Here is a 72,089-nt window from a genome sequence, read left to right as displayed (position 1 = left end):
CTTCACTGTGTGAGAGCTGTATTGATTTAGTTTTTATTTGCGAGGTGAGTCTTCTCACTGAATTACCTATGTAGAAGTGTATACGTGCTGACCAGCTGGGTCTTACTTGCTGATGTGTTTTGTGTAACTGTGATGCTAATATCTCTTGGACAACTATGAGTCCACTAGGACTTCTTAATCCACAAGGTTGCTGATACCCATAGTTGTTTGCTTTGCTAAGATGTATGTAATATTTTGGGAACTCACTAAGCTTCTTTCTTATAGTTGTGGATTAAATGTGTTTCAGGTACTTCAGATAGTCGCACGAAGGTAAAGGCATGACTGTACAATCTGGCTTGCAGATTTTATGATCTTTCCGCATTTCAAAACTCTGATTTGGGATGACTATATTTGATGCACCTGGGATTTTTATGACTTGGGTTTTATAATTTTGGATGTTTTCTTTGTTTAAAAATAAAAATTTATGTGGTAAAAATTAGTGTGTTACAACTTGGTATCAGAGCACTGGTCTGAGGGATTTGTATGAACATTCTTGGGATTCTAGACTCAAACTAGGGATCTGAGAGTTTTATAAAAATCTTTTACTAAGTAATGGAGATTTAGAAAAGAATAGAGGAAGCAAAGTGTACATGCAGCAGAAGCCCGAAGAAGTGATCTCCCAAAATATTCATATTTGTATTGTATGTTGTATTGGAATTCTTACTAGTGCTGATAGAAATACATGCTAGTTGATAGGCTAAGGATCTTGCAGGACTTGCAGGATAGGGTTTCTTGATTATGTGATGCGTTATAGCATAGGAGATTCTTATGAATGTTTTTCTACGGTTGAAACTAAGATTTCTGATTGCTTCGTGTGTACTGCATGATTATACATAATTAGGGTTTTATGGCCTTAGAATGTCTGGTTTAGCCTTACTTCCTGTTCCTTGTTTGGATGTGGATTTGAGGTGGAATCTATTATTCGAATGTCTATGGATTTTGAGTCATGTACAATTGGTTTGCGCGGAGCCATTGGCGAGGTTAGCAGAGACTTCTAGCAGGACGGAGATGTAGCTGAGCAGGGAGCTAGGGCGAGTATCTAGAGGATTAGATGCGGCTCTTCGAGCACCTACGTGTATGTGTTCTTCTTCTGTGAGGGCAGAGTGTTTTTTGGTTCGGGACCTTGAGAGGAGATCAAAATCAACTACGGATAGGTGTGGAGGGTAATATGGGCCCGTACTACCAAAAGCACAAGATCCGTATAATTGACTGAGTAGTTGATCAAGTTATGTGTTCATATGTACTTATAGTCTATTTTTGACCCTTTTTCCTTTGTGTATTTCAGTATGGTGCTCACCCGAAGTTTAGGCTCTTGCGGCCCGGAGAGCAGGGTATCAGTGATGGTGAGATCTGTAGAATCATTGTGGCGGAGGTGGTCGCAGCGGTTAGGGAGGATATCCCAGAGGTATTTGGGTCTATCAAGACTAGCGCTACGCTGATGTCATCGAGGTTGTTGATGTTGTAGCCACTGCATATGTCGCCGCTGCGAGGTCCCTCGGGGGTGATTCAATGCAGTATCAGGAGTTCAACAACACGAACCCCCAGAGTTTGATGGAGTTCAGGATCTGATTGCTACAATGGGGTGGATCACTGATGTTGAGGGATGTTTCTATACCTGTTCCTATTCGGATTATTTGAGGGTTCGCTTTGCACTAAACCTATATCGCTTAGGAGCGAAGGAATGATGGAAGTTCGTGACTGCTGATTTATCACCTATGGAAACGGACGCAGTTGTAACGACCTGAATTTCTATCCATCATCAGTGTTAGTGTATCATTAAGTTTTATTCTTAAACTAACATTTTTATTTGTTTAAATTTATCTTTGGACAAATTGTAATAAAATGAACCTTGATCATGTGTATGGGTCTAGGAGTCATTTTGTGATACTTTGAGGGCCCATGATGAAAGTTATGATGTATTTAAGTAACCCGTAACCCTAAATCCGAGATGAAAGTCTAATTGGAAGACTCCACACTACTTTTAAGTGAGTTCTTGAGTACATTCCTTTCTTGAAGTGGTGGTGGAAAACTAAGAAGTTGTGGTGGTTTTGGTGCTTTCAATTGAAGATACTTCTTTGTTGGGTTCAAGACTTCTTCCTTGCTTCTTCTCCTAGAAATTCATCACATTTCCATAGGTATAAATGAATTTTTTACCATATGTCTCTATTTTTCGAGTCCTTGTCTTAATCGTTGAAGAACTTGTTGATGTTTACTTAGAAATCTGGACAGAATTGTTGATCTGTTTTGCGAGGGTTGTAGGACTCGATATGGCCTACATAAGACAATTCCACAGAGAGATGAAATTCAAGTAAATTGAGTATAGTTTCCAGAAAGTCTGATAAAATCCTTTTTGGAGTTGTAGATTTTATTTTAATATCAAAACACTGAATAGGGGTCGGGTTGTGAAACATCAAAATAAAAAAGTTAGACTTTGTTTTCTATTTTTATTGCTCATTTCTAATCGGGATTTTGTGCAACCTTTTATGGTGTTTAGTGACCTCTTGGAGAGTGTCTTCCTCCATTCATTGTTTCCTATAACTTGGATTTGAGATGAGTCATTCTTGTGGTGGTTTAAGCACTTGTTTGGAAAGATAACATGCACCTATACATGTGTTCTTGTCTAATTGATGTTATGTGATGTTATAAACTGAATGTCAAGAGTTATTTATAACCTATAGATTCATGTTATTGCTGATTCAAATGAATTTAGGAATCCTTTGCATGCTAGAGTTCTTAAATTAATCATATGTTGTGAATTGAGAGAGTTATGATCATGCTAGAAGTGAGGATTATTTGTGTGGTTATATTATGATGATATGCATATTATATTCTTTTTTTGTATAACTTGAATGAAACTCGGATACGCATGCTAGAGGTTGTTTTGATGAAAGGTGTATATGTTTACACGCCACTAACTGATGATATGTGTACTTATATGGATATACCTTGATGTGTGATTGGATGTTGTAGTATGCCATGGATGAACTATTATAATAATTCACCAGCATGATTAGATAATGGTATTCGTGAGGTGTTTGTTTTGCCTATGTGAGAGGATCAATCAATTATTTAATTAATTAATTAAAATAAAAGGGGAACACACATACTGATGGAAATGGTTTCTTAGTGAACTTTGATTTCACACATGTTTCACATTTTTCAAAATCTTTTGAGTCATATTTTAACATTCCTTTAGTTTGCATTTTTTTCAATATTTTTAACATTAGTGTTAGCTAAACATTTATGCAATAAAGAAATTGAACAAACAAAATAACCAGAAAAGTTCACTTCATTCACATTAGTAACCAATCCACTAATTAAATCATTACTAGAAATACTAGACACACTTGCAACACTAGCACCACTACTCTCAACACTAGGACCACTCACACTACCCTCATCACTAAGTCATAAACGATACATCCCCGAACAATTGTTCACCCTCCCAACATATCTTCTGCCTTTAATGATCGCAATCTTACCTTTCTCAAGCACCAACATATCTTCTGCCTTTAGTGATCGCAATCTTACCTTTCTCAAACACCATAGGATAGGGTTTCTTGATTATGTGATGCGTTATAGCATAGGAGATTCTTATGAATGTTTTTCTACGGTTGAAACTAAGATTTCTGATTGCTTCGTGTGTACTGCATGATTATACATAATTAGGGTTTTATGGCCTTAGAATGTCTGGTTTAGCCTTACTTCCGGTTCCTTGTTTGGATGTGGATTTGAGGTGGAATCTATTATTCGAATGTCTATGGATTTTGAGTCATGTACAATTGGTTTGCGCGGAGCCATTGGCGAGGTTAGCAGAGACTTCTAGCAGGACGGAGATGTAGCTGAGCAGGGAGCTAGGGCGAGTATCTAGAGGATTAGATGCGGCTCTTCGAGCACCTACGTGTATGTGTTCTTCTTCTATGAGGGCAGAGTGTTTTTTGGTTCGGGACCTTGAGAGGAGATCAAAATCAACTACGGATAGGTGTGGAGGGTAATATGGGCCCGTACTACCAAAAGCACAAGATCCGTATGCGATTTAGAATGAATCCCAATTGACTGAGTAGTTGATCAAGTTATGTGTTCATATGTACTTATAGTCTATTTTTGACCCTTTTTCCTTTGTGTATTTCAGTATGGTGCTCACCCGAAGTTTAGGCTCTTGCGGCCCGGAGAGCAGGGTATCAGTGATGGTGAGATATGTAGAATCATTGTGGCGGAGGTGGTCGCAGCGGTTAGGGAGGATATCCCAGAGGTATTTGGGTCTATCAAGACTAGCGCTACGCTGATGTCATCGAGGTTGTTGATGTTGTAGCCACTGCATATGTCGCCGCTGCGAGGTCCCTCGGGGGTGATTCAATGCAGTATCAGGAGTTCAACAACACGAACCCCCAGAGTTTGATGGAGTTCAGGATCTGATTGCTACAATGGGGTGGATCACTGATGTTGAGGGATGTTTCTATACCTGTTCCTATTCGGATTATTTGAGGGTTCGCTTTGCACTAAACCTATATCGCTTAGGAGCGAAGGAATGATGGAAGTTCGTGACTGCTGATTTATCACCTATGGAAACGGACGCAGTTGTAACGACCTGAATTTCTATCCATCATCAGTGTTAGTGTATCATTAAGTTTTATTCTTAAACTAACATTTTTATTTGTTTAAATTTATCTTTGGACAAATTGTAATAAAATGAACCTTGATCATGTATATGGGTCTAGGAGTCATTTTGTGATACTTTGAGGGCCCATGATGAAAGTTATGATGTATTTAAGTAACCCATAACCCTAAATCCGAGATGAAAGTCTAATTGGAAGACTCCACACTACTTTTAAGTGAGTTCTTGAGTACATTCCTTTCTTGAAGTGGTGGTGGAAAACTAAGAAGTTGTGGTGGTTTTGGTGCTTTCAATTGAAGATACTTCTTTGTTGGGTTCAAGACTTCTTCCTTGCTTCTTCTCCTAGAAATTCATCACATTTCCATAGGTATAAATGAATTTTTTACCATATGTCTCTATTTTTCGAGTCCTTGTCTTAATCGTTGAAGTACTTGTTGATGTTTACTTAGAAATCTGGACATAATTGTTGATCTGTTTTGCGAGGGTTGTAGGACTCGATATGGCCTACATAAGACAATTCCACAGAGAGATGAAATTCAAGTAAATTTAGTATAGTTTCCAGAAAGTCTGATAAAATCCTTTTTGGAGTTGTAGATTTTATTTTAATATCAAAACACTGAATAGGGGTCGGGTTGTGAAACATCAAAATAAAAAAGTTAGACTTTGTTTTCTATTTTTATTGCTCATTTCTAATCGGGATTTTGTGCAACCTTTTATGGTGTTTAGTGACCTCTTGGAGAGTGTCTTCCTCCATTCATTGTTTCCTATAACTTGGATTTGAGATGAGTCATTCTTGTGGTGGTTTAAGCACTTGTTTGGAAAGATAACATGCACCTATACATGTGTTCTTGTCTAATTGATGTTATGTGATGTTATAAACTGAATGTCAAGAGTTATTTATAACCTATAGATTCATGTTATTGCTGATTCAAATGAATTTAGGAATCCTTTGCATGCTAGAGTTCTTAAATTAATCATATGTTGTGAATTGAGAGAGTTATGATCATGCTAGAAGTGAGGATTATTTGTGTGGTTATATTATGATGATATGCATATTATATTCTTTTTTTGTATAACTTGAATGAAACTCGGATACGCATGCTAGAGGTTGTTTTGATGAAAGGTGTATATGTTTACATGCCACTAACTGATGATATGTGTACTTATATGGATATACATTGATGTGTGATTGGATGTTGTAGTATGCCATGGATGAACTATTATAATAATTCACCAGCATGATTAGATAATGGTATTCGTGAGGTGTTTGTTTTGCCTATGTGAGAGGATCAATCAATTATTTAATTAATTAATTAAAATAAAAGGGGAACACACATACTGATGGAAATGGTTTCTTAGTGAACTTTGATTTCACACATGTTTCACATTTTTCAAAATCTTTTGAGTCATATTTTAACATTCCTTTAGTTTGCATTTTTTTCAATATTTTTAACATTAGTGTTAGCTAAACATTTATGCAATAAAGAAATTGAACAAACAAAATAACCAGAAAAGTTCACTTCATTCACATTAGTAACCAATCCACCAATTAAATCATTACTAGAAATACTAGACACACTTGCAACACTAGCACCACTACTCTCAACACTAGGACCACTCACACTACCCTCATCACTAAGTCATAAACGATACATCCCCGAACAATTGTTTGCCCTCCCAACATATCTTCTGCCTTTAGTGATCGCAATCTTACCTTTCTCAAGCACCAACATATCTTCTGCCTTTAGTGATCGCAATCTTACCTTTCTCAAGCACCATAGGATAGGGTTTCTTGATTATGTGATGCGTTATAGCATAGGAGATTCTTATGAATGTTTTTCTACGGTTGAAACTAAGATTTCTGATTGCTTCGTGTGTACTGCATGATTATACATAATTAGGGTTTTATGGCCTTAGAATGTCTGGTTTAGCCTTACTTCCTGTTCCTTGTTTGGATGTGGATTTGAGGTGGAATCTATTATTCGAATGTCTATGGATTTTGAGTCATGTACAATTGGTTTGCGCGGAGCCACTGGCGAGGTTAGCAGAGACTTCTAGCAGGACAGAGATGTAGCTGAGCAGGGAGCTAGGGCGAGTATCTAGAGGATTAGATGCGGCTCTTCGAGCACCTACGTGTATGTGTTCTTCTTCTGTGAGGGCAAAGTGTTTTTTGGTTCGGGACCTTGAGAGGAGATCAAAATCAACTACGGATAGGTGTGGAGGGTAATATGGGCCCGTACTACCAAAAGCACAAGATCCGTATGCGATTTAGAATGAATCCCAATTGACTGAGTAGTTGATCAAGTTATGTGTTCATATGTACTTATAGTCTATTTTTGACCCTTTTTCCTTTGTGTATTTCAGTATGGTGCTCACCCGAAGTTTAGGCTCTTGCGGCCCGGAGAGCAGGGTATCAGTGATGGTGAGATATGTAGAATCATTGTGGCGGAGGTGGTCGCAGCGGTTAGGGAGGATATCCCAGAGGTATTTGGGTCTATCAAGACTAGCGCTACGCTGATGTCATCGAGGTTGTTGATGTTGTAGCCACTGCATATGTCGCCGCTGCGAGGTCCCTCGGGGGTGATTCAATGCAGTATCAGGAGTTCAACAACACGAACCCCCAGAGTTTGATGGAGTTCAGGATCTGATTGCTACAATGGGGTGGATCACTGATGTTGAGGGATGTTTCTATACCTGTTCCTATTCGGATTATTTGAGGGTTCGCTTTGCACTAAACCTATATCGCTTAGGAGCGAAGGAATGATGGAAGTTCGTGACTGCTGATTTATCACCTATGGAAACGGACGCAGTTGTAACGACCTGAATTTCTATCCATCATCAGTGTTAGTGTATCATTAAGTTTTATTCTTAAACTAACATTTTTATTTGTTTAAATTTATCTTTGGACAAATTGTAATAAAATGAACCTTGATCATGTATATGGGTCTAGGAGTCATTTTGTGATACTTTGAGGGCCCATGATGAAAGTTATGATGTATTTAAGTAACCCATAACCCTAAATCCGAGATGAAAGTCTAATTGGAAGACTCCACACTACTTTTAAGTGAGTTCTTGAGTACATTCCTTTCTTGAAGTGGTGGTGGAAAACTAAGAAGTTGTGGTGGTTTTGGTGCTTTCAATTGAAGATACTTCTTTGTTGGGTTCAAGACTTCTTCCTTGCTTCTTCTCCTAGAAATTCATCACATTTCCATAGGTATAAATGAATTTTTTACCATATGTCTCTATTTTTCGAGTCCTTGTCTTAATCGTTGAAGTACTTGTTGATGTTTACTTAGAAATCTGGACATAATTGTTGATCTGTTTTGCGAGGGTTGTAGGACTCGATATGGCCTACATAAGACAATTCCACAGAGAGATGAAATTCAAGTAAATTTAGTATAGTTTCCAGAAAGTCTGATAAAATCCTTTTTGGAGTTGTAGATTTTATTTTAATATCAAAACACTGAATAGGGGTCGGGTTGTGAAACATCAAAATAAAAAAGTTAGACTTTGTTTTCTATTTTTATTGCTCATTTCTAATCGGGATTTTGTGCAACCTTTTATGGTGTTTAGTGACCTCTTGGAGAGTGTCTTCCTCCATTCATTGTTTCCTATAACTTGGATTTGAGATGAGTCATTCTTGTGGTGGTTTAAGCACTTGTTTGGAAAGATAACATGCACCTATACATGTGTTCTTGTCTAATTGATGTTATGTGATGTTATAAACTGAATGTCAAGAGTTATTTATAACCTATAGATTCATGTTATTGCTGATTCAAATGAATTTAGGAATCCTTTGCATGCTAGAGTTCTTAAATTAATCATATGTTGTGAATTGAGAGAGTTATGATCATGCTAGAAGTGAGGATTATTTGTGTGGTTATATTATGATGATATGCATATTATATTCTTTTTTTGTATAACTTGAATGAAACTCGGATACGCATGCTAGAGGTTGTTTTGATGAAAGGTGTATATGTTTACATGCCACTAACTGATGATATGTGTACTTATATGGATATACATTGATGTGTGATTGGATGTTGTAGTATGCCATGGATGAACTATTATAATAATTCACCAGCATGATTAGATAATGGTATTCGTGAGGTGTTTGTTTTGCCTATGTGAGAGGATCAATCAATTATTTAATTAATTAATTAAAATAAAAGGGGAACACACATACTGATGGAAATGGTTTCTTAGTGAACTTTGATTTCACACATGTTTCACATTTTTCAAAATCTTTTGAGTCATATTTTAACATTCCTTTAGTTTGCATTTTTTTCAATATTTTTAACATTAGTGTTAGCTAAACATTTATGCAATAAAGAAATTGAACAAACAAAATAACCAGAAAAGTTCACTTCATTCACATTAGTAACCAATCCACCAATTAAATCATTACTAGAAATACTAGACACACTTGCAACACTAGCACCACTACTCTCAACACTAGGACCACTCACACTACCCTCATCACTAAGTCATAAACGATACATCCCCGAACAATTGTTCGCCCTCCCAACATATCTTCTGCCTTTAGTGATCGCAATCTTACCTTTCTCAAGCACCAACATATCTTCTGCCTTTAGTGATCGCAATCTTACCTTTCTCAAGCACCATAGGATAGGGTTTCTTGATTATGTGATGCGTTATAGCATAGGAGATTCTTATGAATGTTTTTCTACGGTTGAAACTAAGATTTCTGATTGCTTCGTGTGTACTGCATGATTATACATAATTAGGGTTTTATGGCCTTAGAATGTCTGGTTTAGCCTTACTTCCTGTTCCTTGTTTGGATGTGGATTTGAGGTGGAATCTATTATTCGAATGTCTATGGATTTTGAGTCATGTACAATTGGTTTGCGCGGAGCCACTGGCGAGGTTAGCAGAGACTTCTAGCAGGACAGAGATGTAGCTGAGCAGGGAGCTAGGGCGAGTATCTAGAGGATTAGATGCGGCTCTTCGAGCACCTACGTGTATGTGTTCTTCTTCTGTGAGGGCAAAGTGTTTTTTGGTTCGGGACCTTGAGAGGAGATCAAAATCAACTACGGATAGGTGTGGAGGGTAATATGGGCCCGTACTACCAAAAGCACAAGATCCGTATGCGATTTAGAATGAATCCCAATTGACTGAGTAGTTGATCAAGTTATGTGTTCATATGTACTTATAGTCTATTTTTGACCCTTTTTCCTTTGTGTATTTCAGTATGGTGCTCACCCGAAGTTTAGGCTCTTGCGGCCCGGAGAGCAGGGTATCAGTGATGGTGAGATATGTAGAATCATTGTGGCGGAGGTGGTCGCAGCGGTTAGGGAGGATATCCCAGAGGTATTTGGGTCTATCAAGACTAGCGCTACGCTGATGTCATCGAGGTTGTTGATGTTGTAGCCACTGCATATGTCGCCGCTGCGAGGTCCCTCGGGGGTGATTCAATGCAGTATCAGGAGTTCAACAACACGAACCCCCAGAGTTTGATGGAGTTCAGGATCTGATTGCTACAATGGGGTGGATCACTGATGTTGAGGGATGTTTCTATACCTGTTCCTATTCGGATTATTTGAGGGTTCGCTTTGCACTAAACCTATATCGCTTAGGAGCGAAGGAATGATGGAAGTTCGTGACTGCTGATTTATCACCTATGGAAACGGACGCAGTTGTAACGACCTGAATTTCTATCCATCATCAGTGTTAGTGTATCATTAAGTTTTATTCTTAAACTAACATTTTTATTTGTTTAAATTTATCTTTGGACAAATTGTAATAAAATGAACCTTGATCATGTATATGGGTCTAGGAGTCATTTTGTGATACTTTGAGGGCCCATGATGAAAGTTATGATGTATTTAAGTAACCCATAACCCTAAATCCGAGATGAAAGTCTAATTGGAAGACTCCACACTACTTTTAAGTGAGTTCTTGAGTACATTCCTTTCTTGAAGTGGTGGTGGAAAACTAAGAAGTTGTGGTGGTTTTGGTGCTTTCAATTGAAGATACTTCTTTGTTGGGTTCAAGACTTCTTCCTTGCTTCTTCTCCTAGAAATTCATCACATTTCCATAGGTATAAATGAATTTTTTACCATATGTCTCTATTTTTCGAGTCCTTGTCTTAATCGTTGAAGTACTTGTTGATGTTTACTTAGAAATCTGGACATAATTGTTGATCTGTTTTGCGAGGGTTGTAGGACTCGATATGGCCTACATAAGACAATTCCACAGAGAGATGAAATTCAAGTAAATTGAGTATAGTTTCCAGAAAGTCTGATAAAATCCTTTTTGGAGTTGTAGATTTTATTTTAATATCAAAACACTGAATAGGGGTCGGGTTGTGAAACATCAAAATAAAAAAGTTAGACTTTGTTTTCTATTTTTATTGCTCATTTCTAATCGGGATTTTGTGCAACCTTTTATGGTGTTTAGTGACCTCTTGGAGAGTGTCTTCCTCCATTCATTGTTTCCTATAACTTGGATTTGAGATGAGTCATTCTTGTGGTGGTTTAAGCACTTGTTTGGAAAGATAACATGCACCTATACATGTGTTCTTGTCTAATTGATGTTATGTGATGTTATAAACTGAATGTCAAGAGTTATTTATAACCTATAGATTCATGTTATTGCTGATTCAAATGAATTTAGGAATCCTTTGCATGCTAGAGTTCTTAAATTAATCATATGTTGTGAATTGAGAGAGTTATGATCATGCTAGAAGTGAGGATTATTTGTGTGGTTATATTATGATGATATGCATATTATATTCTTTTTTTGTATAACTTGAATGAAACTCGGATACGCATGCTAGAGGTTGTTTTGATGAAAGGTGTATATGTTTACACGCCACTAACTGATGATATGTGTACTTATATGGATATACCTTGATGTGTGATTGGATGTTGTAGTATGCCATGGATGAACTATTATAATAATTCACCAGCATGATTAGATAATGGTATTCGTGAGGTGTTTGTTTTGCCTATGTGAGAGGATCAATCAATTATTTAATTAATTAATTAAAATAAAAGGGGAACACACATACTGATGGAAATGGTTTCTTAGTGAACTTTGATTTCACACATGTTTCACATTTTTCAAAATCTTTTGAGTCATATTTTAACATTCCTTTAGTTTGCATTTTTTTCAATATTTTTAACATTAGTGTTAGCTAAACATTTATGCAATAAAGAAATTGAACAAACAAAATAACCAGAAAAGTTCACTTCATTCACATTAGTAACCAATCCACCAATTAAATCATTACTAGAAATACTAGACACACTTGCAACACTAGCACCACTACTCTCAACACTAGGACCACTCACACTACCCTCATCACTAAGTCATAAACGATACATCCCCGAACAATTGTTCGCCCTCCCAACATATCTTCTGCCTTTAGTGATCGCAATCTTACCTTTCTCAAGCACCAACATATCTTATGCCTTTAGTGATCGCAATCTTACCTTTCTCAAGCACCATAGGATAGGGTTTCTTGATTATGTGATGCGTTATAGCATAGGAGATTCTTATGAATGTTTTTCTGCGGTTGAAACTAAGATTTCTGATTGCTTCGTGTGTACTGCATGATTATACATAATTAGGGTTTTATGGCCTTAGAATGTCTGGTTTAGCCTTACTTCCTGTTCCTTGTTTGGATGTGGATTTGAGGTGGAATCTATTATTCGAATGTCTATGGATTTTGAGTCATGTACAATTGGTTTGCGCGGAGCCATTGGCGAGGTTAGCAGAGACTTCTAGCAGGACAGAGATGTAGCTGAGCAGGGAGCTAGGGCGAGTATCTAGAGGATTAGATGCGGCTCTTCGAGCACCTACGTGTATGTGTTCTTCTTCTATGAGGGCAGAGTGTTTTTTGGTTCGGGACCTTGAGAGGAGATCAAAATCAACTACGGATAGGTGTGGAGGGTAATATGGGCCCGTACTACCAAAAGCACAAGATCCGTATGCGATTTAGAATGAATCCCAATTGACTGAGTAGTTGATCAAGTTATGTGTTCATATGTACTTATAGTCTATTTTTGACCCTTTTTCCTTTGTGTATTTCAGTATGGTGCTCACCCGAAGTTTAGGCTCTTGCGGCCCGGAGAGCAGGGTATCAATGATGGTGAGATATGTAGAATCATTGTGGCGGAGGTGGTCGCAGCGGTTAGGGAGGATATCCCAGAGGTATTTGGGTCTATCAAGACTAGCGCTACGCTGATGTCATCGAGGTTGTTGATGTTGTAGCCACTGCATATGTCGCCGCTGCGAGGTCCCTCGGGGGTGATTCAATGCAGTATCAGGAGTTCAACAACACGAACCCCCAGAGTTTGATGGAGTTCAGGATCTGATTGCTACAATGGGGTGGATCACTGATGTTGAGGGATGTTTCTATACCTGTTCCTATTCGGATTATTTGAGGGTTCGCTTTGCACTAAACCTATATCGCTTAGGAGCGAAGGAATGATGGAAGTTCGTGACTGCTGATTTATCACCTATGGAAACGGACGCAGTTGTAACGACCTGAATTTCTATCCATCATCAGTGTTAGTGTATCATTAAGTTTTATTCTTAAACTAACATTTTTATTTGTTTAAATTTATCTTTGGACAAATTGTAATAAAATGAACCTTGATCATGTATATGGGTCTAGGAGTCATTTTGTGATACTTTGAGGGCCCATGATGAAAGTTATGATGTATTTAAGTAACCCGTAACCCTAAATCCGAGATGAAAGTCTAATTGGAAGACTCCACACTACTTTTAAGTGAGTTCTTGAGTACATTCCTTTCTTGAAGTGGTGGTGGAAAACTAAGAAGTTGTGGTGGTTTTGGTGCTTTCAATTGAAGATACTTCTTTGTTGGGTTCAAGACTTCTTCCTTGCTTCTTCTCCTAGAAATTCATCACATTTCCATAGGTATAAATGAATTTTTTACCATATGTCTCTATTTTTCGAGTCCTTGTCTTAATCGTTGAAGTACTTGTTGATGTTTACTTAGAAATCTGGACATAATTGTTGATCTGTTTTGCGAGGGTTGTAGGACTCGATATGGCCTACATAAGACAATTCCACAGAGAGATGAAATTCAAGTAAATTTAGTATAGTTTCCAGAAAGTCTGATAAAATCCTTTTTGGAGTTGTAGATTTTATTTTAATATCAAAACACTGAATAGGGGTCGGGTTGTGAAACATCAAAATAAAAAAGTTAGACTTTGTTTTCTATTTTTATTGCTCATTTCTAATCGGGATTTTGTGCAACCTTTTATGGTGTTTAGTGACCTCTTGGAGAGTGTCTTCCTCCATTCATTGTTTCCTATAACTTGGATTTGAGATGAGTCATTCTTGTGGTGGTTTAAGCACTTGTTTGGAAAGATAACATGCACCTATACATGTGTTCTTGTCTAATTGATGTTATGTGATGTTATAAACTGAATGTCAAGAGTTATTTATAACCTATAGATTCATGTTATTGCTGATTCAAATGAATTTAGGAATCCTTTGCATGCTAGAGTTCTTAAATTAATCATATGTTGTGAATTGAGAGAGTTATGATCATGCTAGAAGTGAGGATTATTTGTGTGGTTATATTATGATGATATGCATATTATATTCTTTTTTTGTATAACTTGAATGAAACTCGGATACGCATGCTAGAGGTTGTTTTGATGAAAGGTGTATATGTTTACATGCCACTAACTGATGATATGTGTACTTATATGGATATACCTTGACGTGTGATTGGATGTTGTAGTATGCCATGGATGAACTATTATAATAATTCACCAGCATGATTAGATAATGGTATTCGTGAGGTGTTTGTTTTGCCTATGTGAGAGGATCAATCAATTATTTAATTAATTAATTAAAATAAAAGGGGAACACACATACTGATGGAAATGGTTTCTTAGTGAACTTTGATTTCACACATGTTTCACATTTTTCAAAATCTTTTGAGTCATATTTTAACATTCCTTTAGTTTGCATTTTTTTCAATATTTTTAACATTAGTGTTAGCTAAACATTTATGCAATAAAGAAATTGAACAAACAAAATAACCAGAAAAGTTCACTTCATTCACATTAGTAACCAATCCACCAATTAAATCATTACTAGAAATACTAGACACACTTGCAACACTAGCACCACTACTCTCAACACTAGGACCACTCACACTACCCTCATCACTAAGTCATAAACGATACATCCCCGAACAATTGTTCGCCCTCCCAACATATCTTCTGCCTTTAGTGATCGCAATCTTACCTTTCTCAAGCACCAACATATCTTCTGCCTTTAGTGATCGCAATCTTACCTTTCTCAAGCACCATAGGATAGGGTTTCTTGATTATGTGATGCGTTATAGCATAGGAGATTCTTATGAATGTTTTTCTACGGTTGAAACTAAGATTTCTGATTGCTTCGTGTGTACTGCATGATTATACATAATTAGGGTTTTATGGCCTTAGAATGTCTGGTTTAGCCTTACTTCCTGTTCCTTGTTTGGATGTGGATTTGAGGTGGAATCTATTATTCGAATGTCTATGTATTTTGAGTCATGTACAATTGGTTTGCGCGGAGCCACTAGCGAGGTTAGCAGAGACTTCTAGCAGGACAGAGATGTAGCTGAGCAGGGAGCTAGGGCGAGTATCTAGAGGATTAGATGCGGCTCTTAGAGCACCTACGTGTATGTGTTCTTCTTCTGTGAGGGCAGAGTGTTTTTTGGTTCGGGACCTTGAGAGGAGATCAAAATCAACTACGGATAGGTGTGGAGGGTAATATGGGCCCGTACTACCAAAAGCACAAGATCCGTATGCGATTTAGAATGAATCCCAATTGACTGAGTAGTTGATCAAGTTATGTGTTCATATGTACTTATAGTCTATTTTTGACCCTTTTTCCTTTGTGTATTTCAGTATGGTGCTCACCCGAAGTTTAGGCTCTTGCGGCCCGGAGAGCAGGGTATCAGTGATGGTGAGATCTGTAGAATCATTGTGGCGGAGGTGGTCGCAGCGGTTAGGGAGGATATCCCAGAGGTATTTGGGTCTATCAAGACTAGCGCTACGCTGATGTCATCGAGGTTGTTGATGTTGTAGCCACGGCATATGTCGCCGCTGCGAGGTCCCTCGGGGGTGATTCAATGCAGTATCAGGAGTTCAACAACACGAACCCCTAGAGTTTGATGGAGTTCAGGATCTGATTGTTACAATGGGGTGGATCACTGATGTTGAGGGATGTTTCTATACCTGTTCCTATTCGGATTATTTGAGGGTTCGCTTTGCACTAAACCTATATCGCTTAGGAGCGAAGGAATGATGGAAGTTCGTGACTGCTGATTTATCACCTATGGAAACGGACGCAGTTGTAACGACCTGAATTTCTATCCATCATCAGTGTTAGTGTATCATTAAGTTTTATTCTTAAACTAACATTTTTATTTGTTTAAATTTATCTTTGGACAAATTGTAATAAAATGAACCTTGATCATGTATATGGGTCTAGGAGTCATTTTGTGATACTTTGAGGGCCCATGATGAAAGTTATGATGTATTTAAGTAACCCGTAACCCTAAATCCGAGATGAAAGTCTAATTGGAAGACTCCACACTACTTTTAAGTGAGTTCTTGAGTACATTCCTTTCTTGAAGTGGTGGTGGAAAACTAAGAAGTTGTGGTGGTTTTGGTGCTTTCAATTGAAGATACTTCTTTGTTGGGTTCAAGACTTCTTCCTTGCTTCTTCTCCTAGAAATTCATCACATTTCCATGGGTATAAATGAATTTTTTACCATATGTCTCTATTTTTCGAGTCCTTGTCTTAATCGTTGAAGTACTTGTTGATGTTTACTTAGAAATCTGGACATAATTGTTGATCTGTTTTGCGAGGGTTGTAGGACTCGATATGGCCTACATAAGACAATTCCACAGAGAGATGAAATTCAAGTAAATTGAGTATAGTTTCCAGAAAGTCTGATAAAATCCTTTTTGGAGTTGTAGATTTTATTTTAATATCAAAACACTGAATAGGGGTCGGGTTGTGAAACATCAAAATAAAAAAGTTAGACTTTGTTTTCTATTTTTATTGCTCATTTCTAATCGGGATTTTGTGCAACCTTTTATGGTGTTTAGTGACCTCTTGGAGAGTGTCTTCCTCCATTCATTGTTTCCTATAACTTGGATTTGAGATGAGTCATTCTTGTGGTGGTTTAAGCACTTGTTTGGAAAGATAACATGCACCTATACATGTGTTCTTGTCTAATTGATGTTATGTGATGTTATAAACTGAATGTCAAGAGTTATTTATAACCTATAGATTCATGTTATTGCTGATTCAAATGAATTTAGGAATCCTTTGCATGCTAGAGTTCTTAAATTAATCATATGTTGTGAATTGAGAGAGTTATGATCATGCTAGAAGTGAGGATTATTTGTGTGGTTATATTATGATGATATGCATATTATATTCTTTTTTTGTATAACTTGAATGAAACTCGGATACGCATGCTAGAGGTTGTTTTGATGAAAGGTGTATATGTTTACATGCCACTAACTGATGATATGTGTACTTATATGGATATACCTTGATGTGTGATTGGATGTTGTAGTATGCCATGGATGAACTATTATAATAATTCACCAGCATGATTAGATAATGGTATTCGTGAGGTGTTTGTTTTGCCTATGTGAGAGGATCAATCAATTATTTAATTAATTAATTAAAATAAAAGGGGAACACACATACTGATGGAAATGGTTTCTTAGTGAACTTTGATTTCACACATGTTTCACATTTTTCAAAATCTTTTGAGTCATATTTTAACATTCCTTTAGTTTGCATTTTTTTCAATATTTTTAACATTAGTGTTAGCTAAACATTTATGCAATAAAGAAATTGAACAAACAAAATAACCAGAAAAGTTCACTTCATTCACATTAGTAACCAATCCACCAATTAAATCATTACTAGAAATACTAGACACACTTGCAACACTAGCACCACTACTCTCAACACTAGGACCACTCACACTACCCTCATCACTAAGTCATAAACGATACATCCCCGAACAATTGTTCGCCCTCCCAACATATCTTCTGCCTTTAGTGATCGCAATCTTACCTTTCTCAAGCACCAACATATCTTCTGCCTTTAGTGATCGCAATCTTACCTTTCTCAAGCACCATAGGATAGGGTTTCTTGATTATGTGATGCGTTATAGCATAGGAGATTCTTATGAATGTTTTTCTACGGTTGAAACTAAGATTTCTGATTGCTTCGTGTGTACTGCATGATTATACATAATTAGGGTTTTATGGCCTTAGAATGTCTGGTTTAGCCTTACTTCCTGTTCCTTGTTTGGATGTGGATTTGAGGTGGAATCTATTATTCGAATGTTTATGGATTTTGAGTCATGTACAATTGGTTTGCGCGGAGCCACTAGCGAGGTTAGCAGAGACTTCTAGCAGGACAGAGATGTAGCTGAGCAGGGAGCTAGGGCGAGTATCTAGAGGATTAGATGCGGCTCTTCGAGCACGTACGTGTATGTGTTCTTCTTCTGTGAGGGCAGAGTGTTTTTTGGTTCGGGACCTTGAGAGGAGATCAAAATCAACTACGGATAGGTGTGGAGGGTAATATGGGCCCGTACTACCAAAAGCACAAGATCCGTATGCGATTTAGAATGAATCCCAATTGACTGAGTAGTTGATCAAGTTATGTGTTCATATGTACTTATAGTCTATTTTTGACCCTTTTTCCTTTGTGTATTTCAGTATGGTGCTCACCCGAAGTTTAGGCTCTTGCGGTCCGGAGAGCAGGGTATCAGTGATGGTGAGATCTGTAGAATCATTGTGGTGGAGGTGGTCGCAGCGGTTAGGGAGGATATCCCAGAGGTATTTGGGTCTATCAAGACTAGCGCTACGCTGATGTCATCGAGGTTGTTGATGTTGTAGCCACTGCATATGTCGCCGCTGCGAGGTCCCTCGGGGGTGATTCAATGCAGTATCAGGAGTTCAACAACACGAACCCCCAGAGTTTGATGGAGTTCAGGATCTGATTGCTACAATGGGGTGGATCACTGATGTTGAGGGATGTTTCTATACCTGTTCCTATTCGGATTATTTGAGGGTTCGCTTTGCACTAAACCTATATCGCTTAGGAGCGAAGGAATGATGGAAGTTCGTGACTGCTGATTTATCACCTATGGAAACGGACGCAGTTGTAACGACCTGAATTTCTATCCATCATCAGTGTTAGTGTATCATTAAGTTTTATTCTTAAACTAACATTTTTATTTGTTTAAATTTATCTTTGGACAAATTGTAATAAAATGAACCTTGATCATGTATATGGGTCTAGGAGTCATTTTGTGATACTTTGAGGGCCCATGATGAAAGTTATGATGTATTTAAGTAACCCGTAACCCTAAATCCGAGATGAAAGTCTAATTGGAAGACTCCACACTACTTTTAAGTGAGTTCTTGAGTACATTCCTTTCTTGAAGTGGTGGTGGAAAACTAAGAAGTTGTGGTGGTTTTGGTGCTTTCAATTGAAGATACTTCTTTGTTGGGTTCAAGACTTCTTCCTTGCTTCTTCTCCTAGAAATTCATCACATTTCCATAGGTATAAATGAATTTTTTACCATATGTCTCTATTTTTCGAGTCCTTGTCTTAATCGTTGAAGTACTTGTTGATGTTTACTTAGAAATCTGGACATAATTGTTGATCTGTTTTGCGAGGGTTGTAGGACTCGATATGGCCTACATAAGACAATTCCACAGAGAGATGAAATTCAAGTAAATTGAGTATAGTTTCCAGAAAGTCTGATAAAATCCTTTTTGGAGTTGTAGATTTTATTTTAATATCAAAACACTGAATAGGGGTCGGGTTGTGAAACATCAAAATAAAAAAGTTAGACTTTGTTTTCTATTTTTATTGCTCATTTCTAATCGGGATTTTGTGCAACCTTTTATGGTGTTTAGTGACCTCTTGGAGAGTGTCTTCCTCCATTCATTGTTTCCTATAACTTGGATTTGAGATGAGTCATTCTTGTGGTGGTTTAAGCACTTGTTTGGAAAGATAACATGCACCTATACATGTGTTCTTGTCTAATTGATGTTATGTGATGTTATAAACTGAATGTCAAGAGTTATTTATAACCTATAGATTCATGTTATTGCTGATTCAAATGAATTTAGGAATCCTTTGCATGCTAGAGTTCTTAAATTAATCATATGTTGTGAATTGAGAGAGTTATGATCATGCTAGAAGTGAGGATTATTTGTGTGGTTATATTATGATGATATGCATATTATATTCTTTTTTTGTATAACTTGAATGAAACTCGGATACGCATGCTAGAGGTTGTTTTGATGAAAGGTGTATATGTTTACATGCCACTAACTGATGATATGTGTACTTATATGGATATACCTTGATGTGTGATTGGATGTTGTAGTATGCCATGGATGAACTATTATAATAATTCACCAGCATGATTAGATAATGGTATTCGTGAGGTGTTTGTTTTGCCTATGTGAGAGGATCAATCAATTATTTAATTAATTAATTAAAATAAAAGGGGAACACACATACTGATGGAAATGGTTTCTTAGTGAACTTTGATTTCACACATGTTTCACATTTTTCAAAATCTTTTGAGTCATATTTTAACATTCCTTTAGTTTGCATTTTTTTCAATATTTTTAACATTAGTGTTAGCTAAACATTTATGCAATAAAGAAATTGAACAAACAAAATAACCAGAAAAGTTCACTTCATTCACATTAGTAACCAATCCACCAATTAAATCATTACTAGAAATACTAGACACACTTGCAACACTAGCACCACTACTCTCAACACTAGGACCACTCACACTACCCTCATCACTAAGTCATAAACGATACATCCCCGAACAATTGTTCGCCCTCCCAACATATCTTCTGCCTTTAGTGATCGCAATCTTACCTTTCTCAAGCACCAACATATCTTCTGCCTTTAGTGATCGCAATCTTACCTTTCTCAAGCACCATAGGATAGGGTTTCTTGATTATGTGATGCGTTATAGCATAGGAGATTCTTATGAATGTTTTTCTACGGTTGAAACTAAGATTTCTGATTGCTTCGTGTGTACTGCATGATTATACATAATTAGGGTTTTATGGCCTTAGAATGTCTGGTTTAGCCTTACTTCCTGTACATTGTTTGGATGTGGATTTGAGGTGGAATCTATTATTCGAATGTCTATGGATTTTGAGTCATGTACAATTGGTTTGCGCGGAGCCACTAGCGAGGTTAGCAGAGACTTCTAGCAGGACAGAGATGTAGCTGAGCAGGGAGCTAGGGCGAGTATCTAGAGGATTAGATGCGGCTCTTCGAGCACCTACGTGTATGTGTTCTTCTTCTGTGAGGGCAGAGTGTTTTTTGGTTCGGGACCTTGAGAGGAGATCAAAATCAACTACGGATAGGTGTGGAGGGTAATATGGGCCCGTACTACCAAAAGCACAAGATCCGTATGCGATTTAGAATGAATCCCAATTGACTGAGTAGTTGATCAAGTTATGTGTTCATATGTACTTATAGTCTATTTTTGACCCTTTTTCCTTTGTGTATTTCAGTATGGTGCTCACCCGAAGTTTAGGCTCTTGCGGTCCGGAGAGCAGGGTATCAGTGATGGTGAGATCTGTAGAATCATTGTGGTGGAGGTGGTCGCAGCGGTTAGAGAGGATATCCCAGAGGTATTTGGGTCTATCAAGACTAGCGCTACGCTGATGTCATCGAGGTTGTTGATGTTGTAGCCACTGCATATGTCGCCGCTGCGAGGTCCCTCGGGGGTGATTCAATGCAGTATCAGGAGTTCAACAACACGAACCCCCAGAGTTTGATGGAGTTCAGGATCTGATTGCTACAATGGGGTGGATCACTGATGTTGAGGGATGTTTCTATACCTGTTCCTATTCGGATTATTTGAGGGTTCGCTTTGCACTAAACCTATATCGCTTAGGAGCGAAGGAATGATGGAAGTTCGTGACTGCTGATTTATCACCTATGGAAACGGACGCAGTTGTAACGACCTGAATTTCTATCCATCATCAGTGTTAGTGTATCATTAAGTTTTATTCTTAAACTAACATTTTTATTTGTTTAAATTTATCTTTGGACAAATTGTAATAAAATGAACCTTGATCATGTATATGGGTCTAGGAGTCATTTTGTGATACTTTGAGGGCCCATGATGAAAGTTATGATGTATTTAAGTAACCCGTAACCCTAAATCCGAGATGAAAGTCTAATTGGAAGACTCCACACTACTTTTAAGTGAGTTCTTGAGTACATTCCTTTCTTGAAGTGGTGGTGGAAAACTAAGAAGTTGTGGTGGTTTTGGTGCTTTCAATTGAAGATACTTCTTTGTTGGGTTCAAGACTTCTTCCTTGCTTCTTCTCTCCTAGAAATTCATCACATTTCCGTAGGTATAAATGAATTTTTTACCATATGTCTCTATTTTTCGAGTCCTTGTCTTAATCGTTGAAGTACTTGTTGATGTTTACTTAGAAATCTGGACAGAATTGTTGATCTGTTTTGCGAGGGTTGTAGGACTCGATATGGCCTACATAAGACAATTCCACAGAGAGATGAAATTCAAGTAAATTGAGTATAGTTTCCAGAAAGTCTGATAAAATCCTTTTTGGAGTTGTAGATTTTATTTTAATATCAAAACACTGAATAGGGGTCGGGTTGTGAAACATCAAAATAAAAAAGTTAGACTTTGTTTTTTATTTTTATTGCTCATTTCTAATCGGGATTTTGTGCAACCTTTTATGGTGTTTAGTGACCTCTTGGAGAGTGTCTTCCTCCATTCATTGTTTCCTATAACTTGGATTTGAGATGAGTCATTCTTGTGGTGGTTTAAGCACTTGTTTGGAAAGATAACATGCACCTATACATGTGTTCTTGTCTAATTGATGTTATGTGATGTTATAAACTGAATGTCAAGAGTTATTTATAACCTATAGATTCATGTTATTGCTGATTCAAATGAATTTAGGAATCCTTTGCATGCTAGAGTTCTTAAATTAATCATATGTTGTGAATTGAGAGAGTTATGATCATGCTAGAAGTGAGGATTATTTGTGTGGTTATATTATGATGATATGCATATTATATTCTTTTTTTGTATAACATGAATGAAACTCGGATACGCATGCTAGAGGTTGTTTTGATGAAAGGTGTATATGTTTACATGCCACTAACTGATGATATGTGTACTTATATGGATATACCTTGATGTGTGATTGGATGTTGTAGTATGCCATGGATGAACTATTATAATAATTCACCAGCATGATTAGATAATGGTATTCGTGAGGTGTTTGTTTTGCCTATGTGAGAGGATCAATCAATTATTTAATTAATTAATTAAAATAAAAGGGGAACACACATACTGATGGAAATGGTTTCTTAGTGAACTTTGATTTCACACATGTTTCACATTTTTCAAAATCTTTTGAGTCATATTTTAACATTCCTTTAGTTTGCATTTTTTTCAATATTTTTAACATTAGTGTTAGCTAAACATTTATGCAATAAAGAAATTGAACAAACAAAATAACCAGAAAAGTTCACTTCATTCACATTAGTAACCAATCCACCAATTAAATCATTACTAGAAATACTAGACACACTTGCAACACTAGCACCACTACTCTCAACACTAGGACCACTCACACTACCCTCATCACTAAGTCATAAACGATACATCCCCGAACAATTGTTCGCCCTCCCAACATATCTTCTGCCTTTAGTGATCGCAATCTTACCTTTCTCAAGCACCAACATATCTTCTGCCTTTAGTGATCGCAATCTTACCTTTCTCAAGCACCATAGGATAGGGTTTCTTGATTATGTGATGCGTTATAGCATAGGAGATTCTTATGAATGTTTTTCTACGGTTGAAACTAAGATTTCTGATTGCTTCGTGTGTACTGCATGATTATACATAATTAGGGTTTTACGGCCTTAGAATGTCTGGTTTAGCCTTACTTCCTGTTCCTTGTTTGGATGTGGATTTGAGGTGGAATCTATTATTCGAATGTCTATGGATTTTGAGTCATGTACAATTGGTTTGCGCGGAGCCACTAGCGAGGTTAGCAGAGACTTCTAGCAGGACAGAGATGTAGCTGAGCAGGGAGCTAGGGCGAGTATCTAGAGGATTAGATGCGGCTCTTCGAGCACCTACGTGTATGTGTTCTTCTTCTGTGAGGGCATAGTGTTTTTTGGTTCGGGACCTTGAGAGGAGATCAAAATCAACTACGGATAGGTGTGGAGGGTAATATGGGCCCGTACTACCAAAAGCACAAGATCCGTATGCGATTTAGAATGAATCCCAATTGACTGAGTAGTTGATCAAGTTATATGTTCATATGTACTTATAGTCTATTTTTGACCCTTTTTCCTTTGTGTATTTCAGTATGGTGCTCACCCGAAGTTTAGGCTTTTGCGGCCCGGAGAGCAGGGTATCAGTGATGGTGAGATCTGTAGAATCATTGTGGCTGAGGTGGTCGCAGCGGTTAGAGAGGATATCCCAGAGGTATTTGGGTCTATCAAGACTAGCGCTACGCTGATGTCATCGAGGTTGTTGATGTTGTAGCCACTGCATATGTCGCCGCTGCGAGGTCCCTCGGGGGTGATTCAATGCAGTATCAGGAGTTCAACAACACGAACCCCCAGAGTTTGATGGAGTTCAGGATCTGATTGCTACAATGGGGTGGATCACTGATGTTGAGGGATGTTTCTATACCTGTTCCTATTCGGATTATTTGAGGGTTCGCTTTGCACTAAACCTATATCGCTTAGGAGCGAAGGAATGATGGAAGTTCGTGACTGCTGATTTATCACCTATGGAAACGGACGCAGTTGTAACGACCTGAATTTCTATCCATCATCAGTGTTAGTGTATCATTAAGTTTTATTCTTAAACTAACATTTTTATTTGTTTAAATTTATCTTTGGACAAATTGTAATAAAATGAACCTTGATCATGTATATGGGTCTAGGAGTCATTTTGTGATACTTTGAGGGCCCATGATGAAAGTTATGATGTATTTAAGTAACCCGTAACCCTAAATCCGAGATGAAAGTCTAATTGGAAGACTCCACACTACTTTTAAGTGAGTTCTTGAGTACATTCCTTTCTTGAAGTGGTGGTGGAAAACTAAGAAGTTGTGGTGGTTTTGGTGCTTTCAATTGAAGATACTTCTTTGTTGGGTTCAAGACTTCTTCCTTGCTTCTTCTCCTAGAAATTCATCACATTTCCATAGGTATAAATGAATTTTTTACCATATGTCTCTATTTTTCGAGTCCTTGTCTTAATCGTTGAAGTACTTGTTGATGTTTACTTAGAAATCTGGACAGAATTGTTGATCTGTTTTGCGAGGGTTGTAGGACTCGATATGGCCTACATAAGACAATTCCACAGAGAGATGAAATTCAAGTAAATTGAGTATAGTTTCCAGAAAGTCTGATAAAATCCTTTTTGGAGTTGTAGATTTTATTTTAATATCAAAACACTGAATAGGGGTCGGGTTGTGAAACATCAAAATAAAAAAGTTAGACTTTGTTTTCTATTTTTATTGCTCATTTCTAATCGGGATTTTGTGCAACCTTTTATGGTGTTTAGTGACCTCTTGGAGAGTGTCTTCCTCCATTCATTGTTTCCTATAACTTGGATTTGAGATGAGTCATTCTTGTGGTGGTTTAAGCACTTGTTTGGAAAGATAACATGCACCTATACATGTGTTCTTGTCTAATTGATGTTATGTGATGTTATAAACTGAATGTCAAGAGTTATTTATAACCTATAGATTCATGTTATTGATGATTCAAATGAATTTAGGAATCCTTTGCATGCTAGAGTTCTTAAATTAATCATATGTTGTGAATTGAGAGAGTTATGATCATGCTAGAAGTGAGGATTATTTGTGTGGTTATATTATGATGATATGCATATTATATTCTTTTTTTGTATAACATGAATGAAACTCGGATACGCATGCTAGAGGTTGTTTTGATGAAAGGTGTATATGTTTACATGCCACTAACTGATGATATGTGTACTTATATGGATATACCTTGATGTGTGATTGGATGTTGTAGTATGCCATGGATGAACTATTATAATAATTCACCAGCATGATTAGATAATGGTATTCGTGAGGTGTTTGTTTTGCCTATGTGAGAGGATCAATCAATTATTTAATTAATTAATTAAAATAAAAGGGGAACACACATACTGATGGAAATGGTTTCTTAGTGAACTTTGATTTCACACATGTTTCACATTTTTCAAAATCTTTTGAGTCATATTTTAACATTCCTTTAGTTTGCATTTTTTTCAATATTTTTAACATTAGTGTTAGCTAAACATTTATGCAATAAAGAAATTGAACAAACAAAATAACCAGAAAAGTTCACTTCATTCACATTAGTAACCAATCCACCAATTAAATCATTACTAGAAATACTAGACACACTTGCAACACTAGCACCACTACTCTCAACACTAGGACCACTCACACTACCCTCATCACTAAGTCATAAACGATACATCCCCGAACAATTGTTCGCCCTCCCAACATATCTTCTGCCTTTAGTGATCGCAATCTTACCTTTCTCAAGCACCAACATATCTTCTGCCTTTAGTGATCGCAATCTTACCTTTCTCAAGCACCATAGGATAGGGTTTCTTGATTATGTGATGCGTTATAGCATAGGAGATTCTTATGAATGTTTTTCTACGGTTGAAACTAAGATTTCTGATTGCTTCGTGTGTACTGCATGATTATACATAATTAGGGTTTTATGGCCTTAGAATGTCTGGTTTAGCCTTACTTCCTGTTCCTTGTTTGGATGTGGATTTGAGGTGGAATCTATTATTCGAATGTCTATGGATTTTGAGTCATGTACAATTGGTTTGCGCGGAGCCACTAGCGAGGTTAGCAGAGACTTCTAGCAGGACAGAGATGTAGCTGAGCAGGGAGCTAGGGCGAGTATCTAGAGGATTAGATGCGGCTCTTCGAGCACCTACGTGTATGTGTTCTTCTTCTGTGAGGGCAGAGTGTTTTTTGGTTCGGGACCTTGAGAGGAGATCAAAATCAACTACGGATAGGTGTGGAGGGTAATATGGGCCCGTACTACCAAAAGCACAAGATCCGTATGCGATTTAGAATGAATCCCAATTGACTGAGTAGTTGATCAAGTTATGTGTTCATATGTACTTATAGTCTATTTTTGACCCTTTTTCCTTTGTGTATTTCAGTATGGTGCTCACCCGAAGTTTAGGCTCTTGCGGCCCGGAGAGCAGGGTATCAGTGATGGTGAGATCTGTAGAATCATTGTGGCGGAGGTGGTCGCAGCGGTTAGGGAGGATATCCCAGAGGTATTTGGGTCTATCAAGACTAGCGCTACGCTGATGTCATCGAGGTTGTTGATGTTGTAGCCACTGCATATGTCGCCGCTGCGAGGTCCCTCGGGGGTGATTCAATGCAGTATCAGGAGTTCAACAACACGAACCCCCAGAGTTTGATGGAGTTCAGGATCTGATTGCTACAATGGGGTGGATCACTGATGTTGAGGGATGTTTCTATACCTGTTCCTATTCGGATTATTTGAGGGTTCGCTTTGCACTAAACCTATATCGCTTAGGAGCGAAGGAATGATGGAAGTTCGTGACTGCTGATTTATCACCTATGGAAACGGACGCAGTTGTAACGACCTGAATTTCTATCCATCATCAGTGTTAGTGTATCATTAAGTTTTATTCTTAAACTAACATTTTTATTTGTTTAAATTTATCTTTGGACAAATTGTAATAAAATGAACCTTGATCATGTATATGGGTCTAGGAGTCATTTTGTGATACTTTGAGGGCCCATGATGAAAGTTATGATGTATTTAAGTAACCCGTAACCCTAAATCCGAGATGAAAGTCTAATTGGAAGACTCCACACTACTTTTAAGTGAGTTCTTGAGTACATTCCTTTCTTGAAGTGGTGGTGGAAAACTAAGAAGTTGTGGTGGTTTTGGTGCTTTCAATTGAAGATACTTCTTTGTTGGGTTCAAGACTTCTTCCTTGCTTCTTCTCCTAGAAATTCATCACATTTCCATAGGTATAAATGAATTTTTTACCATATGTCTCTATTTTTCGAGTCCTTGTCTTAATCGTTGAAGTACTTGTTGATGTTTACTTAGAAATCTGGACAGAATTGTTGATCTGTTTTGCGAGGGTTGTAGGACTCGATATGGCCTACATAAGACAATTCCACAGAGAGATGAAATTCAAGTAAATTGAGTATAGTTTCCAGAAAGTCTGATAAAATCCTTTTTGGAGTTGTAGATTTTATTTTAATATCAAAACACTGAATAGGGGTCGGGTTGTGAAACATCAAAATAAAAAAGTTAGACTTTGTTTTCTATTTTTATTGCTCATTTCTAATCGGGATTTTGTGCAACCTTTTATGGTGTTTAGTGACCTCTTGGAGAGTGTCTTCCTCCATTCATTGTTTCCTATAACTTGGATTTGAGATGAGTCATTCTTGTGGTGGTTTAAGCACTTGTTTGGAAAGATAACATGCACCTATACATGTGTTCTTGTCTAATTGATGTTATGTGATGTTATAAACTGAATGTCAAGAGTTATTTATAACCTATAGATTCATGTTATTGCTGATTCAAATGAATTTAGGAATCCTTTGCATGCTAGAGTTCTTAAATTAATCATATGTTGTGAATTGAGAGAGTTATGATCATGCTAGAAGTGAGGATTATTTGTGTGGTTATATTATGATGATATGCATATTATATTCTTTTTTTGTATAACTTGAATGAAACTCGGATACGCATGCTAGAGGTTGTTTTGATGAAAGGTGTATATGTTTACATGCCACTAACTGATGATATGTGTACTTATATGGATATACCTTGATGTGTGATTGGATGTTGTAGTATGCCATGGATGAACTATTATAATAATTCACCAGCATGATTAGATAATGGTATTCGTGAGGTGTTTGTTTTGCCTATGTGAGAGGATCAATCAATTATTTAATTAATTAATTAAAATAAAAGGGGAACACACATACTGATGGAAATGGTTTCTTAGTGAACTTTGATTTCACACATGTTTCACATTTTTCAAAATCTTTTGAGTCATATTTTAACATTCCTTTAGTTTGCATTTTTTTCAATATTTTTAACATTAGTGTTAGCTAAACATTTATGCAATAAAGAAATTGAACAAACAAAATAACCAGAAAAGTTCACTTCATTCACATTAGTAACCAATCCACCAATTAAATCATTACTAGAAATACTAGACACACTTGCAACACTAGCACCACTACTCTCAACACTAGGACCACTCACACTACCCTCATCACTAAGTCATAAACGATACATCCCCGAACAATTGTTCGCCCTCCCAACATATCTTCTGCCTTTAGTGATCGCAATCTTACCTTTCTCAAGCACCAACATATCTTCTGCCTTTAGTGATCGCAATCTTACCTTTCTCAAGCACCATAGGATAGGGTTTCTTGATTATGTGATGCGTTATAGCATAGGAGATTCTTATGAATGTTTTTCTACGGTTGAAACTAAGATTTCTGATTGCTTCGTGTGTACTGCATGATTATACATAATTAGGGTTTTATGGCCTTAGAATGTCTGGTTTAGCCTTACTTCCTGTTCCTTGTTTGGATGTGGATTTGAGGTGGAATCTATTATTCGAATGTCTATGGATTTTGAGTCATGTACAATTGGTTTGCGCGGAGCCACTAGCGAGGTTAGCAGAGACTTCTAGCAGGACAGAGATGTAGCTGAGCAGGGAGCTAGGGCGAGTATCTAGAGGATTAGATGCGGCTCTTCGAGCACCTACGTGTATGTGTTCTTCTTCTGTGAGGGCAGAGTGTTTTTTGGTTCGGGACCTTGAGAGGAGATCAAAATCAACTACGGATAGGTGTGGAGGGTAATATGGGCCCGTACTACCAAAAGCACAAGATCCGTATGCGATTTAGAATGAATCCCAATTGACTGAGTAGTTGATCAAGTTATGTGTTCATATGTACTTATAGTCTATTTTTGACCCTTTTTCCTTTGTGTATTTCAGTATGGTGCTCACCCGAAGTTTAGGCTCTTGCGGTCCGGAGAGCAGGGTATCAGTGATGGTGAGATCTGTAGAATCATTGTGGTGGAGGTGGTCGCAGCGGTTAGGGAGGATATCCCAGAGGTATTTGGGTCTATCAAGACTAGCGCTACGCTGATGTCATCGAGGTTGTTGATGTTGTAGCCACTGCATATGTCGCCGCTGCGAGGTCCCTCGGGGGTGATTCAATGCAGTATCAGGAGTTCAACAACACGAACCCCCAGAGTTTGATGGAGTTCAGGATCTGATTGCTACAATGGGGTGGATCACTGATGTTGAGGGATGTTTCTATACCTGTTCCTATTCGGATTATTTGAGGGTTCGCTTTGCACTAAACCTATATCGCTTAGGAGCGAAGGAATGATGGAAGTTCGTGACTGCTGATTTATCACCTATGGAAACGGACGCAGTTGTAACGACCTGAATTTCTATCCATCATCAGTGTTAGTGTATCATTAAGTTTTATTCTTAAACTAACATTTTTATTTGTTTAAATTTATCTTTGGACAAATTGTAATAAAATGAACCTTGATCATGTATATGGGTCTAGGAGTCATTTTGTGATACTTTGAGGGCCCATGATGAAAGTTATGATGTATTTAAGTAACCCGTAACCCTAAATCCGAGATGAAAGTCTAATTGGAAGACTCCACACTACTTTTAAGTGAGTTCTTGAGTACATTCCTTTCTTGAAGTGGTGGTGGAAAACTAAGAAGTTGTGGTGGTTTTGGTGCTTTCAATTGAAGATACTTCTTTGTTGGGTTCAAGACTTCTTCCTTGCTTCTTCTCCTAGAAATTCATCACATTTCCATAGGTATAAATGAATTTTTTACCATATGTCTCTATTTTTCGAGTCCTTGTCTTAATCGTTGAAGTACTTGTTGATGTTTACTTAGAAATCTGGACATAATTGTTGATCTGTTTTGCGAGGGTTGTAGGACTCGATATGGCCTACATAAGACAATTCCACAGAGAGATGAAATTCAAGTAAATTGAGTATAGTTTCCAGAAAGTCTGATAAAATCCTTTTTGGAGTTGTAGATTTTATTTTAATATCAAAACACTGAATAGGGGTCGGGTTGTGAAACATCAAAATAAAAAAGTTAGACTTTGTTTTTTATTTTTATTGCTCATTTCTAATCGGGATTTTGTGCAACCTTTTATGGTGTTTAGTGACCTCTTGGAGAGTGTCTTCCTCCATTCATTGTTTCCTATAACTTGGATTTGAGATGAGTCATTCTTGTGGTGGTTTAAGCACTTGTTTGGAAAGATAACATGCACCTATACATGTGTTCTTGTCTAATTGATGTTATGTGATGTTATAAACTGAATGTCAAGAGTTATTTATAACCTATAGATTCATGTTATTGCTGATTCAAATGAATTTAGGAATCCTTTGCATGCTAGAGTTCTTAAATTAATCATATGTTGTGAATTGAGAGAGTTATGATCATGCTAGAAGTGAGGATTATTTGTGTGGTTATATTATGATGATATGCATATTATATTCTTTTTTTGTATAACATGAATGAAACTCGGATACGCATGCTAGAGGTTGTTTTGATGAAAGGTGTATATGTTTACATGCCACTAACTGATGATATGTGTACTTATATGGATATACCTTGATGTGTGATTGGATGTTGTAGTATGCCATGGATGAACTATTATAATAATTCACCAGCATGATTAGATAATGGTATTCGTGAGGTGTTTGTTTTGCCTATGTGAGAGGATCAATCAATTATTTAATTAATTAATTAAAATAAAAGGGGAACACACATACTGATGGAAATGGTTTCTTAGTGAACTTTGATTTCACACATGTTTCACATTTTTCAAAATCTTTTGAGTCATATTTTAACATTCCTTTAGTTTGCATTTTTTTCAATATTTTTAACATTAGTGTTAGCTAAACATTTATGCAATAAAGAAATTGAACAAACAAAATAACCAGAAAAGTTCACTTCATTCACATTAGTAACCAATCCACCAATTAAATCATTACTAGAAATACTAGACACACTTGCAACACTAGCACCACTACTCTCAACACTAGGACCACTCACACTACCCTCATCACTAAGTCATAAACGATACATCCCCGAACAATTGTTCGCCCTCCCAACATATCTTCTGCCTTTAGTGATCGCAATCTTACCTTTCTCAAGCACCAACATATCTTCTGCCTTTAGTGATCGCAATCTTACCTTTCTCAAGCACCATAGGATAGGGTTTCTTGATTATGTGATGCGTTATAGCATAGGAGATTCTTATGAATGTTTTTCTACGGTTGAAACTAAGATTTCTGATTGCTTCGTGTGTACTGCATGATTATACATAATTAGGGTTTTATGGCCTTAGAATGTCTGGTTTAGCCTTACTTCCTGTTCCTTGTTTGGATGTGGATTTGAGGTGGAATCTATTATTCGAATGTCTATGGATTTTGAGTCATGTACAATTGGTTTGCGCGGAGCCACTAGCGAGGTTAGCAGAGACTTCTAGCAGGACAGAGATGTAGCTGAGCAGGGAGCTAGGGCGAGTATCTAGAGGATTAGATGCGGCTCTTCGAGCACGTACGTGTATGTGTTCTTCTTCTGTGAGGGCAGAGTGTTTTTTGGTTCGGGACCTTGAGAGGAGATCAAAATCAACTACGGATAGGTGTGGAGGGTAATATGGGCCCGTACTACCAAAAGCACAAGATCCGTATGCGATTTAGAATGAATCCCAATTGACTGAGTAGTTGATCAAGTTATGTGTTCATATGTACTTATAGTCTATTTTTGACCCTTTTTCCTTTGTGTATTTCAGTATGGTGCTCACCCGAAGTTTAGGCTTTTGCGGCCCGGAGAGCAGGGTATCAGTGATGGTGAGATCTGTAGAATCATTGTGGCTGAGGTGGTCGCAGCGGTTAGGGAGGATATCCCAGAGGTATTTGGGTCTATCAAGACTAGCGCTACGCTGATGTCATCGAGGTTGTTGATGTTGTAGCCACTGCATATGTCGCCGCTGCGAGGTCCCTCGGGGGTGATTCAATGCAGTATCAGGAGTTCAACAACACGAACCCCCAGAGTTTGATGGAGTTCAGGATCTGATTGCTACAATGGGGTGGATCACTGATGTTGAGGGATGTTTCTATACCTGTTCCTATTCGGATTATTTGAGGGTTCGCTTTGCACTAAACCTATATCGCTTAGGAGCGAAGGAATGATGGAAGTTCGTGACTGCTGATTTATCACCTATGGAAACGGACGCAGTTGTAACGACCTGAATTTCTATCCATCATCAGTGTTAGTGTATCATTAAGTTTTATTCTTAAACTAACATTTTTATTTGTTTAAATTTATCTTTGGACAAATTGTAATAAAATGAACCTTGATCATGTATATGGGTCTAGGAGTCATTTTGTGATACTTTGAGGGCCCATGATGAAAGTTATGATGTATTTAAGTAACCCGTAACCCTAAATCCGAGATGAAAGTCTAATTGGAAGACTCCACACTACTTTTAAGTGAGTTCTTGAGTACATTCCTTTCTTGAAGTGGTGGTGGAAAACTAAGAAGTTGTGGTGGTTTTGGTGCTTTCAATTGAAGATACTTCTTTGTTGGGTTCAAGACTTCTTCCTTGCTTCTTCTCCTAGAAATTCATCACATTTCCATAGGTATAAATGAATTTTTTACCATATGTCTCTATTTTTCGAGTCCTTGTCTTAATCGTTGAAGTACTTGTTGATGTTTACTTAGAAATCTGGACAGAATTGTTGATCTGTTTTGCGAGGGTTGTAGGACTCGATATGGCCTACATAAGACAATTCCACAGAGAGATGAAATTCAAGTAAATTGAGTATAGTTTCCAGAAAGTCTGATAAAATCCTTTTTGGAGTTGTAGATTTTATTTTAATATCAAAACACTGAATAGGGGTCGGGTTGTGAAACATCAAAATAAAAAAGTTAGACTTTGTTTTCTATTTTTATTGCTCATTTCTAATCGGGATTTTGTGCAACCTTTTATGGTGTTTAGTGACCTCTTGGAGAGTGTCTTCCTCCATTCATTGTTTCCTATAACTTGGATTTGAGATGAGTCATTCTTGTGGTGGTTTAAGCACTTGTTTGGAAAGATAACATGCACCTATACATGTGTTCTTGTCTAATTGATGTTATGTGATGTTATAAACTGAATGTCAAGAGTTATTTATAACCTATAGATTCATGTTATTGATGATTCAAATGAATTTAGGAATCCTTTGCATGCTAGAGTTCTTAAATTAATCATATGTTGTGAATTGAGAGAGTTATGATCATGCTAGAAGTGAGGATTATTTGTGTGGTTATATTATGATGATATGCATATTATATTCTTTTTTTGTATAACATGAATGAAACTCGGATACGCATGCTAGAGGTTGTTTTGATGAAAGGTGTATATGTTTACATGCCACTAACTGATGATATGTGTACTTATATGGATATACCTTGATGTGTGATTGGATGTTGTAGTATGCCATGGATGAACTATTATAATAATTCACCAGCATGATTAGATAATGGTATTCGTGAGGTGTTTGTTTTGCCTATGTGAGAGGATCAATCAATTATTTAATTAATTAATTAAAATAAAAGGGGAACACACATACTGATGGAAATGGTTTCTTAGTGAACTTTGATTTCACACATGTTTCACATTTTTCAAAATCTTTTGAGTCATATTTTAACATTCCTTTAGTTTGCATTTTTTTCAATATTTTTAACATTAGTGTTAGCTAAACATTTATGCAATAAAGAAATTGAACAAACAAAATAACCAGAAAAGTTCACTTCATTCACATTAGTAACCAATCCACCAATTAAATCATTACTAGAAATACTAGACACACTTGCAACACTAGCACCACTACTCTCAACACTAGGACCACTCACACTACCCTCATCACTAAGTCATAAACGATACATCCCCGAACAATTGTTCGCCCTCCCAACATATCTTCTGCCTTTAGTGATCGCAATCTTACCTTTCTCAAGCACCAACATATCTTCTGCCTTTAGTGATCGCAATCTTACCTTTCTCAAGCACCATAGGATAGGGTTTCTTGATTATGTGATGCGTTATAGCATAGGAGATTCTTATGAATGTTTTTCTACGGTTGAAACTAAGATTTCTGATTGCTTCGTGTGTACTGCATGATTATACATACTTAGGGTTTTATGGCCTTAGAATGTCTGGTTTAGCCTTACTTCCTGTTCCTTGTTTGGATGTGGATTTGAGGTGGAATCTATTATTCGAATGTCTATGGATTTTGAGTCATGTACAATTGGTTTGCGCGGAGCCACTAGCGAGGTTAGCAGAGACTTCTAGCAGGACAGAGATGTAGCTGAGCAGGGAGCTAGGGCGAGTATCTAGAGGATTAGATGCGGCTCTTCGAGCACCTACGTGTATGTGTTCTTCTTCTGTGAGGGCAGAGTGTTTTTTGGTTCGGGACCTTGAGAGGAGATCAAAATCAACTACGGATAGGTGTGGAGGGTAATATGGGCCCGTACTACCAAAAGCACAAGATCCGTATGCGATTTAGAATGAATCCCAATTGACTGAGTAGTTGATCAAGTTATGTGTTCATATGTACTTATAGTCTATTTTTGACCCTTTTTCCTTTGTGTATTTCAGTATGGTGCTCACCCGAAGTTTAGGCTTTTGCGGCCCGGAGAGCAGGGTATCAGTGATGGTGAGATCTGTAGAATCATTGTGGCGGAGGTGGTCGCAGCGGTTAGGGAGGATATCCCAGAGGTATTTGGGTCTATCAAGACTAGCGCTACGCTGATGTCATCGAGGTTGTTGATGTTGTAGCCACTGCATATGTCGCCGCTGCGAGGTCCCTCGGGGGTGATTCAATGCAGTATCAGGAGTTCAACAACACGAACCCCCAGAGTTTGATGGAGTTCAGGATCTGATTGCTACAATGGGGTGGATCACTGATGTTGAGGGATGTTTCTATACCTGTTCCTATTCGGATTATTTGAGGGTTCGCTTTGCACTAAACCTATATCGCTTAGGAGCGAAGGAATGATGGAAGTTCGTGACTGCTGATTTATCACCTATGGAAACGGACGCAGTTGTAACGACCTGAATTTCTATCCATCATCAGTGTTAGTGTATCATTAAGTTTTATTCTTAAACTAACATTTTTATTTGTTTAAATTTATCTTTGGACAAATTGTAATAAAATGAACCTTGATCATGTATATGGGTCTAGGAGTCATTTTGTGATACTTTGAGGGCCCATGATGAAAGTTATGATGTATTTAAGTAACCCGTAATCCTAAATCCGAGATGAAAGTCTAATTGGAAGACTCCACACTACTTTTAAGTGAGTTCTTGAGTACATTCCTTTCTTGAAGTGGTGGTGGAAAACTAAGAAGTTGTGGTGGTTTTGGTGCTTTCAATTGAAGATACTTCTTTGTTGGGTTCAAGACTTCTTCCTTGCTTCTTCTCCTAGAAATTCATCACATTTCCATAGGTATAAATGAATTTTGTACCATATGTCTCTATTTTTCGAGTCCTTGTCTTAATCGTTGAAGTACTTGTTGATGTTTACTTAGAAATCTGGACATAATTGTTGATCTGTTTTGCGAGGGTTGTAGGACTCGATATGGCCTACATAAGACAATTCCACAGAGAGATGAAATTCAAGTAAATTGAGTATAGTTTCCAGAAAGTCTGATAAAATCCTTTTTGGAGTTGTAGATTTTATTTTAATATCAAAACACTGAATAGGGGTCGGGTTGTGAAACATCAAAATAAAAAAGTTAGACTTTGTTTTCTATTTTTATTGCTCATTTCTAATCGGGATTTTGTGCAACCTTTTATGGTGTTTAGTGACCTCTTGGAGAGTGTCTTCCTCCATTCATTGTTTCCTATAACTTGGATTTGAGATGAGTCATTCTTGTGGTGGTTTAAGCACTTGTTTGGAAAGATAACATGCACCTATACATGTGTTCTTGTCTAATTGATGTTATGTGATGTTATAAACTGAATGTCAAGAGTTATTTATAACCTATAGATTCATGTTATTGCTGATTCAAATGAATTTAGGAATCCTTTGCATGCTAGAGTTCTTAAATTAATCATATGTTGTGAATTGAGAGAGTTATGATCATGCTAGAAGTGAGGATTATTTGTGTGGTTATATTATGATGATATGCATATTATATTCTTTTTTTGTATAACTTGAATGAAACTCGGATACGCATGCTAGAGGTTGTTTTGATGAAAGGTGTATATGTTTACATGCCACTAACTGATGATATGTGTACTTATATGGATATACCTTGATGTGTGATTGGATGTTGTAGTATGCCATGGATGAACTATTATAATAATTCACCAGCATGATTAGATAATGGTATTCGTGAGGTGTTTGTTTTGCCTATGTGAGAGGATCAATCAATTATTTAATTAATTAATTAAAATAAAAGGGGAACACACATACTGATGGAAATGGTTTCTTAGTGAACTTTGATTTCACACATGTTTCACATTTTTCAAAATCTTTTGAGTCATATTGTAACATTCCTTTAGTTTGCATTTTTTTCAATATTTTTAACATTAGTGTTAGCTAAACATTTATGCAATAAAGAAATTGAACAAACAAAATAACCAGAAAAGTTCACTTCATTCACATTAGTAACCAATCCACCAATTAAATCATTACTAGAAATACTAGACACACTTGCAACACTAGCACCACTACTCTCAACACTAGGACCACTCACACTACCCTCATCACTAAGTCATAAACGATACATCCCCGAACAATTGTTCGCCCTCCCAACATATCTTCTGCCTTTAGTGATCGCAATCTTACCTTTCTCAAGCACCAACATATCTTCTGCCTTTAGTGATCGCAATCTTACCTTTCTCAAGCACCATAGGATAGGGTTTCTTGATTATGTGATGCGTTATAGCATAGGAGATTCTTATGAATGTTTTTCTACGGTTGAAACTAAGATTTCTGATTGCTTCGTGTGTACTGCATGATTATACATAATTAGGGTTTTATGGCCTTAGAATGTCTGGTTTAGCCTTACTTCCTGTTCCTTGTTTGGATGTGGATTTGAGGTGGAATCTATTATTCGAATGTCTATGGATTTTGAGTCATGTACAATTGGTTTGCGCGGAGCCATTGGCGAGGTTAGCAGAGACTTCTAGCAGGACGGAGATGTAGCTGAGCAGGGAGCTAGGGCGAGTATCTAGAGGATTAGATGCGGCTCTTCGAGCACCTACGTGTATGTGTTCTTCTTCTGTGAGGGCAGAGTGTTTTTTGGTTCGGGACCTTGAGAGGAGATCGAAATCAACTACGGATAGGTGTGGAGGGTAATATGGGCCTGTACTACCAAAAGCACAAGATCCGTATGCGATTTAGAATGAATCCCAATTGACTGAGTAGTTGATCAAGTTATGTGTTCATATGTACTTATAGTCTATTTTTGACCCTTTTTCCTTTGTGTATTTCAGTATGGTGCTCACCTGAAGTTTAGACTCTTGCGGCCCGGAGAGCAGGGTATCAGTGATGGTGAGATCTGTAGAATCATTGTGGCGGAGGTGGTCGCAGCGGTTAGGGAGGATATCCCAGAGGTATTTGGGTCTATCAAGACTAGCGCTACGCTGATGTCATCGAGGTTGTTGATGTTGTAGCCACTGCATATGTCGCCGCTGCGAGGTCCCTCGGGGGTGATTCAATGCAGTATCAGGAGTTCAACAACACGAACCCCCAGAGTTTGATGGAGTTCAGGATCTGATTGCTACAATGGGGTGGATCACTGATGTTGAGGGATGTTTCTATACCTGTTCCTATTCGGATTATTTGAGGGTTCGCTTTGCACTAAACCTATATCGCTTAGGAGCGAAGGAATGATGGAAGTTCGTGACTGCTGATTTATCACCTATGGAAACGGACGCAGTTGTAACGACCTGAATTTCTATCCATCATCAGTGTTAGTGTATCATTAAGTTTTATTCTTAAACTAACATTTTTATTTGTTTAAATTTATCTTTGGACAAATTGTAATAAAATGAACCTTGATCATGTATATGGGTCTAGGAGTCATTTTGTGATACTTTGAGGGCCCATGATGAAAGTTATGATGTATTTAAGTAACCCGTAACCCTAAATCCGAGATGAAAGTCTAATTGGAAGACTCCACACTACTTTTAAGTGAGTTCTTGAGTACATTCCTTTCGTGAAGTGGTGGTAGAAAACTAAGAAGTTGTGGTGGTTTTGGTGCTTTCAATTGAAGATACTTCTTTGTTGGGTTCAAGACTTCTTCCTTGCTTCTTCTCCTAGAAATTCATCACATTTCCATAGGTATAAATGAATTTTTTACCATATGTCTCTATTTTTCGAGTCCTTGTCTTAATCGTTGAAGTACTTGTTGATGTTTACTTAGAAATCTGGACATAATTGTTGATCTGTTTTGCGAGGGTTGTAGGACTCGATATGGCCTACATAAGACAATTCCACAGAGAGATGAAATTCAAGTAAATTGAGTATAGTTTCCAGAAAGTCTGATAAAATCCTTTTTGGAGTTGTAGATTTTATTTTAATATCAAAACACTGAATAGGGGTCGGGTTGTGAAACATCAAAATAAAAAAGTTAGACTTTGTTTTCTATTTTTATTGCTCATTTCTAATCGGGATTTTGTGCAACCTTTTATGGTGTTTAGTGACCTCTTGGAGAGTGTCTTCCTCCATTCATTGTTTCCTATAACTTGGATTTGAGATGAGTCATTCTTGTGGTGGTTTAAGCACTTGTTTGGAAAGATAACATGCACCTATACATGTGTTCTTGTCTAATTGATGTTATGTGATGTTATAAACTGAATGTCAAGAGTTATTTATAACCTATAGATTCATGTTATTGCTGATTCAAATGAATTTAGGAATCCTTTGCATGCTAGAGTTCTTAAATTAATCATATGTTGTGAATTGAGAGAGTTATGATCATGCTAGAAGTGAGGATTATTTGTGTGGTTATATTATGATGATATGCATATTATATTCTTTTTTTGTATAACTTGAATGAAACTCGGATACGCATGCTAGAGGTTGTTTTGATGAAAGGTGTATATGTTTACATGCCACTAACTGATGATATGTATACTTATATGGATATACCTTGATGTGAGATTGGATGTTGTAGTATGCCATGGATGAACTATTATAATAATTCACCAGCATGATTAGATAATGGTATTCGTGAGGTGTTTGTTTTGCCTATGTGAGAGGATCAATCAATTATTTAATTAATTAATTAAAATAAAAGGGGAACACACATACTGATGGAAATGGTTTCTTAGTGAACTTTGATTTCACACATGTTTCACATTTTTCAAAATCTTTTGAGTCATATTTTAACATTCCTTTAGTTTGCATTTTTTTCAATATTTTTAACATTAGTGTTAGCTAAACATTTATGCAATAAAGAAATTGAACAAACAAAATAACCAGAAAAGTTCACTTCATTCACATTAGTAACCAATCCACCAATTAAATCATTACTAGAAATACTAGACACACTTGCAACACTAGCACCACTACTCTCAACACTAGGACCACTCACACTACCCTCATCACTAAGTCATAAACGATACATCCCCGAACAATTGTTCGCCCTCCCAACATATCTTCTGCCTTTAGTGATCGCAATCTTACCTTTCTCAAGCACCAACATATCTTCTGCCTTTAGTGATCGCAATCTTACCTTTCTCAAGCACCATAGGATAGGGTTTCTTGATTATGTGATGCGTTATAGCATAGGAGATTCTTATGAATGTTTTTCTACGGTTGAAACTAAGATTTCTGATTGCTTCGTGTGTACTGCATGATTATACATAATTAGGGTTTTATGGCCTTAGAATGTCTGGTTTAGCCTTACTTCCTGTTCCTTGTTTGGATGTAGATTTGAGGTGGAATCTATTATTCGAATGTCTATGGATTTTGAGTCATGTACAATTGGTTTGCGCGGAGCCATTGGCGAGGTTAGCAGAGACTTCTAGCAGGACGGAGATGTAGCTGAGCAGGGAGCTAGGGCGAGTATCTAGAGGATTAGATGCGGCTCTTCGAGCACCTACGTGTATGTGTTCTTCTTCTGTGAGGGCAGAGTGTTTTTTGGTTCGGGACCTTGAGAGGAGATCAAAATCAACTACGGATAGGTGTGGAGGGTAATATGGGCCCGTACTACCAAAAGCACAAGATCCGTATGCGATTTAGAATGAATCCCAATTGACTGAGTAGTTGATCAAGTTATGTGTTCATATGTACTTATAGTCTATTTTTGACCCTTTTTCCTTTGTGTATTTCAGTATGGTGCTCACCTGAAGTTTAGGCTCTTGCGGCCCGGAGAGCAGGGTATCAGTGATGGTGAGATCTGTAGAATCATTGTGGCGGAGGTGGTCGCAGCGGTTAGGGAGGATATCCCAGAGGTATTTGGGTCTATCAAGACTAGCGCTATGCTGATGTCATCGAGGTTGTTGATGTTGTAGCCACTGCATATGTCGCCGCTGCGAGGTCCCTCGGGGGTGATTCAATGCAGTATCAGGAGTTCAACAACACGAACCCCCAGAGTTTGATGGAGTTCAGGATCTGATTGCTACAATGGGGTGGATCACTGATGTTGAGGGATGTTTCTATACCTGTTCCTATTCGGATTATTTGAGGGTTCGCTTTGCACTAAACCTATATCGCTTAGGAGCGAAGGAATGATGGAAGTTCGTGACTGCTGATTTATCACCTATGGAAACGGACGCAGTTGTAACGACCTGAATTTCTATCCATCATCAGTGTTAGTGTATCATTAAGTTTTATTCTTAAACTAACATTTTTATTTGTTTAAATTTATCTTTGGAAAAATTGTAATAAAATGAACCTTGATCATGTATATGGGTCTAGGAGTCATTTTGTGATACTTTGAGGGCCCATGATGAAAGTTATGATGTATTTAAGTAACCCGTAACCCTAAATCCGAGATGAAAGTCTAATTGGAAGACTCCACACTACTTTTAAGTGAGTTCTTGAGTACATTCCTTTCTTGAAGTGGTGGTGGAAAACTAAGAAGTTGTGGTGGTTTTGGTGCTTTCAATTGAAGATACTTCTTTGTTGGGTTCAAGACTTCTTCCTTGCTTCTTCTCCTAGAAATTCATCACATTTCCATAGGTATAAATGAATTTTTTACCATATGTCTCTATTTTTCGAGTCCTTGTCTTAATCGTTGAAGTACTTGTTGATGTTTACTTAGAAATCTGGACAGAATTGTTGATATGTTTTGCGAGGGTTGTAGGACTCGATATGGCCTACATAAGACAATTCCACAGAGAGATGAAATTCAAGTAAATTGAGTATAGTTTCCAGAAAGTCTGATAAAATCCTTTTTGGAGTTGTAGATTTTATTTTAATATCAAAACACTGAATAGGGGTCGGGTTGTGAAACATCAAAATAAAAAAGTTAGACTTTGTTTTCTATTTTTATTGCTCATTTCTAATCGGGATTTTGTGCAACCTTTTATGGTGTTTAGTGACCTCTTGGAGAGTGTCTTCCTCCATTCATTGTTTCCTATAACTTGGATTTGAGATGAGTCATTCTTGTGGTGGTTTAAGCACTTGTTTGGAAAGATAACATGCACCTATACATGTGTTCTTGTCTAATTGATGTTATGTGATGTTATAAACTGAATGTCAAGAGTTATTTATAACCTATAGATTCATGTTATTGCTGATTCAAATGAATTTAGGAATCCTTTGCATGCTAGAGTTCTTAAATTAATCATATGTTGTGAATTGAGAGAGTTATGATCATGCTAGAAGTGAGGATTATTTGTGTGGTTATATTATGATGATATGCATATTATATTCTTTTTTTGTATAACTTGAATGAAACTCGGATACGCATGCTAGAGGTTGTTTTGATGAAAGGTGTATATGTTTACATGCCACTAACTGATGATATGTGTACTTATATGGATATACCTTGATGTGTGATTGGATGTTGTAGTATGCCATGGATGAACTATTATAATAATTCACCAGCATGATTAGATAATGGTATTCGTGAGGTGTTTGTTTTGCCTATGTGAGAGGATCAATCAATTATTTAATTAATTAATTAAAATAAAAGGGGAACACACATACTGATGGAAATGGTTTCTTAGTGAACTTTGATTTCACACATGTTTCACATTTTTCAAAATCTTTTGAGTCATATTTTAACATTCCTTTAGTTTGCATTTTTTTCAATATTTTTAACATTAGTGTTAGCTAAACATTTATGCAATAAAGAAATTGAACAAACAAAATAACCAGAAAAGTTCACTTCATTCACATTAGTAACCAATCCACCAATTAAATCATTACTAGAAATACTAGACACACTTGCAACACTAGCACCACTACTCTCAACACTAGGACCACTCACACTACCCTCATCACTAAGTCATAAACGATACATCCCCGAACAATTGTTCGCCCTCCCAACATATCTTCTGCCTTTAGTGATCGCAATCTTACCTTTCTCAAGCACCAACATATCTTCTGCCTTTAGTGATCGCAATCTTACCTTTCTCAAGCACCATAGGATAGGGTTTCTTGATTATGTGATGCGTTATAGCATAGGAGATTCTTATGAATGTTTTTCTACGGTTGAAACTAAGATTTCTGATTGCTTCGTGTGTACTGCATGATTATACATAATTAGGGTTTTATGGCCTTAGAATGTCTGGTTTAGCCTTACTTCCTGTTCCTTGTTTGGATGTGGATTTGAGGTGGAATCTATTATTCGAATGTCTATGGATTTTGAGTCATGTACAATTGGTTTGCGCGGAGCCATTGGCGAGGTTAGCAGAGACTTCTAGCAGGACGGAGATGTAGCTGAGCAGGGAGCTAGGGCGAGTATCTAGAGGATTAGATGCGGCTCTTCGAGCACCTACGTGTATGTGTTCTTCTTCTGTGAGGGCAGAGTGTTTTTTGGTTCGGGACCTTGAGAGGAGATCAAAATCAACTACGGATAGGTGTGGAGGGTAATATGGGCCCGTACTACCAAAAGCACAAGATCCGTATGCGATTTAGAATGAATCCCAATTGACTGAGTAGTTGATCAAGTTATGTGTTCATATGTACTTATAGTCTATTTTTGACCCTTTTTCCTTTGTGTATTTCAGTATGGTGCTCACCTGAAGTTTAGGCTCTTGCGGCCTGGAGAGCAGGGTATCAGTGATGGTGAGATCTGTAGAATCATTGTGGCGGAGGTGGTCGCAGCGGTTAGGGAGGATATCCCAGAGGTATTTGGGTCTATCAAGACTAGCGCTACGCTGATGTCATCGAGGTTGTTGATGTTGTAGCCACTGCATATGTCGCCGCTGCGAGGTCCCTCGGGGGTGATTCAATGCAGTATCAGGAGTTCAACAACACGAACCCCCAGAGTTTGATGGAGTTCAGGATCTGATTGCTACAATGGGGTGGATCACTGATGTTGAGGGATGTTTCTATACCTGTTCCTATTCGGATTATTTGAGGGTTCGCTTTGCACTAAACCTATATCGCTTAGGAGCGAAGGAATGATGGAAGTTCGTGACTGCTGATTTATCACCTATGGAAACGGACGCAGTTGTAACGACCTGAATTTCTATCCATCATCAGTGTTAGTGTATCATTAAGTTTTATTCTTAAACCAACATTTTTATTTGTTTAAATTTATCTTTGGACAAATTGTAATAAAATGAACCTTGATCATGTATATGGGTCTAGGAGTCATTTTGTGATACTTTGAGGGCCCATGATGAAAGTTATGATGTATTTAAGTAACCCGTAACCCTAAATCCGAGATGAAAGTCTAATTGGAAGACTCCACACTACTTTTAAGTGAGTTCTTGAGTACATTCCTTTCTTGAAGTGGTGGTGGAAAACTAAGAAGTTGTGGTGGTTTTGGTGCTTTCAATTGAAGATACTTCTTTGTTGGGTTCAAGACTTCTTCCTTGCTTCTTCTCCTAGAAATTCATCACATTTCCATAGGTATAAATGAATTTTTTACCATATGTCTCTATTTTTCGAGTCCTTGTCTTAATCGTTGAAGTACTTGTTGATGTTTACTTAGAAATCTGGACAGAATTGTTGATCTGTTTTGCGAGGGTTGTAGGACTCGATATGGCCTACATAAGACAATTCCACAGAGAGATGAAATTCAAGTAAATTGAGTATAGTTTCCAGAAAGTCTGATAAAATCCTTTTTGGAGTTGTAGATTTTATTTTAATATCAAAACACTGAATAGGGGTCGGGTTGTGAAACATCAAAATAAAAAAGTTAGACTTTGTTTTCTATTTTTATTGCTCATTTCTAATCGGGATTTTGTGCAACCTTTTATGGTGTTTAGTGACCTCTTGGAGAGTGTCTTCCTCCATTCATTGTTTCCTATAACTTGGATTTGAGATGAGTCATTCTTGTGGTGGTTTAAGCACTTGTTTGGAAAGATAACATGCACCTATACATGTGTTCTTGTCTAATTGATGTTATGTGATGTTATAAACTGAATGTCAAGAGTTATTTATAACCTATAGATTCATGTTATTGCTGATTCAAATGAATTTAGGAATCCTTTGCATGCTAGAGTTCTTAAATTAATCATATGTTGTGAATTGAGAGAGTTATGATCATGCTAGAAGTGAGGATTATTTGTGTGGTTATATTATGATGATATGCATATTATATTCTTTTTTTGTATAACTTGAATGAAACTCGGATACGCATGCTAGAGGTTGTTTTGATGAAAGGTGTATATGTTTACACGCCACTAACTGATGATATGTGTACTTATATGGATATACCTTGATGTCTGATTGGATGTTGTAGTATGCCATGGATGAACTATTATAATAATTCACCAGCATGATTAGATAATGGTATTCGTGAGGTGTTTGTTTTGCCTATGTGAGAGGATCAATCAATTATTTAATTAATTAATTAAAATAAAAGGGGAACACACATACTGATGGAAATGGTTTCTTAGTGAACTTTGATTTCACACATGTTTCACATTTTTCAAAATCTTTTGAGTCATATTTTAACATTCCTTTAGTTTGCATTTTTTTCAATATTTTTAACATTAGTGTTAGCTAAACATTTATGCAATAAAGAAATTGAACAAACAAAATAACCAGAAAAGTTCACTTCATTCACATTAGTAACCAATCCACCAATTAAACCATTACTAGAAATACTAGACACACTTGCAACATTAGCACCACTACTCTCAACACTAGGACCACTCACACTACCCTCATCACTAAGTCATAAACGATACATCCCCGAACAATTGTTCGCCCTCCCAACATATCTTCTGCCTTTAGTGATCACAATCTTACCTTTCTCAAGCACCATCTTGAACCCACCATTGTCAAACTTTCCGCAGAAACCAACCCCTTCGAGATAGTAGGAACATGAAGAACATCTTGAAGGGTTACCCATTCACTACGTGTGAACTTCAAACAAATATCACCTCTTCCTTGAACTTCAGCTCTGTGACCATCAGCACAGACGACGACCATCCCATGTGGCATTGGGAGGTAAGTGCAGAAGCTCTCTCGTTGCCCACAAACATGCATAGTGGCACCAGTATCCATGAACCATCCTCGAGCACAGATTGCTCGGGTAAGGGAAGATATCATGAAAATCTCTCCAAGTTTCACACTTGCCACCATATCAGTAACCTGCTCGACTGCATGTGCAACCGGTCCTGATTTGCGATCCTTGCATTCCCACGCATAGTGCCCAATCTCTCCGCAGACGTGGCAAGGTCTGGCCCTCTTCGACTTTGAGTTAGGATTCTGATGACCCGGTTTCTTGAATTTTTGTTTCTTGGGTCTGAAGTTCTTTTTGGTCAGTCCCCAAGACTTTCCTTTGTGACTAGAACCCCCAGCTGACACGTGATGCACACTCGATCCGACTTTACTATGCTTGTCCCTGATGCGAGTTTCCTCCTTAATGTGGAGGTGTTTCATCAGATCATCCAAGGAGTAGTCCTCAGATTTATGCATCATTCTCTTAGAGAAATATTTCCACGAGGGTGGCAGTTTTGCGATGATCGCACTAACCTGAAAGAGTTCTGGAATAGAGATGGAGAGTGCGTTCAACTTGTTGACCATGACTTGGAGTTCATGCACTTGCTCCATGATTGATTTGTCATCAGTCATTTGAAACTCTAGGTACTTAAACACAAGGTACTTGTTAGTACTTTTCTCATGTGCCTTGTACTTAAGTTCCAACGCATTCCATAGCTCTCTTGGATCTTTGACCGACGCATAAAGATTATAGAGCCGATCAGACAGGGAGTTCTTGATGTGACCCACACACACTTCCTCGGACTTTCCATGCAGAGTCCTTTGCTTTTCTAGTTATGCGATGACCGCTGGGTCCACAGTTTTCCCCTCCTTGGGAATTGGCTCAGCAGGAATTGGTGCCAGATCTGGGTCCAACACAAAGGCGAGCTTCAAAACATGAAGCATGGACTTTACCTTTTCGGTCCAACGGGTGTAGTTCTGACCATTGAATTGGTCAAGTTTGGCAAACTATTGGTTCATGAAGTGGAGGCTAGCAGTAGAGTATATTAGTCTGTCAATTTATCACAATAAAAACCTTTAAGAATGTTGAAAAATCAAACTAATAGACAAGCAAGGAAACCGAAAAACAATATTGAGAATTATATGTCGATTATTTGCGATAAACAAATCCAATTATTATTATTATTATTATTACCAAGTTTCATCCAGATACCATATCAATCATTCTCAATTAGATCTGATTATAAGAAAGGTAGAAGAAGACTGTCCTGTTGTTGGACTAAATTAAACGCAAGACAGAAAAGTAAAACCGACCTGTTGATGGCTGATCTTGAACGTGGAATAACTATACCGATCGGACTCCTGTCCTTAAAGGTTTTTACTTCGCTTCTACTGGCTGTAAGCAACAGAGTAAAACCCCAAGATTTAATGCAGATCTATCGATTTTGCAACAACACCGGAAATCGATAAACACAAAGCGAATACTCAGAATTTGGAAGAAAAAACGAAGAGAGATGGAGAGAGATTTGATTTCGTGTGTTTAATACTGCTCCTAGAGAGTTGTATTTATAAGTGTCGAAACCCTAGGAGCCATCCACGAAGTCAACGCTTGTCAACCGTTTGGCTGGATCGGTTTGATTTCGTGTGTTTAATACTGCTCCTAGAGAGTTGTATTTATAAGTGTCGAAACCCTAGGAGCCATCCACGAAGTCAACGCTTGTCAACCGTTTGACTGGATCGGTCAAACCGACCGATGCATCGTGCGAAGTGCCAAGTGCGCCTAAATCACGACATTTCGCGCACTCGCGGCGTCGGCTAGTGCTAGGCTAGGCTAGGCACGCGTGTGTGGGCTTGGCCCATTCCTTTGATCCACTAAAGCCTTTGAAGGCCTATCAAGGAATTAAGCTTATAAACGCATTAAAAGTGTATTCCCCCACCAATGTGGGTAGAGGAAACTTGCCAACTTGCAACCTTTCCTCTATAATTTCCAACAATAAAAGCTTCATATCGAGACTAAATCACCATGAAGCTCTTCATTCCCTATACGGAATAGGAAATGTAAAAAAAGCTATAAATAATTCTAATGGGAACAGTTGTAACCTATGAATTCTAGTTTTTTTTTTGGAACGGCCTATGAATTCTAGTTGATGAGAAGAATTCAAGCCAAAATGGAAATATAAAACATTTTCACTACATACCTTGTATCCTATGCATAAGTTCTGGAATCTGAGTTTCAAAATCTAGAATTTGATAATTGTAAGAATACGTAAACCTCGATAAAAAACATTCACATAAATCGTTATCTAAATCAATAAAAGAATTTTTTTTATTAATGCATAATCCAACAATAAACAAAACAATTTTTTTTTGCAAAAAATTTAAGACTCTAATTGAATTACAATTTACTCTTCTAAAAGTATAGAAACAAAACGAAGATTTTAAAAGATTGAGGTTATGTTTGGCGTACTAGCTGAAAAGGTAGCTGATATCTATAAAGCTAGCCGATAGCTGAAAATCTAGTTGATAAGTGAAAAGCTAGCTGATAAAAAATGACGTTTGGTAAAACTAGCTGAAAAGCTAGTTAGGAAATGTAAAATGACATAAAAGGACATGTACAAAAATGATTCAATATTATAACACAAATATCTAATACATAAAATTAAATTAATGTAAATACTAGAAAACATTTCTCCGACTATTTGTATTTATGTAAATTTTCGTGTATCTCATATTATATTTGCAATATTATCACGGATTTCTCGCATCTCATGTTGTGATCGTCGAATATTATCATGACTTAATCTTGAATGATTCTCCCGTTCTTCTATTCTTCTGTTCGTTCTTTTGTAGGTATGTAATTATGTTGTTGAAAAATGTTGAAAATCATATCTCTCGAGTCATTTATTCGAAAATAGTTATGAAGGGTTAAATACTGCCATTATCACATCTATTTGAGTCTTCTCACTAAATTTTGGCATTTTTTTCAATATTTTCCACCTCTGCTTTAGCACTCCAAGCGAACGTTCAATACAACTTTAAAGAGATGAATGTACACGATTAAAAGCTTCTTGAGCATTGGTTGGAAGCACATGTTCAAACTGTGACTGATGATATCTAAGACGTGGATATGGTGCCAAATATCCTTTTTGATCTGGGTATCCTTTATCTACTACGTAATATTTTCCTATATGAAAAAATTCAATGATTGTTAGCATAAAAACTATAAACAATATCAAACTACTTGTACTTTCTGGAGGCTTAGTAAAATTCATAGAAGTTGTCTTCATTGCATGAAGGAACACCTGAGTATCATGTGCTGATCCTTCCCACCCGACGGATATAAACGTAAAACACATGTCAAAGTCACATACAACCATTACATTGAATGTAGGGACTCCTTTTCATCCCCTATATCTCATTTGGTCGGCCATTAGGATACATGCATCTATATGAGTACCATCAATGCATCAAATGCAATCCTATTAAGAAAATGTTTAAATTACAATATAGAAACATATGAAAATGAAATACCACAATCAGTTACCTTGAAATAAGTCATATATCGACTGTCAGTTTCAATATGAGACGGTATGCTTTGAAATGTTGCATCTTTAGGTCTAATATACTCACGTGCAAGACCCATGAAACCTTTACTCTGTCCACATGTGGATTCCAATACATCATGAATAGTTCGACTAATTGTCTCTCTAGAACGTTGAAACCTCTCAGCAACATCTCTATTAAAAATATGTAGTGCAAGTGTGTACAAGAAGATTCCAACCTTTTCTTTCACCGATATTCTATCACTTGGCATTAACCCATAAATTTTTTTCCAAGTCTTCACATAGTTGCGTAAATAAACTAGCACTCATACAGAAAGCATTAATACATCGTATTGGATGACCATTCAAGATCTCTTTCATCCATGCTTCTCCTGTTTTATTTGACGTCATACACGGGTCCTTGTAAATATGAGTGTATTAATAATTAATTACAGCCACATGTTCTTCGAGACAGCTCAATGTTAAAAGTAAAAGAAGTTGATTCCTTTGAGTGTCATCCATTGCAAGTTGTACCCATCAATAACATTACAAGTCAAATAAATAAATAGCAAGTACAAATGTAAAACCAAAATGAAATATAAAACATTGCAAATAAACAATTTTAGTATCCACGTAAAAGATAAACATTCAACTAAGTACTAATAATAATAAGTTTGAAAATATGTCTATTCACTAAAAAAACTAGTAAAAAAATTCTTCAAATTGTATTTCTCGTATGAGAAAACTTCAACCAAGCCAATCTAGCATCATCACTCGGCATCTCGAAGAATATATCTCTATTACTTGTATCCCGAAACATAAGCATCGCATGGCACCAAACATCCCCGCTAACCTGGAAATCTTCATTTGCAGCTATTCGGTTCATGATTTCCATTATCTGCTTAATATCAGGAGGTCCTACATCATCCTTTTTAGTGTTTGTACCTTGCTTGATCAAACCCACAATATCATAATGGATTTCATGAACCTTTTGTATATGCACTCTCATTAAAAATAGAGCCCCTAGACTCCCTTTTTCTACGCTTCGCACTTTTGTTATTTTGTTTAGGAACATCAGAAATTGTACGGTTACCGGTAACCACTGCAGAAAAATTATCCCAATCAGAATTTTATTTATTATCCAAACTCTTTAGTCTAGAATATTCAGAATATTCACGCATAACCTCATCAGACCAACCATTTTCATTTTCAGTCTCATCTATGTCATTAATTGATTTATCGACAGACTCCAGATTTAATGAGGGAGCTACACAACCTACTCGTGTTGCCACAGCATCACAAAACAGATGATCCCATTTTTCTTCAAGAAATGGATAAACTCCCTTCTGGTACTTCTTTGCATCAGGTTTCTCCTATAAAGTGAATTAATAAGGGACTATATTATCAAAAGAATACTATATACTACAAATAAAAATATCTAAGTAATACCTTTAGCTTTCTATCCCACCATTCATGTGAACAATCTAGTTTTCCGGTCGTTAAATTCCAACCTAAACCGGTTTCTCCCTTTTTGAAAATTTTCCAAAGGCGCCAATCTTTCTTCATGCTATCATATTTATTCTTTAAACTTTTAAAGTTAAATTGTTTCCCAACCTTTTCTATAAAAAGATCTTCTGTCTCTTGCCATCTCATGAGTTGACCACATCCATTCTTTGTAATGTAGTCGATACAAACCTCACAAAATTTTACAGTATTTTCGTTGTTCCAGGTTATCCATTCTTCGGTATCTTTCTTAGGAGGCATAATTCTTGTAAAAGCCTTGTACCAGGCGTCCTAAATTTCATAAGGGAAGAAAACAATAATTAAAAAAAAAAACAATTAACGACTATTATATATATATATATATATATATATATATATATATATATATATATATATATATATAAAAGGTCAGTAGAAGGTGGGGAAAAGAATACAAGGCTAAGGACTATTGACTAAACTTTTGTTGTCTATAATTGACAAATCATAATAATTTATTGAGTAACACAAACACATAAGATGGTGTTTTGTTTGAACTTTAAAACTGTTTTTTGGCATCATGTGGCAATGTATGTATGTTTACTGTTGTATATAGTGTTACATGATATAAGTTTCCCTTATATGTTTAGTGGTTGTACTATATTTATGCATATAAAGATACTTATAAATATATAATATTGGATGTTTGAGGTTGAAATGGACAATTTTTTACTTTAAAGTTTATATTAACCACTTGAAATAAGTACTATGTATAACATAATATGGATTTTACCAAATTCCATGTTATAATTACAAGTCAACAAATATTTCAAATAATAAATTCCACACATAATATGGATTTTACCCAATTCCATGTTACAATTACAAGTAAACAAATATTTCAAATAAACAATTCCACACATACGAAATAAATTAGTATATATATTTTTTGGTTTTTTGGTAGTTAACCTGTTTTTCAATTGGGAATCACAATCCAACCAAAAAAAGCTCAGTTTTTTGGTTATGTTAATCTGAAATTGGTATGGCTAACCAGGCTTTTTTTTGGTTTTTTTTAAATACTATATCTTAGAAAATTGTATCATACAAGTAGGGATATATTTTTATCTACATAATTAAAGTTGATATTTAGAATTTTATTTCTTTTATCTTATATAAAATATGAAGCAGATGCAATAAAAGGATAGTTAACAGTGGCCACAAGACTTCACTTATGACCAACCTACTCCTTAATCATGCCCTCTCTTATGTAATTAAGAGTAACATCTCTTTTAGACATTTTGTCAAACAATATGTGGGCGTAGATTAAAAGAACTAAATTTACGGAAAAAACATCATGTTTATACTACGTTGTTGATGATCGTTTAGCTTAATACAACCTGCATATTTATTCATATTTAAACAGGGTCATGAAATCTTGTTTTTCTATTAATCTTGTTAGTAATTAGGAACCCAGTTAATACAAATATGAATGAAGGAATCCGATGGGGATACAATTACAGCCAATCGCATTGTCCCACACCTCAAATCATATAAATGACTATAAAATTGCTTGCCCATATCATATTAACCGGAGGAACAACAAGTTGATTAAACAAAACTACTGACCTTGAATTCGTTTGAAGCCTCGAGAAAACCGAATTAAAAGAAAACTTTCGTGTTATGACACTGAATGATGAAAGACAATCATTGTAATCAGCAATGATAACAGATGACACAGAAGCACAATTACGTGGTATGAAAACGATACTAACCTTTAAATCGATTGAAGATTGCTTTGTACAAACCGACTTGACAATTTGGTACTATGAAATTGGTACCTGTGCTTTTATAAGAATCGATGATGGAGGGAAAACGTTGTTGGTTTCTTGCGATTTGGAGGGAACCGATTTGGAGGAAATCTCGAGATTATGGTGCTGATTTTATGCCTCAGTAATATATTTCAAAGGGTAAAATTGGAAGAATCACAAAAAGCTCCTCAAAACGTTATATTAGGCTGAAGGGAGTGGTAACACCTTAGCATACCGCCACGTCATTTTTTGTGCTGCCATATCATTTTTTTATACCAACTCTCTAGCATGTTTTTCTTAGCATTTCATAAGAAGTGGTGGTATGTTAAATTAATAGGGTTTATTTTAAAAAAAGCAAAAAGAAAAAAAGAAAACAAAAGCTATAAACCAATCAAAATCCACCAATATGTTTTCTCTCTCCTCTCTCCTCTCGCTAGCTACTTGGCGACCATCTTTTAGCACTTCCCTTGACTAATCATAAGGAGTGGTGTTTTATATTTAAAGAATTGCTTGGCGAGAGGGGTGGCGAGTCCACTCCCTCAAGCCTTAGTTTTTTAAAAAGCTAGATTATAAGCTATCTTATAAGCTACTTTTTGACTTGCCAAACATCGCAAGACAAAAAAGTTCAAAAAAAAACTAGCTTATAAGCTTAGATGTGGCTTACCAAACACACCCTAACTACATAAATTAGTTTCAGTTCAAAATTAAAAGCCTCAAAAGACCGAATAAGTTTAGCCATGACTTTGAAACAGTTCACTGTAAAGTCATTGGGTCCCTACATATCTGAATTTTGATCAAAGCAATTAAAAAATAACTTATAAAGTAACAAAGAGAAGAGATTATTCATTAGTACGTTGTCTTGTTAATCTGTAATGAATTATTAAAGTGGAATTCATATTAAATTTGTCAGAGAATAATTTTTTTTTACCACAAAAGTTTCATTAAATTACTAAAACAGAGATTGTAAGACAATAAATACACCTGAATCACGCAAAAAAAAAACGAAAATGTATTGCTTAAATTGTTAAAAGCTTCTCAAATTTACAAACAGTAGAAAAAATTATACCTGTAGTAATTGGAGAAGAATGGTTTGTATAGATTCCTTCGTTCTCCTTGTTGGCCTAATTCTGAAATTAGCGTAAAACATCAAAAAAGGAATAGAAAGAAAAACATATGTTATAAATTGTAAATATTGACAAAGAAAATAATTGTTACTTAATAAAAACTAGGTGTGAGACCCATGTATTACATGAGTTTATTTAAAAAAAAAATTAAATACAAAATTCTAAACATTTGAGAAGTATGAATTTATAAGAAAAGTGAGAAAATATTGAATTATAAAAAATAAAATGTTTTTTTCTCTTTTAAATTTAAACAAATAATTTAGATAAATAAATAAAAAAGATTAATGAATTTTTAATGTAGTAATTTTGAAATTAGAAGGAAAGTTATATGCATTTATTATTGCATTTTAATACTATCTAGAATTTAATAAAATGAAAAAAACCATAAAATGACATGTGGAATAAAAATTAATTGAAAATAATCACAAAATTAAATGTGACAAAATAAATGAGAATGTAACATGTGACAAAAAGATATTTATTCATTAGGGAGGATGATGATTGTGCATACATGTAACATACCTTAATTGAGTAATTCAGCAACACTTTGAAACCTTGCGTACAAGAATCAAGCAGAGAAACCTGCAAAAATTAAACAATAGAAATTCAACTTAATCAGATTTGCTCCCATGTAAGATTTAGATGTAAATTAGGGTTCCGTAGGGTCAAGCCATAATAGATTCGGAAATTAGGGATTTGAATCGGGACAAAAGCAGACGCTTGGTGGTGGTGACCACAGCATAAGGAGTGGAACGAAGAGGCGGTGGTAATGGATAATCGACGTAAACAAAATAAAGAAAAATCATACCCTGCAATTGTGGAATCAAACGAAGAGAAGAAGAGAAAAGTAGAACAATCATAGCACAATCAGAAGAGTAGACGTGGATGCCTACTGAATCTCAATTCTCGTAGATTATGTAGAAAGGGGGAGACTTTAGATAACAGGTGGTGAGGAAGGAGCTTGAGACAACACAGAAAAGGGAACGACACATCAATGATCGAATGAGGGAAGCAAGGGGAAGATAGTAGTAGAGACACCGTCGATGCGGTGGGAAATGATTTTTGGGGTGTTTGGGAGTGCTTTTTGAACTCTAAAAAATTTATTAGATAAAAATGCTTATTGAATTATAGTGATAGTAAAAAGAGTTTTTTAAAAAGTATTTGGATTAGCTTTTATGGAGAAAAAACCAATAAGTTAAAAAGTGTTTGGTTTAAAAAGTGTTTTTTGAATTTATTTTGGTTAAAAAGCCAAAAACAGTTTTAAAAAATCAAGTTTTACATGCTTTTTAAAAAGTGTTTGTTGAAGCTTATATAAAAGCTATTCTGAAAAGTGTTTTTGAGTTTGTGAAAATCTTTTTTTGACTTATTAGCTTTTCAAAAACTCAATAAGCAAATAAGCTGTTTTGAAAAGCAACTGACCGGAACGCAAGCCCCACAACTAATAATAAATAAAAAACCAACCGATTAAAATGTAAAAAAAAAAAAAAAAAAAAAAACTAGCCGGCAGAAGAAAAAAAAATAAAAAATTGACCAATAAAGACAAAGTACTGTTCATAAGGGGGCTTTACTTTATATTTTTAATGATTTAAACCATAAATTAATTTTTTTTATCAAAATAACTCATTTTCAAGTTTTTTTCATCTAATGTGAACTTTTTATAAAAAAAATAGATAGTCGTAGATGTTTATACGCAAACAACCTATCATTAGAAGATGATGATGATAAGGTCGTCCGGTGTACACTACACGAACCTGCTCGTGGTCTACGTGGCCACGGAAAACGCCCGTGCACACTACCCCGGCCATGCGTGGTCGGGCGTGTTCGTGATGGGTCGTGATACAGACGACGAACAACAACGGAGGCGTCTCTCTCTCTCACCCTTCTACTTCTTCTCTCTCTCTCTCTATTTCTCTCTCTCTCTCTCTCTCTCTCTCTCTCTCTCTCTCTCTCTCTCTCTCTCTCTCTCTCTTCGTTCTTTTCTTCTTCATCGTGGAGAGTACACCATGGAAAAGTGGTGGCTCGTGGTGGTCAGGAAGCTCTCCACGACCATTGTCGTGGAGAGTATAGCAGATGGTGATGATAATGTACATATATATCATCCAAAAAAGTATATATATATATATATATATATATATATATATATATATATATATATATATATATATATATATATATATATATATATATATATAAAAGGAGTGGTTTAAATGCGAACAAAAAAAGTTAAAAACTCTGAGAATCATTTTTTTTTAATTTTTTGATTAAGAACATTTGAGACAAATCAAACACTAATATTATATTAAACAAACTTTTTTCCATTCCTTAGTTTACAGCTAGTTGTGACTTGTTGTTCGATCATCATCGGACCCTACTGGACCGCCGCCGAATAACACCAAATTCAGTGGAATTTTTCTGTTCGTATTCACAGTTTAATAGAACAAACATTGTAGCTTTTTTCTATTTGGTAATACGTTTTAACACAGGTCATTTGTTTTTTGAAGCCAAATATACAAAATTTAATAAAAATAAAATAAAATTATGACGTGACAAATTAAAATTTTCTTTATTCTAAATTGTAGATTTCTTTAAAAAAAATATATCGTTTATAAAACTTATTCACAGTATAAAATATCATATTCATGGTTTAATAAATATATTAATTCACTAATACACAATTTAATATTTTCGTGCGTACATTCATTTATATTTTTACATCAAATTTATATAAAACATATAACTTAATACAATCTATTTTTTATTTAATACATAAAATTCACAACATAATACAATATATTATACACTAATTCACATATTCAAATAAGTCAAACACAAACTCTAACACCACCACCACCACCACCACCACCAACTCCCACATGCCACTACCAACCACTTATGCCAACACCGCAATCATCATTTCTTCTAAATCAAATCTGTATATAAAAATTTTGACTGACAACTTAAATACTATATTTACAATTTAATAAACTAATTAATTCACTTATTTTGAATTTAATGCAAAATAATTGTAGAAACTAATATGTTCTTACATATTTATACAACAAAAAATAAGTATATTCATAAGAAAATTAATACAAACATTCATACATAAATTATTTAAAATTGAACACAAAATTCATTAACAACTCACAGCTTAATACATTAAATTCACAACTTAATACAGTCAATTCAAATTTTAATACAAAAAAATTCACAACTTAATATACAATTTCACTGTTTAATACACAAAAATTATACATTAACTATCATATTCTCAACTTAAAACTTAAATTTATACTTTCTGATTTATAGGCTAATGCTCATGACATAGCGTTCGCCACCGGGAGTGTCATTGCCTCTACGTGACCATTCCACCAAGAGAGAGCTTCATCGACGAATGTGCATGCCGCAAACTTGACCTTACACCCTTCCGGACATCCACATATCTCAAACATTGATTCCACCTTTTCTATCCATCTTTTCAGGGTTATTACGTGTGACAACCCGAAAATTTTTGCCTTATAAAGTCAGTACAATCAACCTTAAGTCAGACTCGCTCCTGCTATTTTTAGCACTGTTTAGAGTCTGTTTTAGTGATTCTAAGCCTAGTACACTTAAGGAATGAGTGTTAGGAAATACCTGCTAGAGTCACTGCACAACATTCTAGCCTTAAACCCCACCAAAAGGAGTTCACGGCCATAGCACATGAGTTTACGGCTGTAAACTAAAGGTTGGCCGTAAACTCCGCCTTAAAGTCTCATTCCCTTCACTTTTCTTTCATTCTTACACTTTCAACTCAAGAACACTTCCATTCTCTCTCAAGTATCATCGATATTTTCATTCCTGATCATCCAAAAAGTAAGTAATTCTTCCCTTTAATTGTTGTTATCCTTCTTACTTATGAATCATCCTTTGATTTCATCCATGGAAATCAACTTTTTACTAGATCTTCAACTTTCACCAAGAACACACACTTGTTCTTGGTGGCCGCAAACTCCTCTAGGGCCCTCAAAAGTGTGAGTATTCCATCTATCTTCTAGTTAGCCATGTTAGACACTAGATCATAACCTTGAAACATCACCAAACTCAACATCAATGAGAGTTTACGGCCAAAGAGCATCCCCCTTGGCCGTAAACCCTTGTATTTGTCATGTTTTGAGCCTTAAACACTTCTAGACCTTTGCTAACCATTAGAACACTTGAACCTTTGAAACCCTTTCCTTTAAGACCCAAAATGAGACCATTTGGAGAGTTTACGGCCATACACTTTTTAGTGTGGCCGTAAACACCTCAACACCTCCTTTAATGTTAGTTTTGCTCATCCTCTTGTAGAGCAATAGTCCCACAAGTTCCCCCATCATTCAAACACCCTCTTATGCACATTTTAACATGAGTTTACGGCCGTAAACTCCATGGCCGTAAACCCATGGTCATAAACACCATTTCTTGGCCTTAAACATCCCTTAGATGAATCACATGTGATTCCATCACTTAGTCCAAGTCCTTAAGGGTGTTTCCTTTCATATAGTTGCTTATAAACACTATATACATGCCATATATGTCATTTAGGACTCGTTTGTGTCTCGGGACTTCATTCGTGGAACTCCTCATCCTTACGCGCATATTCGTTTGAATCACCCACATAAGGTGAGTTCATACCCCTATAATGAATCTTTTAACTGTTTTAAATGCTTTTAAGGGGGGGGGGAATACAAGTTGAACACAATGATAATTGTGTAATTGTTTGTTATAAACATCTTCAAAAGATTGCTTATGTCTTTTATAAGTGATCAAAACATTTCAAAAACTTTTTTAAAGTTATGTTACTTTATAGTTTAACAAAACTCCGTTTTTAAAGTACAAGCATAACTTAGTTGTATAAAGTGTTTTAGTTTACATATATTGTCGAGATCTATGAAGTTCTTCACATAATCACCACATATCAATTAGAAAACACACATAAACATGCACAAATACATAGATCTAGCACATAGCAACTTGTATCCTCCCCCAAAACATAGTAAAACCAAAAAACAAGGGGTATGAACTCACATTGGGGTTTGGATTCGGTTTTTGATGAAGAGTTGAGAGGAGATGATGTTGTTTTCGGCCTTAAGTGCTTCTTTGGAAGGAGCTTCGAACTTAGATGGTCCTAGGAAGCTAGAACACGAAATGAACCATGTAAGGGAGTGTTCTTAGTTTAAAAATGGAAATCAATGACCTATGTATGATGACAACTTACCAAGTAGATGATACTTGTTGAAAAACTCTTGGAATCACACCCAAGATCACGAAAATGGCAAAGGAAATGAGGGAGTTTCTCCTTGAGCTTAAGAGGATTTGTGAGAGAGTTTGAATAATTTTGAAGTGAGATCTGGAGAGATGGGGGGGGGGGGGGAAGTCTCGACCAATAATAAGAGAAGAGAGAGAGGGATGTTGAGGTGATGTTGCATGGAAGTCCACCATGCAAAGATTATGTGTCACTTGCTAGATTAATCTCCTTTTCCCTTTTTTTTCTTTTTTTTTTGTTAATTGGGCCGAGAATGGGCTAAAGAAAAATGGAGATGAAATGGTTTGGACCCTTCTTTAGTTTAGTTCGAATTTATGGAGCCCAAATAATATTTTTCGGCCCATTGGGCCCTTTTTATGGGTCTACGGCCCAAAGGTGGTGAAGGAATGGATTTTACGACCCATTAGGGCTAATGAATCATCTATGGCCCAACATGGCCCATTAGAGATAAAATGAACTATTCTAGGCCCACATAACCCAAAATGTTTTAGTTTCATGAATGTGGGTTTCATTAGAGCCCAAATAGGGTTCCTAGGCCCAAATTAGTTAAATTGAGAGTTTATTGGTCCATTAGGCCCAATAAGAGAATCCTAGTCCATATTAACTTGAACCGGGATTTCTAGGGTTTTCAATCCATATGAGATGTATTGTATTAGGTTTTGAACTTAAATCAAGAGTTTGGATTCAAATGGATGGTTTTGATTGAGCATAGAGTATGATTTTCAGAGTACATGCCTTACAATAGATGATGTTTACATGAGAATAGAATTTCCTAGCTAAAAATGCTAATTGTGATAGTGGTATAGTTACATTCTCCTTATCTCATTTGTTACCATCATCATCCCGCAATCTTAGCCCCAATCTCTTCAAGAATTACTTTAAAAACCCGAACACCCGCACTCAAGATCGATTGTTTTTCTGGTAAGTATCAACTCCGGGTTGTGGGTGGTTTGATTTTTCGCCTTTTCATGTCTCAGGTGAAATTTTATCTTTTTTATTCTCTATCTAATTTCGATTTCCCGTGGACAACGAAGTCTAGAAAAATCTGGTATATTCCACTACCACCATGACCAAAATATGAAAGAGTTTCAACCCTAAATCGGTATCCCCAACTATCGTTCGAACAAGAGGTTTTGGATCCCCAAAACACATTTGTTTTTCTACTTTTTAATCTCGATTATTTTTCTGGTAAACATCAACATCTGTAGTGAAATTGAGCAGCGCGTACATTTAAGCTCAACAAAATGCTGGAATGCTGAGCTATTATCGCAATTATTAAGGGAAGTACATTCAAGCTCTATAAAATGCTGCTAAATCTTACCGGTAAACATCTTTATTTAGTGCCCTTTTCGTCTTTTTTGAATTTGTTTCTTCTTTGATGCTTCCCTATTGTTTCTTTTGTAACTAAATTACTTTGTGTTTACATTTACCAGGTTTTTGGAACAATAAGATACATAATCTTCAAGACCAGCAAGGGTTTTTTTTTCTTTCGATAGTATATTTATGTCACTGAGTGTTCTCAATTTGAAGAACTTGACTTTATATTTATGACTTTGAACGTTTCTTAGCCTATAACCCTAAAGAAATGGTTCAATGTCAAGAATAAAGCTCAAGACTTTAATATGCATGATTCCGGTCATGGCGGTAATTTTCTCATTTTCTATTTCCTTTATTTCTACATCAAGTCACTATTTTTAATAACTATGGGGTTTTAAGCTACTATCTATATGAGATTCATCCAAAAGATGCAAAAACAAAAGTACAAGCAAAAGTAAAATAAAGGGACCTTTTTTTTATGCTTCTAACCATATCATAGTTATTTTAGGAAGACAATTGGGAAGACGCAAAAAGTTGGAATTTGTATCTGATAGGCGTTAGCTTTGATAGCTGCATCAAAGGAAGTCTATTTGAATGATATGAGATTGAGGTTTTCACTCCAATTTGACGTTGTTTGTCCACTCCTCTCTCTCTCTCTCTCTCTCTCTCTCTCTCTCTCTCTCTCTCTGGTTTAACAAAAACAGATACATACTAAACTAAGATATTAAAAAACCTAATTATATATGTACAATGATTACTGTGCATTTCTTTTTAATCTTATAGTCGTTTTATTGTTGAACTCTCATTGTTCAGAGGTTATACCGAGGAATAATATAATCAATTATGTAGACTGGAGCAATCAATGTGATGAAGGAAGGGAAGCAAGGGTATATTTGTGACTCTTTTGATCTTCTAGATTTGCTGATCTCTTTTTTGTGGAGTATGCACGTTGACATCTCTTCAGAGAATCACTTCTATAGATTAAACATAATGGTTCATTTTATTTTTTCTTTTGGCCGTAACTGTATCTTTTGTGTACCAGATGACAAATCATGCTTATTGGGTCTATTTCACTGAGAGTCACCTCAACCACCCAACTCAGAGGATTGTAGTTACCGTCTAAACATAAACTATTTACTTTAGTGGTGTACCAAATACACAATTATAATGTGTGAGCTTGGTGTGTGTGTGTATCTTTGTCCCAATGGTAGAATACATTTAGGTTGATTAGTACTTCGTGCCGACAATTTATTCCTCCGAGTTTTTATTTGTGGTATGATATATGGGTAGGTTGCTTTTGGTATGTGTTCTTTTTTTGGCCCGTGTTTCGTTTGGTTTTACATTCAATTTATCATGTTTTGGATTACATTTTCTAGAGTTCAAGATGATGTTGGTGTTGTAACTGAATTCATGCTTCGGATGAATATCATATGCTCGAGGATATTTTCTCAGGTGAAGAATGGACAATTAGTTGTTGATCCAAGCCTCTTTATCAGTTTTTCTTGGTACGTAGGTGGTACTCCTTCAAGTCTGTTGTTGCACAAAACCATTGTTCTTTACTACAATTGTTGGTGTTGCCCTTAGAATGAAGTTTTGTTGATTGTTACAAGTTCCCTACTTCTTTTTTCTTTTAATCTCCTTTACATCGAGTAACTTAAAGTGAAGGCATTGTATTTTTATATTAAAGAAAAAACTAGCGTCATTTATCTTTATATGTCTAACAAAAATTATTTATTTTCAAAATTATTATAGAATTAAATATATACTTATCAACTTCTTAATTAAAATAGTTATGGGATATTAAGTTAAAAAGCATATGATCAATATGAGAATGGTAGTTGAGGAAATTATGTTTGAAAGTAGATTCAACAATTATTTATTTTTTTATTAATTTTTTTATAAATAAATAAACGCATACATGGACATAGTGGTAGAAAGAAACATCAGATTTGAATTTACATATTTTCATTACAACGAAATAAACTATTTTTATGGATAGTCTTGTAAATTTACCTTCATTAAATTTTATATGTTATTTCATTAGTTCTAAACATATATTAAGTAGTTTTTTGATAACTTGTTACTATTATCAATTTATGCCTATGTGAAAAACAATATCTTTTTTCACTTGTTCGTTCCGATTAAAGGTGCGTATTTAAAATCGTTTTTTTAAGTGAATGAAAAAAACCGAACATGCTTTTTGAGAATCGGGTAGGTTAAAACCGAACTACCATTTAGTAATAGGTTTTAATATATGTATGAAACTATTTTCTTTCGGTTTTTCTAATATAACCGAACCGAACCGGTCTTAACACTGTTTTCTAATTAAATTTCACTTCAAAAAAACCGAACTTATTATAAGTGAAACCGGTCTAATAAAATGATTTTAAAAAAAACCGAAACCGGTTCAAAATCCATATAAAAACAAATCGTCTATAGAAATTAATTTCAGAAAAACTATTCACACCCGTTGCTTGGCGCGAAGACAGAGATATAAAAACAGCTATATATATATATATATATATATATATATATATATATATATATATATATATATATATATATATATATATATATATATATATAACAAAGACACATTAGAAGATCTCTAAGATATCTACATAAAAACACATAGTGAGGAATACCATGGAACCAAAAGGAGTTGGTTTGGGGGCTTCTTTATTGGTGCCCAGTGTACAAGAACTAGCTAAGGAACCACTTACTAAGGTTCCAACTCGATATGTTCGCACTGATCAAGACCCCCTGGTCGTATCATCGTTGTTGTCTTCACTGCCTAAAGTGCCAATCATTGATATGGATAAATTATCATGTGAGGATTCAGCTGATGATGAATTAGAAAAACTACATCGTGCTTGTAAGGAGTGGGGCTTCTTTCAGGTACATGCTTAATCTAGTTTATTATAATAACTAAATCTTTTGTAAGATTATATGTCATATATGATAAACTCCTTTTTTTTTTGGAGCTTTCCTCATCTGTTCATTAACCCAAAAATGATAAACTTTAATTTATAAATATACAAATAAGATTAACTTCCTCTCACATGCTTATATAGGCTTGTGTTTTAGAAATCTGATTTTGAAATGAATATTATAGATCATAAATCATGGGGTGAGTTTACCATTAATGGAGAGAATGAAGAAAGAGACACAAGAATTCTTTAAGTTGTCAATGGATGAAAAGAAGAAGTTTTGGCAAAAGAATGAAGACATTGAGGGATTTGGACAAGCTTTTGTTGTGTCCAACGAGCAAAAACTAGATTGGGCTGATATATTTTACCTGGTTACTCTTCCTGATAATATTAGAAAGCCTCATTTGTTTCCTAACCTACCTCTTCCTTTCAGGTCAGTCATCCATCTTCTTATTTGTGTTGGGATTTATGCTTTCAAACAAGTTGTTCATAAAAGTCAACTATGAATGGTTTTAAGTAAAGTCTTTATGTCTATATATATATATATATATATATATATATATATATATATATATATATATATATATATATATATATATATATATATATATATATATATAGTTGGACACAAATTTAATTTGGCACTCAATGATTACTCATGTCTCTATCACCTTTTGTAGAGGTAATAATATACTTGACATAACTATTGTGTATAACATATGAACTGATCATGATATATATATATATATATATATATATATATATATATATATATATATATATATATATATAACTGAAATTAGATAAGTATTTAACAAATGCCATTTTTTTAGAAATTAAGAGTAGGAAAAGTAGATCCGTAAAGAATCATGTCTCTTGTATTCCACATGGCACACTAAGAAATTAACTTGGTGGCATCCATATCTATTTCACCGCTATTTTTAGTAATATATACGTGAAGTCAAGCATTGAAACTATTTTTGAAATCAAGTATAATTTTATTTTTTATGTGTGTTATAATGATTTATATATTAATTTAATGGCTATTTTCTTTAAAATAACAGAGATACCCTAGATGCATACTCAAAAGAGCTTAAGAATGTTGGCTTAAAAACTCTATACTTCATCGCTAACGCTTTGAAAATGGAAAGTAATGACATGATAACTCTGTTCAAGGAAGGAATGCAAGCAATGAGGATGAACTACTATCCACCATGTCCACAACCCGAACAAGTCATAGGTCTCACCCCTCACTCAGATGCTGTTGGAATCACAATTCTTCTCCAACTCAATGAAGTAGAAGGCCTTCAAATTAAAAAAGACGGCATTTGGATCCCAATCAAACCACTCCCTAACGCTTTCATTGTTAATATTGGAGATATCCTAGAGGTCATTTCTTTATCTGTGATCACTTATATTTAACATCTCCATTTGTCTTTTATGATTTTGAAAATAATGAAAGATAAATTTTGTATTTCTTGTCCTGTTTATAAGGGTTTGTTTATTTTCAGATAGTGACAAATGGACAATATAAAAGCATTGAGCATAGAGCAATTGTGAACTCAGAGAAAGAGAGGTTGTCTATTGCTACATTTCTAAGCCCGAATTTGGATGGTGATTTAGGACCAGCACCAAGCCTAATTACTCCAGACACACCTCCAAAATTTAAAAGAGTATCTGTGGTGGATTTCTCTAAGGACTTATTTTCTAAGGAACTCAACAGAAAAACTTTCATTGAACGCTACTATATATAATGTCTTATGTATGTACCTAGCTAGCAAGAACGTTGCCAATTATACTCTAATTTACCCATTTGTATCTTATGAATGGGAGTTTATATTGTAAGTGACTATCATCTCTTAACAAGTATAATTAATTACATATAGATATTATAAATAAAGCCATAATAAAAGCCATTTACATGAAGGTTTCTTAGTCGTTACAGTTAGTTCTTTCTCTATGTGATTTTCTTCATCCTCATTCATGAATGGACAAGTTAATTAAACAAGAAACACACACGATATGTTTGTAGGATAGAGTTGAAGGTTTCCTTGCGTCACATATGGTATTAAATGGTTGTATATGAGTCTATTACATTGAAACATCAAATTCTTTTAATCGATAAGAGGCAATTTGTGTATCATGTTTATGTGTTTCTACACAAATTGTATTATGATTTACATCGAAGTAACATGAAAAATACCAATAAAATAAATTCATTCTGTAAAAGTCACAAGCCTTTTAAACTCCTTGAAAAGGCCGACAAATGGGTTGTAATGGTCGTGAAGCTTCAATGGAAAAGTAACGTTTATGTCACTTTTAGTGTTGTAAAATACGACGGATCCAAATTGACTTAAATAATATTAGCTCAATGCGGAATGGGATCAAAAATTATCAAAGCGTAATAATCACAACGTAATACGAATAAAATAAATAGAATAGAGACACAGGAATTTACGTGGAAACCCAAATCGGGAAAAAACCACGGGCGGAGGAAGCCGAGAAACAATTCACTATAATTTGCAGTGTTTACAGGGATTATGAAAGAGATTACAAAATAGAGTGGGAGAGCTAAAATACACGGTGGTGTATCAGTGTATATATATATATATATATATATATATATATATATATATATATATATATGTAATGCTTTTTTATATATACTTGGATGATTTTTTTTTTTGGTTGTGTTCTTTTCTCTGGTTCATGGCTTAGGCTATTTATAGCCAAAAGCAATATAATATGAATTGTAGAAAAAATGTGCCGTCCGAATTCCAATTGTAGGCGCCTACCAAAAATTCACCGTCCAAATCAAATTCACATATATATACTACTATTCATAGTCAACCTATGAATAGTGAAAGATAGACGTCCAATTTCATTTCAATTAACATATATATTACTATTCATAGTCAAACTATGAATAGTAAATGATAAGTTACTGAAATAACCCCTGAATTATTTGCCACTTGCTAATTTTGGAGGCAACTTTTCCACAATCTCCACCTTGACATCAAAATTAAGCAAGTCATGCTTTACGATTAGTCAAAACCTATAGCTCACCAAACTCTAAAACTTCCATAAGAACCTGCAAATTTTATATAGAGAAAAAATTGTTTCCGAAAAATAAATAATATTTCCTCCACCTACGAGCCTTCAGGCTCAACTGCGATCAGAAACACCCACCATGTCCAAACATAATTTGAACTTGGCTATAGGAAGACCTTTAGTGAACATATCAGCGGGATTATAATCTGTATGAATCTTGTCCACAACACAATCACCTTTTTCAATGATATCCCGCACAAAATGATAACGAATATCAATATGCTTTGTTCGGTCATGAAACATTTGATCTTTACTCAAGAAGATAGCACTCTGGTTGTCACAGAAAACTGTGGTCACCTTTATTCTATCATCGAGTTCTCCAAATAACCCCTTCAACCAGATATCTTCCTTAACTGCTTCTGTAATCGCCATGTACTCTGCCTCGGTAGAAGACAGGGCAACTGTAGACTGTAACTGGGCTTTCCAACTAACAGCACAACCATTTAGAGTAAACACATACCCTGTAATTGATCTTCGTTTATCCAAATCTTTGCCATAATCTGAATCAACATATCCGAACACCCCAGTGTTAGATTTACCAAAACGTAAACACATAGAAGACGTACCACGTAAATAACGAAAAATCCACTGTACTGCTTTCCAGTGTTCTTTCCCCGGGTTCGCCATGTATCTACTAACCATGCTAACAGCATAAGCCAAATCAGGGCGCGTGTAGATCATAGCATACATCAAAGATCCAATAGCACTAGAGTATGGAACACGTGCCATGTAAGCCATATCAGTCTCATTAGTAGGACTCAAAGCGGATGATAGCTTAAAATGAGCTGCAAAAGGTGTGTTGACAGACTTTGCTTCGTACATACTGAAGCGTCTTAGGACTTTCTCAATATAACTTTTCTGAGAAAGATGCAAGATCCTAGACTTCCTGTCACGAATAATTTCCATACCTAAAATCTTTTTGGCAGCTCCTAAGTCCTTCATTTCAAATTCAGCTTTCAACTGGTCTTTTAACTTCTGAATCTCCTTCATATCTTTCGCTGCAATCAACATGTCATCCACGTACAAGAGTAAGTAGATCTTTGAACCATTGTCACCTTTCTTAAAATAAACGCAGCTATCATAGGTGCACCTGCTGAATTTGTGACTGGTCATGAAAGAATCGAACCTCTTGTACCATTGTCTAGGAGACTGCTTGAGGCCATAAAGAGATTTGTTCAACTTGCATACGTAGTTCTCCTTTCCAGGAACTGCAAAACCTTCAGGTTGTTGCATAAAAATCTCTTCCTCAAGCTCACCATTTAGGAAAGCTGTAGTGACATCAAGTTGTTCTAACTCAAAATCGTTAGAAGCAACCAACCCCAACAATACACGAATGGAAGTATGTTTGACAACTGGGGAATAAATGTCAGTGTAATCAATACCAGGAATCTGACTGTAGCCTTTAGCTACTAACCGAGCTTTGTATCTTGGTTTATCATTTGGGTTGACAGGTTCCTTGAGCTTGTAGACCCACTTGCATTTAACTGGTCTCTTCCCTTTCGGAATAGGAACTAAATTCCAAGTACTGTTTCGCTGCAAGGATTCCATCTCATTTTGCATAGCGAGCATCCAATCATTTGAGTCTTCAGATTCGATAGCCTCGTCATAATTCGTAGGCTCCGTTGCGGACTCAATATTATCAGCAACAATAAAAGCATAGGCAACCAAATCAGATTCAGCATACCTCTTCGGAGGAATAATCTGTCTTCTCGGTCTATCTCTTGCAATGCTTGGAGTAGTAGCTTGTGGTTGTGAAGATGTTGAATCTTCACCAACAACATGCTCATCCGACGAAGAAGAATCTTGATGCTGATTTGTACTCTGATTAGTGGTAGGTGAAGTAGGAAGCTCCACCTCCATTTGAGCATTCTCTTTATTTGCTTCGGATGATACATCTGATGCATCTGTTCTTTTAGAAGAGTCAGCAACTGGTTGAAATATAGCAGACTCATCAAAAGTAACATCTCTTGAGATGATAATTTTCTTCAAATCAAAGCTCCATAACTTGTAACCCTTTACACCTTGATTGTACCCAAGAAAAACGCATTTGATTGCTCTTGGTTCTAGCTTCCCATTGTCAACCCGTGCATATGCTGGACATCCGAATGGTTTTAAATCTGAATAATTTGCAGGTTTACCGGACCATAATTCAAACGGAGTTTTCTTCTCGATTGCTCGTGACGGTGATCGGTTGATAACATAGCAAGCAGTCGAAGCAGCCTCCGCCCAAAAAGACTTTGGCAATTTGGAATTAGAAAGCATACACCGGACCTTCTCCATAATGGTGCGATTCATTCTTTCAGCTACACCATTTTGTTGAGGTGAATGGACTACTGTGCGATGTCGAGTAATGCCTTCCTTTTGACAATAGACATTAAACTCTTCTGAGCAAAACTCAAGTCCATTATCCGTACGAAGATACTTTAACACCAGACCTGATTGCTTTTCAACCAGAACTTTCCAATTTCTGAAGGTAGATAAAACGTCTCCTTTATGTTTTAAGAAGAAAGACCACACCTTCCTGGAGATATCATCAATAATAGCGAGCATATAAATAGCTCCACCTTTTGAAGCAACTCGAGTCGGTCCCCATAAATCCGAGTGAACATAATCAAGTGGTCCTTTCGTTGTATGGATACCACTTGCAAACCTTACTCGTTTTGCCTTGCCATATACACAGTCTTCACAGAAATCCAAATCAACAATCTTTTGTTGACCAAGTAAACCTCTTCGACTCAATTCTAACATGCCTTGAAAACTCATATGGCCGAGTCGAAGGTGCCAAAGACGGGACTGATCTGGATCAGAAAGAGACTTTGAAACAACAGCAGTATCACTCGAAATTGTTTGCCCGTCAAGAAAGTAAAGATCTGAGGTTTTTCGTTTGGCTCTCAGTTTGTCGGAACCGTCTTTGAATACCCTGAGAACTCCACCTTTACCAGCAAACTCGTATCCCTTTTTGTCAAAGGAACTGAGAGATAACAAGTTTCTTCTGAGGTCAGGAACATATCTAACATCCCCCATGGTTCGAATAACTCCGTCAAACATACGGATCCTGACTGAACCATGTCCAAGAACTGGACATATAGTATTGTTACCCATCAACACATAGCCCTGGTTAACCTTTTCAAATGTGTAAAACCAACTTTTGTTGTGACACATATGAAAAGTACAACCAGAGTCGAGTATCCAATCACCAGTGGAATCCAGTTTATCTGAATAAACTGTCAAAAGTTCTCCAATACCTTCGACCTCAGCTAGATCGGCTTCACCCGAAGTGCTAGCTTGTTTACCATTTGTTGTCGTCTTCTCTTTTTCTTTGTTCTTCAACTTGAAGCATTCTTCAAGCACATGTCCCTTCTTGTGACAATAGTTGCAAAACTTTCGTTTGCCTTTTGACTTGGATCTGGTTCTGTTGGAAGATTGAGAAGTTCTACTTCTCTCTGTTGTTCTTCCTCTGGCATTCAAACCTTCGGCTTTAGCATCACTTGAACCACCACCAGTAATATGCTTCATCTTCTCTTTTGAATCCAAAGCTGTATAGACTTCATCTAAAACTAGAGTGTCACGGCTATAGATAATAGTATCACGAAAATGGCTATAGGATTCTGGCAACGACGATAGTAAGAATAGAGTCAAGTCTTCATCTTCATACTGAACATCCATATTCTCTAAGTTATTTACTAACTCTTTAAATGTGGATATATGTTCAGCTAAAGAGCCTCCTTCAATCATCTTGAGATTGAACAACCGTTGCTTCAAATGCAACTTGTTTGGTAAGCTCTTGGTCATCAACAGTTGTTCCAACTTTAGCCATAAAGAAGCCGCTGACGTTTCTTTTAGAACATCTTGCAAAACATCGTTTGACAAGTGCAAACGAATTTGGGATAAAGCCTTCAGATCTTTCATCTCCTTTTCTTCTTCGGTCCATGTATCGGGCATCTTATTGAAACCCAAGAGCGCCTTGTGTAAATCCATCTGAATGAGAATGTCTCTCATCTTTACTTGCCACAACGGAAATCGGGTGTTACGATCCAGTAGTGGAATATCGTATTTTACCGAAGACATGATTAATTACTTGATAAAATGATCCCAACGAGCTAATATCACAACCCGGATGCTTTGATACCAATTGTTGTAAAATACGACGGATCCAAATTGACTTAAATAATATTAGCTCAATGCGGAATGAGATCAAAAATTATCAAAGCGTAATAATCACAACGTAATACGAATAAAATAAATAGAATAGAGACACAGGAATTTACGTGGAAACCCAAATCGGGAAAAAACCACGGGCGGAGGAAGCCGAGAAACAATTCACTATAATTTGCAGTGTTTACAGGGATTATGAAAGAGATTACAAAATAGAGTGGGAGAGCTAAAATACACGGTGGTGTATCAGTATATATATATATGTAATGCTTTTTTATATATACTTGGATGATTTTTTTTTTGGTTGTGTTCTTTTCTCTGGTTCATGGCTTAGGCTATTTATAGCCAAAAGCAATATAATATGAATTGTAGAAAAAATGTGCCGTCCGAATTCCAATTGTAGGCGCCTACCAAAAATTCACCGTCCAAATCAAATTCACATATATATACTACTATTCATAGTCAACCTATGAATAGTGAAAGATACACGTCCAATTTCATTTCAATTAACATATATATTACTATTCATAGTCAAACTATGAATACTAAATGATAAGTTACTGAAATAACCCTGAACTATTTGTCACTTGCTAATTTTGGAGGCAACTTTTCCACATTTAGTAAGTAGGAAACTCATTGAAATTGTCTATATTATAAAGGGCATCCGATAAAGAAACTCCAGATTTATCGTAGTTATATTAAAGATTAAATAAATTTGTAACAGTTTAATTACATAGTAGGGGAAGTTGAATTGATACACAAATTAACTGGAAACGTTTATATAGGCATTGACATTCAATCGTTAATATCTAATTGTGAAAGTTACTCTCTTACACTATTATTACTAATCATCATGTCCAAGCTCTTTCTCTTTCTAGCATTTTGACGCAGATTTTCACAAAAATCAACAAAT

The 72,089-nt window shown here is 36.1% G+C and overlaps 3 protein-coding genes across 3 annotated transcripts; 1 reads left to right on the top strand and 2 right to left on the bottom strand.

The window, feature by feature from the left end:
• Positions 1 to 49,458: 49,458 nt before the first annotated feature.
• LOC145164709 (uncharacterized) lies at positions 49,459 to 50,237 on the bottom strand. Its single transcript, XM_079083412.1, has 2 exons — positions 49,955 to 50,237; positions 49,459 to 49,607 (listed from the first exon to the last, which is right to left on the bottom strand). Exons 1-2 carry the CDS (start codon positions 50,235 to 50,237, stop codon positions 49,459 to 49,461), a joined length of 432 nt encoding a protein of 143 aa, XP_078939538.1.
• A 307-nt stretch (positions 50,238 to 50,544) lies between these two features.
• Positions 50,545 to 53,374, bottom strand: LOC145163033 (uncharacterized). The gene is made up of 5 exons (XM_079081957.1): positions 53,217 to 53,374; positions 53,071 to 53,130; positions 51,415 to 51,759; positions 51,164 to 51,338; positions 50,545 to 51,067 (listed from the first exon to the last, which is right to left on the bottom strand). The coding sequence occupies exons 3-5, from the start codon at positions 51,727 to 51,729 to the stop codon at positions 50,946 to 50,948; spliced, it is 612 nt and encodes a 203-aa protein (XP_078938083.1). The 5' UTR covers positions 51,730 to 51,759; positions 53,071 to 53,130; positions 53,217 to 53,374; the 3' UTR covers positions 50,545 to 50,945.
• A 10,209-nt stretch (positions 53,375 to 63,583) lies between these two features.
• On the top strand, positions 63,584 to 65,836 carry LOC145167329 (oxoglutarate-dependent flavonoid 7-O-demethylase 1-like). The gene is made up of 4 exons (XM_079086508.1): positions 63,584 to 63,878; positions 64,096 to 64,343; positions 64,975 to 65,299; positions 65,422 to 65,836. Exons 1-4 carry the CDS (start codon positions 63,627 to 63,629, stop codon positions 65,662 to 65,664), a joined length of 1,068 nt encoding a protein of 355 aa, XP_078942634.1. The 5' UTR covers positions 63,584 to 63,626; the 3' UTR covers positions 65,665 to 65,836.
• Positions 65,837 to 72,089: the final 6,253 nt, after the last annotated feature.

The sequence above is a fragment of the Lactuca virosa genome, chromosome 3 (genome assembly GCF_052849685.1).
Source record: "Lactuca virosa cultivar CGN04683 chromosome 3, Lactuca_virosa_CGN04683_v6, whole genome shotgun sequence".
Lineage (NCBI taxonomy): Eukaryota > Viridiplantae > Streptophyta > Magnoliopsida > Asterales > Asteraceae > Lactuca > Lactuca virosa.
The sequence above is the reverse complement of the archived record's forward strand: the minus strand, read 5'-3'. Positions and strand labels throughout refer to the sequence as shown.

Excerpts from the sequence above, each read along its gene's own strand:
- LOC145167329 (XM_079086508.1), top strand. The coding sequence starts at position 63,627 with ATGGAACCAAAAGGAGTTGGTTTGGGGGCTTCTTTATTGGTGCCCAGT. Across the intron at positions 63,879-64,095 it reads AGGAGTGGGGCTTCTTTCAG|ATCATAAATCATGGGGTGAG; the intron begins GTACATGCTTAA and ends TGAATATTATAG. Across the intron at positions 65,300-65,421 it reads ATATTGGAGATATCCTAGAG|ATAGTGACAAATGGACAATA; the intron begins GTCATTTCTTTA and ends GTTTATTTTCAG.
- LOC145163033 (XM_079081957.1), bottom strand. The coding sequence starts at position 51,729 with ATGCCTCCTAAGAAAGATACCGAAGAATGGATAACCTGGAACAACGAA. Across the intron at positions 51,339-51,414 it reads GGTGGGATAGAAAGCTAAAG|GAGAAACCTGATGCAAAGAA; the intron begins GTATTACTTAGA and ends TTCACTTTATAG. Across the intron at positions 51,068-51,163 it reads TGAGACTGAAAATGAAAATG|TGGTTACCGGTAACCGTACA; the intron begins GTTGGTCTGATG and ends ATTTTTCTGCAG.
- LOC145164709 (XM_079083412.1), bottom strand. The coding sequence starts at position 50,237 with ATGCCAAGTGATAGAATATCGGTGAAAGAAAAGGTTGGAATCTTCTTG. Across the intron at positions 49,608-49,954 it reads TTTCAAGGTAACTGATTGTG|GAAAATATTACGTAGTAGAT; the intron begins GTATTTCATTTT and ends TTTTTCATATAG.